The 72,089-nt window shown below is 40.0% G+C and overlaps 2 protein-coding genes across 2 annotated transcripts; both read right to left on the reverse strand.

The window, feature by feature from the left end:
* Nucleotides 1-11,008: 11,008 nt before the first annotated feature.
* TICAM2 (TIR domain containing adaptor molecule 2) lies at nt 11,009-11,823 on the reverse strand. The gene has a single exon (XM_065873543.1). The coding sequence runs from the start codon at nt 11,818-11,820 to the stop codon at nt 11,113-11,115; it is 708 nt and encodes a 235-aa protein (XP_065729615.1). The 5' UTR covers nt 11,821-11,823; the 3' UTR covers nt 11,009-11,112.
* A 30,048-nt stretch (nt 11,824-41,871) lies between these two features.
* On the reverse strand, nt 41,872-58,246 carry TMED7 (transmembrane p24 trafficking protein 7). Its single transcript, XM_065873544.1, has 3 exons — nt 57,692-58,246; nt 52,397-52,642; nt 41,872-42,550 (listed from the first exon to the last, which is right to left on the reverse strand). The coding sequence occupies exons 1-3, from the start codon at nt 57,884-57,886 to the stop codon at nt 42,314-42,316; spliced, it is 678 nt and encodes a 225-aa protein (XP_065729616.1). The 5' UTR covers nt 57,887-58,246; the 3' UTR covers nt 41,872-42,313.
* Nucleotides 58,247-72,089: the final 13,843 nt, after the last annotated feature.

Consider the following 72,089-nt stretch of genomic DNA (forward strand, 5'->3'; position numbering starts at 1 on the left):
TAAGTATGCATGAACAGATTGACAGATGAACGGGAAATACTACGAAGTCCAGGAATAGACCCAAAATTCGTACATGAACCCTTATTATATCATAAAGGTGGAATTTAAAACTATTGGGGAAAGACAGATTATCACAAAAAGGTGTTAGAGCAACTAGAAAAAAATTACCCCAACATCTCACACTTTACACCAAAATAAATTCCATAGTGGTCAAAGACTTTTAAATGTGAACAACAAAACCATAGAGGTATGAGAAGAAACCACAGGACAATTTTTAATAATCTTCACATGGGGAAATCCTCCCTAAGCATGAAAAAAAAAAGAAAAGAAAAAATAAAAAGCCCAGATAAAAGAAAAAATTTTTTAATTCTATTATTTTCAAATAAAAAAGTTTCCATGGGAAAAAATAAGCAAAGTCAAAACCTACACTCAGAATAATATTTGCAGCTTAAATCATAGACAAAGGCTACTTTATCCCACACATAAAGAACTCCTATGAAATCCATAGGAAAAGACCAATAACCCAATAGAAATTTGGGCAAAGGGTGTACACAGATAGTTCACAGAAAAGGGAACACCAAAGGCTCTTAAACATATGAAAAGATGTTCAGCCTCACTTTTTTAAAAACGCCAACTTAAACTTGGACAATACTATTTTTTTGAGATGCTATTTTTTACCTATTAGATTGGCAAAGATCGACACATTTGGTGACACATTCTCAGAAGGATCTGGGGAAACAGGCCCTCTCACATAATGTTGGGGGCAGTATAAATTGATGCAACCTTTGTGGAGAGCACTTTGGCAGTAAAAAATCTACAAAAAACGTTCATTAACCCAGCAAGTCAACTACTAGGCTTTAATCTTACTGATATATTCATTCATACATGTACAAAATTTCATATATACAAGGTTGTTATAAGAACATTGTAATGGAAAAGACTGAAAACAACCCAAAAGTCCATCAACAGGGGCTGGTTAAAGGAAATGATACAACGAAGCAATGAAATATTAGACAGTCAATATGAATAACGAAATGAGGAAGCTCCTCATGTATTGAAATGGGATGACTGCTGATACTGATTGGTAGGTATGACAGATGTAAAATCATGTACATATGCACATGTGTTATTGATTGTATATGCATTGAGTATCTTTGGAAGAGAACAAAGAGGTGACGATATTAACTGGCTTTGAGAATGGAAACTGGAGTGCTTCATTGTACCCTTTGAGTTTTTAAGTATTTGAACATATTATGTATTTTAAAAATTAAATAGAACTACATTAAATTTTTAAAGTTGAGTAGGTTATAATCACAGAAAACAGCTTGGGTCCTAATGAGTTAGTACAAAGAAAAATAAAAGAAATATCTTAGCCAAAGGATAGTAACCAGGACCTATTGTTCCTCTAAGTCCCCAATTGTTGGGTAGTCTGAATTATCTACTCCCCAAGCCAACCATGTAGCAGAGCATTAACCAATGCCAGAAGCTCCCCAGTGGTTCCAATCAGGCCTAGAGCTGCCCTCACCTTCCTCTCTTTGCTTGAGAAGAATGAAGAAGCTACTACAGCACACACTTAGACTGACCAATGAATGAATGGCTGGGAGCCTTCCCATTCTTCAGCCAATATAAAACACAGTGAAGCAAAGAAAGTATTAGAGTCACTGGGTCAGTGACTACTGATCCTTTTGTTACCTCCCCTTTAGAGCCCAGCCTCTGAGTCTGACAGCCACCCAGGCAGGGCTAGAAGGAGGCATGTAGATGAGGCCCACAAAGATGGAGTTCACCTTTACAGACATTTTTTGTTTTTTAAGTTAAAAGCAATAAATCTGTTCTTGTTTAAGTGGCAGATGGATTGTTCCCTGGCTTTAGGCAAACTTATCAAAGGAAAGTGAACCAATATGGTCTGGAAGGAAAAAAATAGAGCAACTATCAAGATCTGGCTCTAATTGCTTAGCTAATAGCTTAGCAGTCAGCCTTGAATAATGGGCTAAGTCAGGATGAAAGAGTTATTCCCCCTTTCTTAAGCACTTTACCTGTATTAACCCATTTATTTTTATTTTATTTTTTTTTTTGCGGTATGCGGGTCTCTCACTGTTGTGGCCTCTCCCATTACGGAGCACAGGCTCCGGATGCGCAGGCTCAGCGGCCATGGCTCACGGGCCCAGCCGCTCCGCGGCATGTGGGATCTTCCCAGACCAGGGCACAAACTCATGTCCCCTGCATCAGCAGGCGGACTCTCAACCACTGCGCCACCAGGGAAGCCCCAACCCATTTACTTTTTACAACAAATCTAAGATGTAGTCTTTACTATGATCTCCATTTTACAAATGAGGCAACTGAAGCATGGAGAGTTTAACTAATTTGCCCAGGTACCCAAGGAGTAAATAGTAGAACCAGGATTGAGCCCAGGTAATGTGGCTCCATAGGCTGCACTCTCATCAAAACACACGACATTCTATGTCATAGTAACTTTACCTATAGTATGATCCAAGCATTACAAAAATAATTTTTGTTGGAACTAGGCCCTTCTGAAACTCATAGACCAGAGTGTATGTATTTGTTTCCTTTAGTCAATGTTTCATACATTGCTGAAACTTTTTGCTTTAAAGACCCAATAAACCACATAGTTACATGTATCCAGGAGCTCTGCAACACTAGTTTTCCTGAAATAAAAGTGATCCCCACTTATCAGTCCCTCTAATTTTTTCTTCTTCCCTTTAAATCAAAGCAGTGTTTCATTTACCATATTTAACACCTAGCGCGAGCAAAGAAAGCAAATAAAACAAAGCAAAACAAAACAAAAGTCCAAAGCAAAACTTAGGTCAAAACCTCCATCCTAAAGACTGAAGACTGGAAACATTAGCTAGACAGCAGCACAGTGAGTTAGGACATGTATCTCCTGACTCCCAGTCATGAGCTATTCATACCAGGCAAAGAAGACTAAAAATAGGGCCACCTCACCATGTCACTTCTTGTTTTTACTTAGAAATTGCCATGGTTTTCTCTTTGTACTACAGACCTCTCCTAAGATTCTCCACTTTGAGAAAACAGACCCATTGAGAAGCCGCATTATGGAGCCTAAGAGCAACCAAGACTTGGAGCCAGACCAGTTGATATTCCAATGACTTCATTAACTACCAGCCCCTGATCTTGGCTTATGACTTATGTCTCCAGCTTCAGCTTTCTGTCACTCATATTGGACATAATAAGACCAGCCATATAGAAACTGGGGAATATTGGAGATAATGGAAGTAAAGTGCCTGCCACAGTAGGTGATAAAAAATGAAGCCTATTAGTACCAGCATATGATTGATTGATTTCTCTGTTGAGTCTTCCTCTTTTTTCCACTCCTCAAATCATTGCACGTGTAAGGAAATTCTCTAGCACTTAACATGACCATCAGTATGTGTGAACTTAAAAAATGATTAACTATTTCAAACATACAGAAAAGCATGGAAATAATATACCACCACCTATGTGTGTCTCCATTAAAAAAATGCCACCTTGCATTTCATAACTTTATATAAATGGTATGTTTGTCCATATTATTCTACAACTTGCTGTACCCTCTCCAGCATTATGCTTCTGAGATTTACCCATGTTGATATATGTAGCTGTTAGTTATTTTAAATGCTCTATAGTATTCAACTGTATGAACCTTCCATCATGTATTTCTGATAGAGACACAGATGTAGAGAACAAATGTACGGACACCAAGGGGGGAAAGTGGCGGGGGTGGAGATGGTGGGATGGATTGGGAGATTGGGATTGACATGTATACACTAATATGTATAAAATGGATAACTAATGAGAACCTGCTGTATAAAAAATAAATTAAATTAAATTTAAAAAAATTACCATATGATCCATCATGTATTTCTGAGTTCTCCTACTGATGGACATTTAGATTGTTTCCAGTTTTTTACTATTACAAAGAATATTGCAGTAGACATCCTCCTTACATGTGCTTCTTTGGGTACCTGTGAGAGGGTTTCTCTAGGGTACAAATCCAGAGGAGGGACTGCTAGATTCACAAGATACTGTCACCTTCAACATCACTAGCTATTGCCAAATTGTTTTCCAAATCACTACAGCACTTCGTTGTTGCACCTTGTGGGGTTTTGTTTGTTCATTCTTTACTGAGCAATATTTTATAGACCATAAAATTTACCCATTTAAGGTGTACAGTTCAACAGTTTTTAGCATGTCTGTGAAATTGTGCAACCATCAGCCCAACATAATTTTAGATTCATGTGATAGTGTTTTTATTTATAAAATATACTTAAGCAATCTGTAAAGCGGGTTACATGTCCTATCCAATGTAACCGCGGAAATCCCCTGGGAGAAGCTAGTTTGTAGAGATTGCCTTGTTTGAACCGTGTTGTTTGAGGCAGTAGCTGGAAGGCACATTCCCAATTAGATTACGAAACTGATTAAAGTTTCTTGTTATTTGCTAACAAAGGCATTCCTATTTATTCACCTCAGAGTAAAATGACTCAGAACTGACTCTATTTGGAGAGAAGGGAGGCATGCTATACCAAATAAAGAAGCTCTTTTCCCCCAGAACTTTTCTGGCTCCTGCCAGAAAGGGAGGGAGGTGTGAACCAGGGTAGAGGATGGAGTAAACAGTTGTGGAAGCCAGGGTACTGGCAAAGGGGAGGAGGAGCCACCACCGTCTTTTATTTTCCTCCACAGGTTAACTTGCTGTGCTTTTCATCAAATCATTTTTGTACTCTGAGTTATTAATTAACGGCACTTTCAAGTATTATTTACTCCATCTCATACTTAATGTGTTAATTGTCAACGCAGGTTGCCAAGTATGACTTGGAATACAAATTTAGGTAAGAATATTGTTCCCACCCAGCCACTAAGTGTTCAAAACCTAACACATTTCTTTCTACTTGGAATCTCCTGAGAAACATCGGTTTCATGGACAAAAACACTGGTCTCCTGTATTCATTCATTCCTTTCAGTCATTGCTTTAAGGACGTCAATTTTCAGATACTATGGTTTCATTTCATCAGGTGCCTGGCAGCTTTCTGAACTCTCCTCCTTACCCTTCAGCCCTTCCCACAAGTACAGAGTACACAGTCATGTTCCGTGATAGCCCATCAGGTGACACAGACTGGGCAATGTTAGAGTGTGACGTGGAGGAGAGGCACAGACACGGGGCTGACACCCAGGGCAGACGTGTTAGATCTCACCTCACCAGCTACGCAGGCCTGTGATTTAGGAATGAGCTGCATGGGATGGGAGGACCCAAGGAAGTTGTTTCTGTAACTACTTCCTTTGCTCCTTACATGAGGAGGCCTGAGGCTCTGACAGGTTTTCGGTCCACTCCAAGGCCCGACTAAGGCTTTAGGACCCGCAAAAGTGAACAACATGGGACTGAAGTGGAAAACAGCCCTGACTTGCACCGGAAGGGATTAAGGCCAGCAAGCAACCTGGAACGCAGGGTCGAAATCCAGTTAGTCAGGACAGGAAGAAGCAAAGCAGATGAGTGCTTGTCTCACTACCCCTCCACCCACCCCAAGGGGAAACAGTCTAACCAGGCTTCATCCAGCCTGTATCCCCAGCCAAAACAAAATTATCTGCCAGTTCCTGAGCCCCAGGAGAGGGCTGAGTTAAACGGGTTACCCTGCTCAAATGCAAATATATGCAAAATGTACCTACCTCTTCTGAGCATCAAGAGCAAACAAACACAGCTGAAGTCATCCGCACCTGGGCGGGCCATTCCCCTGAACAGGCTTCAGAGCTGGTCTACTTTCCTGCTTTTCTAGTCTATGGCCCAACTTCCCTAACTCGTTACAGTCATGGGGCCCCGCTGCCGCGTTCTCCCTGCCCCCAGCTTCCTCCACGCCAACAGCTATAGCTCACACATCTCCTGCGGATCAGGGTGCTCCTCTCAACGTTCAGTGCCTGGAGGGAACTGTCCTGCACACGGAAACGAGGCCTAGCATCTCGCTTCCTCTTTGTTTAAAAGTCTATTCCCTACGAGCTACAATGGTTCCAAGAACAAGGCTGCAAGTAATTATATTTTCCCTCTGCCCCATCCCATGTTGCAGAGTCAATGTGTGTAGGCCACAACAATAGTTCTAGTAGGATAGAACTGGTATGGTAGTTATGTGTGAGGCACTATTTGAGCACCTCGCAGGTATTATTTCATCTAATCCTCAAAATAACCCTACCAGGGAGGCATTATTATCTTCATTTTTGGATGAGAACACTGAGACCCAGGAAGATTATGTGTCTTGTATAACATCACAATTTATAGACGACGCAGGTGGGATTCAAACCCCAATGTTCACTGCAGGACTATTTACAATAGCCAAGACATGGAAGCAACCTAAGTGCGCATTGACAGGTGAATGGATAAAGAGGATGTGGTACATACATACAATGAAATACTACTCAGCCATTAAAAAAAGAATGAAATAATGCCATTTGCAGCAACATGGATGGGCCTAGATATTATCATACTAAGTGAAGTAAGCCTGACAGAGAAAGATACAACATCATATAATATCGCTTATATGTGGCATCTAAAAAAAAAAAAAAGATACACGTGAACTTATTTCAAAACAGAAAAAAAATCATAGACATAGAAAACAAACTTATGGTTTGTTTTCAAACAGGAAAGGGGAATGGGGGGAGGGACAAATTAGGAGGTTGGGATTAACATATACACACTACTATATATAAAATAACCAACAAGGACCTACGGTATAGCACAGGGAACTCTACTCAATATTCTGTAGTAACCAATATAGGAAAAGAATCTGAAAAATAATGGATATATGTATATATATAACAATCACTTTGCTGTACACCTGAAACTAACACATTGTAAATCAACTATACTTCAATATAAAATTTAAAACATTTTAAAAAGATATCTGTAAAGATGAAAATGTAAATACTCAAATACCATAAAACTGAAATAAAGATACACGGTGAACATCAAAGAAAAAAACACCAGGGCATCTGACTCAACAGTGTGAGGGAGGGGGAGGTGATGGGAGAAGTCCGCATGGATGCAGGTGGAGAGAATTTAAAAATAATAATAAAACCAATTAGAAGTCAGATGGCTTTTTATTATCACCATAAGCAATTTTCAACAATGCAGTGAAGAAATATTTTTCCTCACTTGGGTGAACCACTCCCACTGTCTTATTAGGCTGGATGCTTCAATATCTGTGCCTAACACTGGTGCAGCCATAGTACAACTCTAAGGAAAGCCCAGCTGGTAAACTGAGGATGGCAGAACAAAAAGATGGAAAGACCATATGTGGTTTTAAAAAATTACTGTGGTAAAATATACATAAAATTTACATTTTAACCATACAATTCAGGGGCATTAAATACATTCACAATGTCATACAAACAGCACCACTACCCTCTTCCAGAACTTTTTCATCATCCCAAACAGAAACTTTGTACCCATGAAACATGACTCCCTATTCTTCCCTCTCCCCTGCCCCTGGTCACCTCTCTTTTTTTTCCTCTACGAATTTGCCTACTCTAGGTACCTCATATAAATGGAACCATACAGTATGTATCATTTTGTGTCGTTTTTCACTTAGCATTGTGTTTTCAAGGTTCATCCACGTTATAGCATGTATGAGAATTTTATTTCTTTTTAAGGTGGCACAATATTCCACTGTATATAAGAACTGGGTTTTTAATGACACCTTTTTTTTTTTTTAATGTATTTTATTTTAGTTTTGGCTGTGTTGGGTCTTCGTTTCTGTGCGAGGGCTTTCTCTAGTTGTGGCAAGTGGGGGACGCTCTTCATCGCGGTGCGCGGGCCTCTATCGCAGCCTCTCTTGTTGCGGAGCACGGGCTCCAGACGCGCAGGCTCAGTAGTTGTGGTCCACGGGCCCAGTTGCTCCGCGGCATGTGGGATCCTCCCAGACCAGGGCTCGAACCCATGTCCCCTGCCTTAGCAGGCAGATTCTCAACCACTGCGCCACCAGGGAAGGCCCTAATGACACCTTTGAGGCACCATACCTTAGGGGACCTAATGTTAGGTGAGATAGTAAGTTTACCTTATAGTGTAAAAGTCACATGGCATCGGCTTTTCTGTTTCTTACAGCTGAAAGAATCCTGACACACAAGGCACAACTCAGGTTCTTTTTTTTTTTTTGCGGTACGCGGGCCTCTCACTGTTATGGCCTCTCCCGTTGCGGAGCACAGGCTCCGGACGTGCAGGCTCAGCGGCCATGGCTCATGGACCCAGCCGCTCCGCGGCATGTGGGATCCTCCCGGACCGGGTCACGAACCCGTGTCCCCTGCATCGGCAGAGGGACTCTCAACCACTGCACCACCAGGGAAGCCCATAACTCAGGTTCTTCTGTGAAGCTCTAGGGTGGGCAATGAGACCCACAGACAACCAAAATGGATGCTCTCCAGCATGTGGCAAAATTTTACAGAATTTCCCTCTAAGTCTGAATCTATACACGTGTACACGTGTATACACACACTCACACGACTAGCGTCACACCTTTACCTCTTCTCATCCTCAGTTTAGCTATTTTGATAATCCCTTATTACAACAGTTAATTTCAGCAGTTATTCAGTACTTAACATTTTTATTCATCATAAAAATATATATATGTAACTTCAAATCGAGTGAGACATTGTGCCTGGTGCTCTGTGGAGTACAGATTGATGCCTCTTTTCAAAACACTTTTCCACAGTCTTCACTGGACTTGGAAATAATCAAGCTTAGTCAAAGGTAAAAAACAAAAACACTTATTTAAAAAATACCATCCAGCATTAAATGTGCCAACTTTGACAGGCAGGCAGGGTGGGTGGTTAATGGTTTATTTGTATATGAAATTGGAGATACAGGAAGCAGTGTGGCAAAAAAAAAGAATGCTTATCATTAGAACTGAAAGAAAAAGTGAGTAGTATGCTAATATGATAGAAGGGAACTTTGAGTCACCACACAAAGAGAAGAATCTCATCTTTGATAAGTACTAGTAGTGGGGGAGGTTTGACTTATTTGCAGGATTATGAAATGTGTTGATTCATAACTATGAAGAGGCAGACTGTAGAAAGCTGTGAGCAGACCCTAGTGTTAGTAGGGGATATGGAGAAGTGGGAATAAAGAGAAAGAAAAATAGGGCAGAATGGTTTTGCTCAAGGGTCCCTAGAAAAAAATTTAAAAATTAAAAAAAAAATCTGAGAGGCTTCCCTGGTGGCGCAGAGGTTGAGAGTCCGCCTGCCGATGCAGGGGACATGGGTTCGTGTCCCGGTCAGGGAAGATCCCACATGCCGCAGAGCGGCTGGGCCCGTGAGCCATGGCTGCTGAGCCTGCGTGTCTGGAGCCTGTGCTCCGCAACGGGAGAGGCCACAACAGTGAGAGGCCCGCGTACCACAAAAAAAAAAAAAAAAAAAATCTGAGTAAGCACGTATTGTAATATTTTTCTGTGACTATAAAAATGTAATGGGAAGCATTAGAAATCAATTACACTGTAAACATATACAATATCCTTTCATCGTGAGCATATATATGAAGCCTCCTGCAACTATTATAAAATCACGTTATAAAATTCTACCTTTTTTTTGCTTGTTCCCTTTTCTGGTTCCTAGTTATTCACATTCTGGGAGAGGACAAAGGCCTTTACAGATTCATCAATCCAATCCTTTCTTTTCACAGATAAAGCAGGGTAAATAGCTTGCAGGCGGTCCCATTCATCCTCAGTGAAAGAGACTGGACTAGAACAACCAGGTCTCCTGATTCCCATCTGGTGCTTTTCTCATTACAACATGACCTGATTCACACTCCGCCTTGTCCCTGGTCTGTACCTGGTGGTTCTCCCTCGATCTCAGCTGGGGCAGAAGGGCTGTGAAAGACAGGACCCGGTCCTCTTGGGGCCTCTGGTTTGCTATGAGTGTGGGGCACTCGAAGAGAACGCCAGAAAACGCATCGCCCACTTCTATCCCAAGTCTGAAAGTGATCTACAACACACACACACACACACACACACACACACACACACACAGAGTCAGGCTCTGTGATCACCTAGTTGAGAAATATTTCCTTGATAGGGCATTGTGTGAGAGAGGAATTTTTAACAGCTGCCACAGGAGAGGTTATTGATTTTAAAGGAGAACATCTGGCCAAGGATACATACACCTTTCAGAAGCTCCTGGTCACACACAACAGGCAACAATGGAGAGCTTCCAGCTCCAGGGGTCATGTCAATACTAGGCACGAAGTCCCTGACCACAATACCATCTAATGGGCCACTAATCAGTGGTGGGAACTGCCTCCAAATTCAAACAGAAAGGAAACACATTTGATTGGATTCCCCCGGATTCCCGCCCCCCCCCCCGTACGCGGGCCTCTCACTGTTGTGCCCTCTCCCATTGCGGAGCACAGGCTCCAGATGCGCAGGCTCAGCGGCCATGGCTCACGGGCCCAGCCGCTCCACGGCAGGTGGGATCCTCCCGGACCGCAGCACGAACCTGCATCCCCTGCACTGACAGGCGGACTCTCAACCACTGAGCCACCAGGGCAGCCCCTGATTGGATTCTTTTAAAGAGCCCTACCATTCTCACATCTATTTTGGGTTTCATATTTATCAGCACTCAACATTCTAAATGTTCTAGTCTGGCTATCCCTATTTCTGGGTGACAACACCGGGAACACTTTGTTGCAACATTCATGAGAGGTGCCTCGAAAGTGAGGGCGCTCGGATCTCTCGAGGCCATTTTTTTCTGCGGTTCCTTTGAGAACAAAATCAGTGTTATTGTATTTTTTAAATGTCTATCATATAAGGTTTTGATCAAGTTCAATACGAGGAATATGAATTTAAAATATCCTTTGTTGTAATCATGAACTAGGAAAACTGAGAGGAAACAGAGTTCTTTTTTTTTTTTTGGAAACAGGTGAAACTGACAATTTCAAGTTTATGGAAACATTGAAAAGTACCACAATTCTATAGACTGTCCTGCAGAAATTTATCTTTCTTGGGCTCCATAAGTTTCTGTAAGAGTAAGGTTCTCTTTCATCTAAACTCTTCCTAGAAATTTGCTTGCTCAAGTGGAGATAAATCATTTGTTTTACAAAACAAGAGCCTGCTGTGTGTTCTGTGTTCCGTCTCAAGCAATAAATTGCCTTTGTACCGTATTTCTGGTCTCTTTCCATATAGCCTGCTGTATCCTATATACAGAATCCTGAAAAATCCTTTCCACTTGTGTAGGAAAGCCACGACTTTCTTCCTCCAGGGCGTTGATGGTTCGCAGAGCAAAGGGAGTCCTTTCTCGGGGCAGGGGGTTGTTCAGAGGCCGCATGGGGATGACGGAGTTGTACTTGTGCTGCCTGTTAACAGAGTTCATGAGGGACGTATAGAACTGGAACTTACACCAGGTATCTCTTAAAAAGTTTTTGGTCAATAATAAGATTGTCCAGGCAGACCCATTGACAGCATCATCCAAATTCTGTAAATGCTGCTTGCCACCTGGCATCTCAGCAAAGATTATTCCAGGTTTGATGCCGAAGTCATTTTCCAGCAGATTCTGGACTCGGAGGGCTTCGTCTGTGTCTTCTTCAGCATGCAGTATCACAAATTTGAGGAACACCTCTTCTTCTGCTTCCTCTTCTGGCATCTCCTCCACTCCCTTGGCTCCCTCCTGCTCCCCTGTTGGCATCTCTGCTGTATTGCTATGAGCAGCAGTGTCACTCAGGGACATTTCTTCAGATTTCTTGGAATCTGACTTGTGCTGTCTTTGACTCGTATCCACACTGTGGCTTTTACCCCAAGAGAGAGAAAGAGGGCAGGGATCCGTTTTAGACTTTCCAATACCCATTATAAAGATCCAAATCAGAATAGGAAAGCTTTATTTCTCAGCATTTCATTTCATTCTAAAAGGAGAAATAACAAAGCAGAAGAATACCGTAAACTTAATCAAAACATTAAAAATGGAAAATTTCATTCACCCCGAAAACCTCAAAAAGATTATAATATAAAGTTCTCTAAGAAAGAATTGCCAAACAGATCATTGGGAAAATCACTGGTCTTTTTTGAGCTTCACAAGGGCTACCACAGGTAGTCAAGGGTAAGTTAAACAGAGGGTCCAGTTTAATATAACAGGAGACATTTGGAAATTTTAAATAGTATTATAACCACACTATAAACTTCCAAATTAAAATAAATTACTTTGGTATTTTAGAGAAAAGGTACCATATCAACTCTACCCATATGGAGTTTAAATCCAACCTCTCCATAACCAAATTACTGTGTAAGCTAGAAACAGGAAAAACCTAAAGAAACCAAATATTCCAACATTAAACACAAAATTTGTTTTTGTATCAAACACAAATACAAAACAGAATACAAATATCCTAAAGGTGGCTAGCAGGCAGCTCTACTGACTCAGAACAAAGAGAAGATCTGAAATGTCAAATGACTTGTTGCCCAGAATTCATGGGTTCAGAGCTTTTTTGTTTGTCTAGGATCAGGCCATGTTGTAGTGGGGCTGGTGCAGAAACTATAATAAGGATTGTGAAAAGTAAGGAATATATTTTCCAGCTAATCTTGGGAATACTTAAGAAAACATTTATTCAAGTAGGGAGAAATTAACATCTTGGTTTGGAAGTGAAATCTGGAAACAAAGCCTTATGATTTTCACCAGTGAAATTAACAAATAATCATTGTAGTCTATACTTGTTCTTTTATTTTAAAGATCCTAAATTCAGAGTGTAAGAATTAGATCAGCTGTGAAAGAAAGGTACTCCATGTAAATCTAATTTAAATAAATCTTCAGATAATGTCGGCAGTGTTGTTAATATAACCCCCAAACAGGCAGTTTCAAGGGGGGTTCTTTTTTATCAAAAGACAGAAAATTTAGAATAGATAATTATAAATTCCATGTTTTCAAACTATGGGCCCATAGGCTATATTCTAAAGCATTTTTATTTATTGTTCATTGGCAAAGACCAGAGCTCAAGAAGAAATCAGAATTTTATTCATTATGACCTAAGTAACATAGCTACATATACCAAAATATTTCAGGTTTAGAAGAAACCATTCAGCAAAAATGGTGAAAAACTGTTATGGGAAGAAAAAACAAGGGAAAACACAGAATTGTTTTCTAATGTATATACGGAGTGAAAGGGTTTGCTACTGCCTCTGAATAGTGAGGGAACTGCTGGCTATTGCCTGTCATTTATTCTGTCTGTACTTCAGGTTCTGATCCACAGTATACTGCGCCAGCCACCAAGTGGTAGTCTAAGGCATGACAACCCTCCAATGCTATTGATATCCCAATTAATAAACCTAAATGAACTCAGACTCTCTTCACTGGTTAGGATTAACTGCTGACTTTTTTATTGTATCATGAAAAAAGTTTTACCATGCAGAATTGTGAAAGAAGGTTCCCCTGAATTAAAAAAAAAAAAACTATCCAGAGAAATCTATTAAAGCATCAATTAAAATGATCTTCACTTATTCGTTGAGATAGGTTTGTTAAACCAACTTAACTTCATTATCTTAATCACTAGTTGCTGCAGATGAGTGCATGTGAAGTGATATAAAAGGTTTTCACTAAAAAGTGTTGAAAACTTCTAAGGTAAAATGGTGTGTTGAGTCAGAACACAGAATCTTTTGAGATAAATAAAAATAAACCACCAAAGAATTACATTATGAATAAAAATTACAATTTTACGTCTCATTTTTCTTAAACACTGGTCAGCAAAAAACAGCAAAATACTGCAGAAATCTACAATGTGCTGTTCCAACTTCCAAGCACTCCTGCCCATCCCCCCGCCACCGGAAGCAGACCAGCGAGAAGAAAATTAGTGACAATGTCTGAAAACTTCACCATAACCTTCTAATTTGGAGAGGAGAGTAAGGAGTTAGCCAAGGGGAAAAGATGCGGGAAGTTCTGCACTGGAGATCTGCCTTTCCCACCACCACGTGAGTCAGAGATGGGGAAGTGGTCCAGATTCTTCACAGGGGTTCTCAAGGCTGGAAGGAAGCGGGGAGAACCTGACTGTGCTCACCCTGAGCTAATTAACTCCATCAACAAAGAGAACAGAAGGAAGGCAGGGAACGCAGAAAGAAATAGGGGAGGGGAGAAGGCTGTCACAGAGAATCCTGCAAAGCCTCTTCGATGTCCTCCTCCTCCAACAGGGACAGTTAGCATTAGGGTTAAAACACAGAGATTTCAGCTCCTTCCCCTCATCTAAGCGGGAGGAGAGTGAAGGTGGCTGCAAGGGAGAGGCACACAGGACCACTGTTCACAGGAATAAAAACGTGTGTGTGTGTGCATTTTTTTATTTACTTTTTTAGAAGGGTACACTTTGAAAATATTTATATTGAAAAGTCCCACTCCCATCCTTGTCTTTCCCATCCATCCTGGTGCCCCCATGGCCTCTTACTGGTGACCGCTTTTATTAGTTTTTCCTATATCCTTCCAATATTTCCTCATGAATACATATATTTTTTCTTTCTTTTAAAAAAAGTATTAATGTATATATACACATACACTGCCAAACAGCAGTAGGTAGGTAAGTAGATAGACAGATAGATAGTAGATGGCTTTTTCCCTTAGTAATATAACTTCAGAGCCTTCCATATCAGCACACAGAGAACCTGCTCTTGTTTACATAATCTCATAGCATGTGAATGTACCATAACTGTCCCGTTCTTCAGTATGTGATTTGTTTCCAGTCTACTACTATCAAGAGCAACGCGGCAATGAATAACTTTGTACAAAGGTCATTTATGTGCAAGGTCATCGGCAGAATAACTGCCCTAAACAGGATTTCTGTATCTAAGGACAAATGCATTTGTCATAGTGATAGATTTGGCCAAATCGCTCTCTGTAAGACTGAACCTTTTCTGGTTTTGGTTTTGCTTTTCACTTGACAGAATGACACCTTCACCTCCAGCCCTTGCCCCAGAAAAGATCTAAGACCAAAACTACCAATTACTATTGACCACAGCCCAACTGAGCTAATCACATCCCTTCAGGGCAACAGAAATGTGGAAAGATACAACCCATCAGAATGGAGCCCTTAAACTGAAGTTCTGAAGGGAAGATCAACAGGTCCAGGATAAGAAGTAAAGAGTCCAGAATGTATTCACTCTATATCCAGGCAAAAAAGGTGCCAAAGGAATCCCCCCACATCCAATAGGAGTAAGATGAAAAGAACGGCACGGCATATATGCACACTGGGCAAGCGCGCACATATGTTACAGGAAATAAGAAAGAAGATAAAGAAGAATCAGAGCATGCAAGAGACAAATAAAAAATTCCATTCTCATTAAGACTACGTGCTCTGGAATCAGACTGCCTGAATGTAAATCCCAGCCCTACTATTAAAAAAACTGCAAGACTTTGTACAAATTACTGTACGTGTATCCCTGCGTTTGATTTCATCATGTGTAAAATGGTGATAATTATAATACCTACCTTTAAGGTTTTTACAAAGATCAAATGGCTTAGAAGAGTGCTCCATAAATGTCAGCAGTTAATACTGTTATTAAATACATAACAAAGAAGCCAAAGAAAACTTTACGGTTTCATTTTAGTAGCAATAAGAGAAGGCAGAACTAAGCTGTGTGCCTACAGGGGGGTGAGTGGATGTGGCAGAGGATACCTGCAGAAGTTCCCTTTGACTGTTTCATTGTTCTCAGTAAAAGAGGAAGCAAAACCCCTTCCTTAGGACTGCCCCAAACCCCAATCTCATTTTGCAGTATAAATGATACAGGATGGAGGCTACTGGGGTGAGATTACCATGTCCACAAGGTTATTCTTCTTCCTCAGCCCCACCCAATGCTGATTAGTGTCTCTGTGTACTCTTGCTCCCAGCAGAAGACTTCTGTGGCTGGAGGAGAGTGAGGGCAGCACCCGTTGGGTCCTATCCCAGGACAGCCCCTCTCCATGCAGAAATTTCCCAGGAGGTTCCTCAGGGTGGTTACAGCCATCAGCCCTCTCTCCCCTGTCCCAAACTAAAAACTGAAACTTCAGTGTGAATTTCTCTTTCATACAAAGTTTACTTTCCTCACCAAGACCTTTGTGAGAGTCAATTGTATGTGTCAGCTGGGCTAGGCTACCGGTGTCTAGTTGTTTGGCCAAACACCAGTCCAGATGTCGCTCTGAAGGTATTTTTTAGGTGAGACTGACACTTAAAGCGGTAGACTTTAACTGTAAAAATAATGAATCACTCTGCTGTATACCTGAAACTAATATAATATTGTATTATTCAACTATATTTCTATTTTTTTAAAATAAATAAAGCAGTAGACTTTGAGTAAAGATTACCCTCCGTAGTGTGGGTGGAACTTACTCAATAAGTGAAGGCCAGAGCAATACTGAGGTTCCTCAAAGAAGAAGGAATTCTGCCTTGGGATGGCAACATAGAAACTCCACCTGAGTTTCCAGCCTTCAGACTCAAGACTGCAGTCACCTCCTGTCTGTTTCTAGCCCTGCAGATTTGGGACCTGCCAGCCCCGCCAGTCACATGAGCCAATTCCTTAAAATGAATCTTCCACCCTCCCTCCCTCTCTCTCTATAAAACCTACTGGTCCTGTATCTCTGAAAAACCCAAATACAGCCCTCCTTAAAAGTTTGTTGCCCTAGAATTAAGAGTTACTGTTTCCATTTTAAAGAAATTTTGACCACTTGGGAAGAGAGGGTCCCAAAAAGCAGTAAGTAAAACAATGATCAGTACTAATCTGATAATAAAATACATATGCATAAACCATTTTCAACCTGTCCATGCATTTACCACAGAAAAAGCTTATGTGTTTAAATCACTGCCTCTGAAATTTCACACATTTAACGAACATTTAGGCATCTAGTACTTGGATCCTTTAGCCCTGGAGAACTTTTCAGTTGTCTGTCCTATCTGAATAGCACCATCTTGTGGAAAATACATACAAAATTAATAGTTTCTTCCCTTAATTCAATTAATAAATAGGTTTTGTCATTATTAATAAGGGTTGATGAAAACTTACTCTGCACCAAGACCTGCTGGGTTTTAGGGATGTGGACCCAGGATAAGCAGATGATTAGGACTCATTGCACTGCTGCTTCATTCAAATAACGGGTGCTACCAGAGCACTCAGGATGGACATGCAGTGGGGAGCACTGCATCAGTAAGGCCGAGAGGCGGACAGTTTCCAGGCAGTGGGAGCGGCACTTGCAAAAAAAAAAACCACTGAAGCACCAGAGGGGATAGTGTATTAGGATCATTTTGCACCAGGTGTTTAGATGGCTCAAGTCCAAATATGCAGGGGTGTGAGGGGAGAGGATAGTGATGAGAGATAAGGATGGAGAGATAAAAAGAATTAGAGTGAGTAAGGAACCTAGTTTACTTGGTTCAGGACTTTGAACCTGATCGTGTTGGCAGACAGAGAGCCCCTGGTGGGTTATTAAGCAGGGGAGTGACATGATCTGACTTGTTTTAGACAAGAGTAAGGAGACTAGGCTTAAGGACTGTAAGGCCCTGGATGGGAGAACAATCAGTTGAGAGGCTGTCACAGTAACCTAGATGAGAAAGCAGAGCCCCGAACTAAGGAAGTTATGGTGGAGATGAAGATACGTAGGAGGTGCCAGGGGTTGGGAGGGTGACAGAGAAAGAAGGATCAAGTACGCTTCCCAAGTCTATGCCTTGTTACATTCGCTGAGTCGTTTGCTGAGACAAGCAGGGTGTGGGGGTTGGATGTAGCTGACCAGTTAATCCAGTTTGGGACACAGGGAGCTTAGGGTGCCTGTGACCTGGAAGAGGAGCTGTCCAATAGGTACTTACACATGTAGGTCCGAGGCTGAGGAGAGCATCTTGATGGGAGAGAAAACCTTGACACTAGCTCAAATCTGTGAGTAACTGAAAACAAGTAGAAAGAAAAGAGAAGGAAGAGAGCTGAAGACAGAATCAATGCCTGAGGGGCACCTGGAGGAGGGGGACCCATAAAGGAGAGGGAGGAGTGGCACCGGAGCAGCAGGAAAATCAGGCACAGAATCCGGAAGCCAAGGCAGGAGAGTACCTCGAGCAGTGGTCGGCGTCCAAGGCATGGAGCCCCTTGAGGTTCACCGGAGCAGTTACAGGGGATGGTGGGAGTCACCAGTACGCTCAAGAGTCTAGAGGATGAGGGGGCGGGGGAGGGGAAAGCTTAGCTAAGAAGGAAAGAACCCAACAGCTACAAACGAACATAGGGTGGGGAGAGGATTCCATGAAGAGAGGAGAAACTCAGAATGCTTGGAAACGGAGGGAACTGGCTAGTAGAGAGAAAGGATGAAAAGTATGGATGGGAGCTTCTTAGAGCTGAGCTGTTCTCCTCTTGGTCACTGGGCAGCTCTCTCTCCTACTCCCCCTTTCCCTGGGAGAGGAGAGAGGCCACCTAACTCCTGAGGGTACTAGGTCCCGGGGTAATGTCTGTGATGAATACTGCAGATGATGTGGTGACCTACAGAACTTTGGGTTTTAGCTTCTTGGGAGAAGGTGAGTGCACTTTGCTTTTTTTAAAATCAGGGATGGCTGCATTATATTGTAAGAGAGCACATTTCTTGCTGGAGGTTTAAGTATGGAAAGAAGGGAAGGTATGGATATTAAGTAGCCAAAGGGGCGTTCTGTAACAGATCCTGCAGATTTGCTCACGCAAAACTTATTCCAACTTCCTTTTAGTGAACCTCCCTGTACTTCCTGTGCCACAAGTACTAAAAGCTCTATTTCCTAGACTTCCTTGAAGCTAAGGTTCTGGATGTAATTTAAGTTCTGCCAATCAGATGTACTTACTAGTGTGACTTAAATATGAAGGGAGGCAGAGCCTGAGGCAGTGACTTTGCTGGTTAAGGCTCTAGCAGAGTTGGTGTGATTCAGAGCTGGCAGCTTGCTGACCTGGCGGGAGGTTTCATGGTTGTGGCAAAAGCTCCAGCTCCGGACTTCCCTGGTGGCACAGTGGTTATGAATCCGCCTGCCAATGCAGGGGGCACGGGTTCAAGCCCTGGTCCCGGGAAGATGCCACATGCCGCGGAGCAACTGAGCCTGTGCGCCACAACCACTGAGCCTGCGCTCTAGGGCCCACGCACCACAACTACTGAGTCCCCATGCCACAACTACTGAAGCCCGTGTGCCTAGAGCCCGTGCTCCACAACAGAAGCCACCGCAATGAGAAGCCCGCGCACGATGACGAAGAGTAGCCCCCACTTGCCGCAACTAGAGAAAGCTCGTGCGCAGCAACGAAGACCCAACGCAGCAAAATAAATAAATAAATAAATAAATTTTAAAAAAGCTCCAGCGCCACTACACCAGTACGGTAGGTGGTGGTCTGAGGTATTCCTAGAAACTCAACGTGGACTCTAGCTCTTCAACTTACCCAGTGATATTGTACATTTTGTAATATCCTCTAATGCATACTTTTCTGCTTAAACTAGCTATAGTAGATTCTGTTCTCTGCAACAAAACTATGATTGATACAACATCCAAATCCAGGCCAGGGAACTACAGCAGGTCAGCAGCAAAACATGGTGTGCCACCTGTTTTTACAAGTAAAGTTTTACTGGAAGACAGCCATGCCTATTCATTTCTGTATTGCCTATGGCAAATGTCATGCTACAGAGGCAGAGTTGAAGAATTCCAACAGAAGCCGTGTGGCCTGTATCGCCCGTGGTATTTATTGTCAGGACCCAACAGAATAGACCTGAGCCGGCCAGACAAGGAACATGCAGACTTTTCTTTCAGACTTCTTCACACTGGAAATATTTTATTAAAATAAAATCCCAACTACGGTGATCAATATCTTTAGGAATAGGATGGGTAGAATTTGAATCCACCTGTTCTTTATTGAAATAACATTATTGAGAGTCCGCTGTCATTTATTTATGAAGAATCTTTTGGGACTTGCACAGAATCCATAAGGATAGCAAAGGCCCAGTATAAAGGAAAGGATTAATTATCAAATATTACCCATTGATACTTACAGTCTAACTAAGCTAGTGCCTGTGTTTTTCATTTTAGGTACCAAAGCTTGCATTAGAAATGTTAAAAAAAAAAAAAAAAGAAATGTTAGGGATCTGTAGGAGTCTAAAACCCTGTATCTTCCCTTCATGGCTCTAGTCACGCTACAATTAATTACATGTTTGAGTATCTGCTTAGTTTCTCATCTTTCCCATTAGACTGTAAACTCTATCAGAATAACACCAAATCTGTCTTGCTTGTCACTGTATCTCCAGAGTCTTGCACATAGTCAGCATTCAACAATACCTTCTGAATGAATGAATGAAATTAGACAATTCCAAATATGAGACCTAACAGTTTTTCAAGTTGAGAGACAGCTGAACAGATAGCTCTTTATCATCCTTAGCATATAAATTATTGACTCAATCAAAATAGGGACCAGCTTATCCAAATGTATGGATTTTTTAATGAGCAATTATGTTACATTTTTAAAAACTCTGTGAATATAAATATGGTACATTCATTTCAAGATACAGCTCAAGGGTCATATTTGGCAGAATGCTTTTCCTTTGATCTCCAGGTTAAGTACTCCTCCTCCGGCTGCCCATAATATCTTGCTCATATTTCTTATAATATGTGTCGTACAGCACTTTTAACTTGTCTTCCTTGCTGGCCTGGGAGGTAGCTTCCACCTCATTTTCCCAGACTTCTCCACCATGGAAAATGGCGCCATCATCTGCCCAGTTACAACAGCCAGAAACCTCAGGCATCACTGACACTTTCCCCTTCCACTCATACACTTTCACTCCCAAGCTGTCAGCAAGCCAACCTGTAAGACACATCTCAAAATGTTCCACTTCCCTCCCCACTGCATTTTCACTCTAGATCAACATCTCTCCCCTAGTCTACTACACTGCTCCTTCCTAATCGGTCTCCTACAGCCACTCTTGGTCATTCTAATCCATTCTCCACTCAGCAGCCACAACGATCTTTTTAAGTACATACAACTGATCAAATTACTACCATTTACACCCTGCAATGGGTTCCTACTGCTCTTAGAATCAAAATTTCTTAATATGGCAAGGATGCCCTGCATGATCCAGCTCCTTCAGCTCCAAGCTTATCTCATGCTTTTCTTCCCTCTGCTCCCCCAGTTCCCTACATGCGTGTCTTTTTTTGTTTCTCAAACTTGCTCAGCTTTCTCCTGTCACAGGATCTATGGAAACATTTTATTGCAATTCTGAAGTATGAGTTACATGACTATATTTTATTATTAGAGAACTTGTACATAGTATCATAGGCTAGCCAACATTCTATTGGAGGTACACAATCAAAATGTTCAAAAAGTAGGGAATGGCAACATAAACTATGTCATATTATTCATATGGTTGAACCCTATTAAATCATCAAAATGTTTATGAATGTTACGAATTATTTTAACGACATGAGAAAATGCTTCCATAACAATAAGTGGAAAAAATAGACTATAAAATAAAATATACTGCAAAACTTTGTAAAAACAAACTATAGAGAAAATAGATTGGAATGAAGTATACCAAAAAGTTAACATTGGTTAGCTGTGTATGGTAGATGTGTGAATGTACATGTATCTATATCTATACACCCTTTTTCTACGATGATAATGTAATCTGGAAAAAAGAAGATTTTTTAGTAAATACATTATTCTCTAGATTTTGTGTTTTTAAATAGAGGTCACATTCACTTAATGCCTCAAATAGTATATACCTTACGTGTCATATCTGCACATTTTGGATGGGTTGAGCTCACCTCCAGGTTTAACTGTTTGATCTCCTGTTTTTGATTTTTTTTAATCTACATGAAAATTTTCCAATAGTCTGGATTTGCTAACTCTAAACCCAACAGAGGTCCTCCGATATCTTACTTAATTACACATGCTGGAAGGCAGAATATTCATCTCCACAGTACCTAAAACAGGTCCTTGAGCAAGTAAATGTTTAATTAATTTTTTAAAAATTGCTTCTATCAGGTAGAAAAACAAAAATACACAAACTGGTCTTCCCCTGGGCACCGTCTTTTTCTCCTGTGGATCCTGTCTCTTTTCTCAGCTGCTAGGAAGGTCCAGGTCCATGAGTGCTGTCTAATCAACATACAGAAGCTTGGGGCAGGAGATTTGATCATGATTTTACTCATGGCTTTCCTTTAACCCTCCTACTCTTTGTTCCATATTCCAAATCCCTTTATTTTAAAATTTTATTTAAACTTCTATTGTATATGTTTATTCAAGTATCTGAAATCCCAAATCTGAAATGAGAAAAAAAAAATTGTTTCTGTTCTTTTAAAAGAGAGGAAGGTATTGGGTTGGCCAAAAAGTTCCTTCAGGTTTTTCTGTAAACTTTTTGGCCAGCCTAATAGTACCTATTCTACTGGTAACATCACAGAACTAGTTCCTTGGGATTAAAATGACAAATAAACATTATGTAAATTAAACGGTCTTTTATTCCCCAACAGCTTTCCGTGAAGATGAAAATATTGTTTTTCATTTCCATTCCCACATATTTTAAAAAGAGAACTGAATCTTGCTATGAATCTTGTTATTCTGACACTGGCTCAGTCACTACACAACTTAAAGACGTGTATAATATTCTCTGAACAAGTGCCTTCATTTTTCTTCTTCCCATTAAAACTACCTGCTTCTGGTACCACTCAACAACACTCTGAATCAGAGACTACTGCTTCCCACTGAAGCAAAGGAATTGAAAAAAAATACTGCATATTCCTTCCAGTAAACAGAGTATTTTCCTTTCATTTTCTATATTTAAGAATGAGAACTAGCCTTAAAGGGCAAACCTTCTCCAAACCAGGAACAACATTTTATAAAAACACAGACGGTAAGGGCAAACTTGTACATTTTATCAAAGTGAGACTCAAGAGAAAGCTGCTTGTGCACTTTCAATATCAGAGAGTCCTAGCAACCAATAAGGATTTAACGGTGCCATAAGCTTCGTGGAATATTAGAGAACAGCGCTCAGTATCTAACAGCCACCAACCCAGAGGATCAGTGACAAGAAGATGTTACCAGGCCTAAGGCAGTAACCCCTGAGACAGTATGTGAACAGGGGAGTGAGGAAAGTGAAGGTGTACAGCCTGCGATGGCCTAGCAGAGGCCTGCTGCAGGCAAGGAGAACAGGAGCAAGATCAGAGCCACTCCAGCTGAGAGGTCGGGGCCGGGGGCAGGGCGGGGGGAGGCAGGTGGGAAGCAGAAGATAAGACCAGGGAATCAGTCAGGGGTGAGATGACACAGGGCTTTGAGCCATGGTAAGAATTTGGTTTTTATGATTCTGATAAGAAGCCACCAGGTTTTGAAGCGAAGTGAAAGTTCTGATTAGATATTTTTTAAAAAAACACTGCTGTTTGGAGAAACACTATAGAGAAGCAAGGGTAGAAGCTGGAAGACCAAATCAGAGTCTTCACAGTCATCCAGTAAAAGAGAATTGTGGTTTGTGTTAGAGAGGGCCCATAATATGTGGTCGAACTTGAGCTATCTTTTCAAGGTAGAGTCAACAGAGTTTGCTGGATGCTTGGATGTGCGGTCAGAGCTGAAAAGAGGGGTCGATGATGATCCCTAGAGATTCAGCCTCACTGAATGGCAGTAACATTTCCTGTGATAAGGAAGGTAAGTGAGGGGCAAACAGAAGAGGACTGGGTGGGTGTGTATCAGTAATTCTGTTTGGACATACTGCATTTAAATGCTGATCAGACTTCCTAGTGGAGATGTTGAGCAAATAGCTAAACACATGCGTCTAGAGCTCAGGACAGAAGTAAAACTAGAAAGAAAAATTTGGAAGTCATCAGCTTATAGATGTTATTTATAGTCATGAAATATGGCTTGGGATTGAAATTGCCTTGGGAGAAAGTTATGGCTCAAAAGAGAATATGGCCAAGAACCAAGCACTGTGGCAGTCTAACAGTGGTTGAGAAAAGAAGGAAAAGCCTGGAGACACAGAAACAGTGACCAGTGAGGTGAAAGGAAATGTAGAAGAAGGTGGTGGTGACCTGGAAGCCAAATGCAGAAAAAATATCAAAGAGGAGGGAGCGAACAACTGTGTCACAGGAAGTGGAAATGTACACAGACACTGGATTTCACAAATGACATGGGGGTGATGGAGACAAAAAGCCTGAGATGAGAGTGTGGAGGAGAAAACAGGAGGAGGAGAAATAAAGGCTTAGAGGCAAGTCTTTCAAAGAGCTTTCTCTCATTCTCTTTCTTTTCTTTCTTTCGTCTTTTTAAGTAAAAGGGAGCAAAGAAATGGGTGGGACCTAGGAGGAGACGTTTGGTCTAGTGGGGATTATTTAAAGGCGAGTTATCAGCAGGTATTTGTTAAACGAATAAATTTAAAAATACCACAGGGAGCCAATGATTCAACTGATGAGGTGCAAGACGTCCAAACATACAGCTGGAACTCTGAGTAACATTTACTTTGTTTCAGGAGAATGTAAGGCATTATTCTATATGTGACCATCTACTTTCTGATTTCAGTGAGATATAAAATGGCGTTGCTTATCTCTATTTATAACCAACGCACTATTTAAGATTATTTTTAAAGACTTTTAAAACCAAAGTTTACTGCCATGAAAAACTGGAGAGGTCCTAACTAACAAAATTCTGAAAACGAGCTCACAGCTGCCAGCCCAAATTATTTTTAGCCAAATTAGCTTTGCGACAAGATCCCAAATCAGCAAACCAAAACCAAAACTTTCTGCACTGGCTCAAGTGTGCCTGGAGGAGGCTCCCACAGAACCTTTAAGCCCTCAGAGGCTGGGCTCTTTGCTTAGGGTTCTGAGGTTTCTTTAAAAGATAGGTTTCCTAGTCAAAATGAAACTTAAAAGACAGGCAGAGAGTTGGCGGGTGTGCTCCCTTCAGAGCAAGGCAACTCTGCTGGAAGGACGGCCGGCTCGCCCACCCCCACGCCTGCCCGGCCCCCAGCCCACCCTCCCGGACGCCCGCTACTTGCCGGGGAGGCGGGCGGCGCGGCAGCTCCTCCGCAGCTCCGTCCTCCTCGCCCGCCGAGCGCTGCGCGACTTCCCGTGGGCGTCGGGAAGGAGAGGCGGCCCGCCCACTACGCGCCGCAGACCCCGCCCCACGCCCGCGGCCCCGCGCCGCGCGGAAATCAAGGGGCCGCCGAGTCCCCTCCCCACGGGGACGCGCCGCCACTTAACCCTTCAAGGCCGGCCTCGCCGGAGGGAGTACGGGTTTTACGAGGCTGGAAGTCTCTGGGCGGCGGGAAGGAGAGGCCGGGAGGGCGGAGGAGGGGAGCTCGCGCAGGGTAATTGTCCCTGCGGTACTTTTTGTTTGTTTTCTCTCTTTTTTAATGTCCCTTGAAGCCCGCCTTGGAGGCCAGGAAGGAAAGGGACTCAGCTGTCTGTTCCTTACAGACGTGAGTGCGGGCTTGGGAGCTGCATTCGCTGCTTCCGCGCCTACCTAGTGCGCCCAGCATTGAGCCTGCAGCAGAGCCCGGGGCTCCCAACAGAAGCCCCTAGACTCTAAAGGGAGGAAACAGGCAGTCTCACCCAAACAAACCCTCTAAGACCCTTCCCGAGGTACAGCGACTCTCCGGGCCCTCCAAGTTGGTCCCTTGGCCCTTTCTTTCTCTTTGGGGTTCTCTCACTGACTACTGCTGCAGTCTGCCACATCCCTGGTTGGGGGTGGTGGCGTATCAGTACCTCCCCACTCTCAACACCAACCAAAAGCCACCTTGAGAAAGATTCCTTTCTCAGATTCTTTTTCACAGCCGAAATTGGAACTCCGCTTAATATTTAGGGAGAACAGAAAAGCAACCGAGTAATTCTAAGAAGGATAAAATGCCTGATAAAGCCAAATATGTTATCCTATCATATCTATCTCAGGCTCCCAATCCCAGTCATTCCCAAAGAACCCAGTTCAGAAACCACATACCCCCCCCCAACCCCACCCCACCCCCGCCTTCTTTTCAGGCAATCCCTACTCACTGCCAAAGGAGGAGAACCCCATTACTAAACATCAGAGAAGACAATGAATAGTACATTGGAATTGAAGGTCCATACCTGGATCTCAGAGGCTTACTACTGGTAGAGCTAAGTTATTTTCTCTTCCTCTCCCCACTACCTAACATGAGGATGGGCCATTGAAGGTGGCACTGGCAGACAGTAATTACTTGGTGAAATGCCCAATTAACCATCATGTCAATACAATTCATTATCCACTGACAGCTGGTTTCTCTTCCTCCCTCTATTGACTTTTCAGGTAAACAGTGGCCTCCCTGTTACTAAATCTGGTACTTTTTGTTGCCTTCATTTCCCCTTCATTTCCTAATCTCCCTTTGGCAATTGACAAGGTTGATCATTGTCTCCTCCAGATACTCTAGTTCCTTGATATTAACAACCCATGGGGCCTTCACGCTTATCCTACTTGTTAAAATTCTTCTATTTCAGTCTCTTCTGCCTGTTCCTCTTCCTCTGGCAACCCTTCATACCACTGCTTTCCAAACTTCTTCATTGAAATATCACTAATGACAAATGCGATAAACATTTACTTCCCCATTCATCACCCACATCACATGCAAAAGTGAACCTAAAGTCACTAATGTCACGGGCAAATTTACTTGAATTGTCTCATTTTATGTTTTAAATTGCTCCAAATTTTGCACTGTTCTTCATAAATATTCACATGTTGTACTAAAAAAAATTGCAAATTGGTTACAAGTTAAATTTTTCTCCCCAAATTATCAAGTATACATGTCAAGAAAATGCACCAATCACTTATGCCACAAATATTTAGTCTTCTAAAGGCACTAGGGATATAGTGTGAACAAGACAGAGATGGCCCCAGTCCTCATGGAGATTTTGCAGTCTAGAACAGGAGACAGAGGACAGACATTATGCACAATTTCAGATCCATTCATTGAAAAGAATGAATGGAAGAAAGCAGAGTAAAGTGGGGAGGAGTGCTAATTAACTCAGGAAAAAGATGGCTTCTCTGACATGTAAAACGTCTTTCCTGTGGCTTCATACCCTTGAAACCCTTGGCATTCAATGCTCATGTTTTCAGGGTCTTGATCCACTGTCCTCTTTCACTTACTCTACCATTTCCCTGGATTATTTTACATATGTCCATCAGACTCACAGCTCAATCACTAAGGATATAAATGATTTGAACATGATTAATGAACTTGACCTCATTGACAGATACAGATTATGGCACCCAATACAATTTCAGAACACATATTCTTTTCATATACATATGGAACATTAACAAAATCAGACCATGTTTTTGGCCATTGAGCAAGTCTCCACAAAGCAAATCAAAACAAATCCAAAGACTGAAATAATATGAATGTGTTCACTAACCACTAATCTGAAAAACAAAAACAGAAACGAGAAAAGCCCCTATATGTCTGGAAATTAAATGACACATTTCAAAATAAGCCGTGGGTCAAAAAATAAATCACAATAGAAATCATAAAATATTTTGATTTGAATGTTACTAAAAATACTAAATATCAAAACTCGTGGGATATAGCTAAAATACAATGAGAGGGAAATGTCTGGTCTTAAATGGGCATATCAGAAAACATAGCCAGAAAGTCAACTGTCTAAACAACCACATCAAGAAATGAGGGAAGGAAAAAAACCCCAGGAAATGAAATCCAAATAAAAAGATAGAAATAATAAAAATAAGACCAGAAATTCAAGATTAGAAAAAAAAATAAGAGGATCAACAAGAGCAAAAGATGGTTCTTTGAAAAAAACTAATAAAATTAATAAACAGCTGGTAAAACTAGTCATCAAAAAAAGAGAGAGAAGACACAAATAACAATACTAGAAATAAAAAGGAAACATCACCACAGATCATGACATTTAAAATATGAAAGATATTAACAACTTCATTCCAATAAGCTATTTAGATGAAATGAACTGGGAGAGACAGTTATCCGTGTGTCTCTTATGTTCCTCTGTGTCTTACTGAGTACGTGCGAGATCCTGACTACTCACCTGAGCCATTTCTTAGGGTAGCATTTACAGTGAGCAACCCTGAGATATGAGGTACTGTCTCCTTCCAGGAGAGAGAACAAGCTGGCTTACTGCTTGCTATAAAAGTGGTGGATTCCTTAAGCTCAGTGTTCCTCAGATGTGACACAGACCCACTGCACGTGTAGCACGGACCTGGGCCTCGTGTCACCCACAGGGGGCTTGTGAGCAAGAGGAACCATTGCAAATATGCTGATAGTAGTGCCGCTTGCTGTGTCATGAGTAACGAAATCCTTTGTCTCTGATCCAGGAGTTTTGTGTCTTCTGCCAGAATCCATGAAACAGTAATAGGCTAACTTAATAGATTGTAAGTGGGGTAAAATCAAATCCCAGACCTGACAAAATGGATAGGACGGACTGCTAGTGACAGTGAAGATATCATCAAATTCTCTCCCCCCCACAAACAAATATAAACTGGACAAAATTGTCAAAAACAATCATTTGAGGGCTCTGGAAGTTGACCAAAGGGAAACAACAAATTGAGAATCATTTATTCACTTTAAAAAAACTCTGCTGAATTTTGGGTAGGAGTAGTGGGAATCTGCAGCATTCTAACCAGAAGCTGCTCTTATCTCCCAACCCCCACATACTCCTCAGCTTTGTTGGGGCAACAGTGCTACCAGCATGAGGCCAGCAATGAAAGCCAGGAGCCCCACAGCTGGAGGCAGCCAACTTGACTTGGTAGAGTAGAGGGCAAAAAGTCCATACCTAGTGATGCTGTCAAGAAAAACTGCACACTGGGGAGGAAATAAATGGAGAACGCCCATAGCTGTTAGCCTGAAGTCGTGATCTCACGTGAGGTGTGTAGCAGACCAGTGGATTTAAGTTCTCTTTTGGCCAAAAATTTAACAGGGAGATCCTGGAAATGAGAGAGCCACTGAGGGTCAAGATAGGCTCTTCACTTATCTCTGTGTGACTGGGAGGCTACATATACACAGGGAGACACAAGCTTGCCCCTACAAGCCTGCCCCTGCAGATATCTGCATTTGAACCCTGGTTCTAGCACTAATTGTGTGACCTTTGTCAAGTCAATTTAACTGTTCTGTGCGTCAGTTTCTTAATCTGTAACATGGGAAAAAGCAGTTTTTTAAATATAATAGTTATAATAAATATAATTTATTTACTTGAAAGAAGTAAATAAATTACATTGAATGCAGAACATAGTACAGCAGGCAATAGTATTACAAAAGTATTTACTATTATTACTTCTCAAAATGTGGTTTAAAAACACTTGCCTCAGAATTCTGGAGGAAAGTCCAAGATTCAATCCAGGTGTACTGAATCAAAGTCTCAGGTTCAGGGGAAGGAACCTGAGAAAGATCAGTTTTTTACAGGTTGACTAGGTGATTCTTATACCACCAATGCTTGAGAACTATTATTTTTAGGTAAGATTTCTAGTTTTCTGTTTGGGGTCTATGTGCACATGCTTGAAGGTATAAATTATCATATTTACTTCAGTATCCTCATTGCCTAGCACACAGCAGACATTTAGTCAAACATCTATTAAATAACAGAAAGATTTAAAGCTAATCAATGTCCAGCTCTGCAATTCCCACAATGTGGAATAAATAACAAATTAGGCTTACAATTCAAACCTTTATATTAATATAAAAGAGCTAAAATTACTCTAATATCATACAGAGCAGGGATTCTTTAATAAAACTTTTTGAGTCATGGACTCCTTTGAGAATGTGATGAAAACTACAAACTCTCTTCAGAAGACTGAAGATATATGTTAAACCTTGCAAATAATTTTAAAGGGTTCACCTCAGGTTAAAAACATCTCATATGAAAACTGGCTTGTTGTCTGTCTCCTAGAACAAAACACTAAGTTCTTGTTTATCACTGAATCTCTATTTCTAGAAAAAAGGATAGCACATACTTGGCACTAAATAAATATTTGCTGAATGAATAAATGAGTCACTGATAAAAGGATGCTATCTGGAGGTTATCTGGAACTCCCTGAGTCACCCAAGGGTGATGTACAGTAGAGAATGAAAGCACAGATGTTGTATATCTTATTCATGACCAAGATGTAACCTTGAATTTCTAGAGGTGGGTAATGAAAAAACAGGTCACTTGGACCAATGTTTCCACTGAAGATGAAATACGAAGAAACACAATAAGCACCCTGAAGACATAAGACAGAATTTACCTCATCAAATTCAGGAAGAGGTTGAGTTCAGGAAGCTAATTTTGCCCTTCGGGTGGCTGCCAATCTAGAGAAATAAGTTGAGAAGCAGAGTTGTACTGTCATTAACAAGAGTTGGAAAGACAACAGTTGGGTTTGGTATTCACCAAAAGTGGTGAAACACCCCTTGCTCTAGACTGAAGCCCAAGGGCACTACCCTGGAGTGAGGGTTGAGGGTACAAACTGCAGTGCAGTGGGCCCTCTGGAAGGCCATAAAATCTAAAGCCTAAGCTCCAGACTGCTAATGACCACAGGTACACAGCAGAAAGAAACAAAAACCTCTTAGGGAAGAGAAAATCATCCTAGATCTTACATTATTTCTGTTTTTTTTTCACGTTTCTAATGCAAACAATCAAAGATAATGAGGTAGAAGAATAACCAAGACAACATTAATTAGAAGCAACATGAACTACAGACAGCAGAAACAGAACCAAAGCAGGCTATAGATATTGGGATTCTCAGACACAAAGTGTAATCCATGGAAATAAAATCCTCACTGAAAAATGCAGCAAGGGACCGGACACCATAAAAAGTAACAGAGCAGATAAGAAAAAGAATCTAACAGAAAAACAGAATTAAAAAATATAAAAATAGAAATTATGAACTCAATGAATGAGTTTCACGGCAAATTAAAAACACCTGAAAAGTGAAGTTTTGATTTAAAAGCTACATAAGAAGAAACTATCTAGGATGATCAGAGAAAATAAATATAGAACATATAGAAGAAAAATGAAGAGATATAAGAAATACACCAAGAAGGTCTAACATGTTTACTCAGAGCCCCAGAAGACCGGAGAGAGAATATTGGGCAGAGGCAATATCTAAAGAAATTATAGTTGAGAATATCCCAGTACTGACATGTCAGCTCATCCAAGATGCCTAATAAAACCCAAGTGGGAAAATACAATGAAATTTTCACTTAACACAGCATAATTAAACAGCAGGAAATCAAATACAAAGACAAAATCTTGAAGGCAGCCAGAGGAAAAAAGACAGATTAGTTTCAATGGAACAAAAGACTGATAGCTGATTTCTTCATAGTAACAAAATGGAAGCCAGAAGACAATGAGAAGATATCCCCAAGTGAATTCTATGTCCAGCAAAGATCTCCTTCAAGAATGAAGCCAAAATGAAGACATTAAAAAAAACCCAAAAAAACATGCAATTGCAACCAGCTGACTGGCACTAAAGGAAATTCTAAATGTATTCTTCAGGTGGAAGGAAAATTATTCCAGATGGAAGCTCAAAGACGCAGCAAAGAACAAAGAGCAGGACTTCCCTGGTGGTGCAGTGGTTAAGAATCCGCCTGCCAGTGCAGGGGACATGGGTTCAAGCCCTGGTCCGGGAAAATCCCACATGCCACGGAGCAACTAAGCCTGTGCGCCACAACTACTGAGCCGGTGCTCTAGAGCCCACGAGCCACAACTACTGAGCCCATGTGCCACAACTACTGAAGCATGCGCACCTAGAGCCTGTGCTCTGCAACAAGAGAAGCCACTGCAATGAGAAGCCTGTGCACCGCAACGACGAGTAGTCCCCTCTCACTGCAACTAGAGAAAAGCCCACATGCAGCAACAAAGACCCAACATAGCCAAAAATAAATAAATAAATAAATTTACTTAAAAAAAAAAAGAACAAAGAGCAAAGAAGCTGGCAAATCCATGGGTAAATCTAAATGAATATTGGCTGTATAAGACAATAGTAATGACTTCTAGATACAGAATATATGACAATATACAAATTGAGAGGGTGGTAAATGAACTAATAAAGCAATTGTCAAAAAATTCCAAAGAATTTAAATCATATACAGAATATATTATCTGATCACAATGCAATTATGTTAGAAGTCAATAATAAAAGAGAACTTAAATACTTATTTTTGGAAAGTAAGAATTATAGTTCTAAATAATATCTATGGCTCAAATTAGAATAATGAAATCAGAAAATTCTTTGAAATTGATGAATAACTAAAACAGATATCAAGACTTGTAGAATGGAGTTCATGGTAGGTGGAATTCTAAGATGGTTCCTGAAATCCCTCCCTATCTCCATATCCATATCTTTGTGTGGGCAGAGCCTATAACTTGCTTCTTACCAAAAGAATATGGCAAAGGTGAAAAGATTTTGAAGATGCAGTTAAGGTCCTTATTCAGTTGACTCTAAATTCATCAAAAGGGAGATTATTTAAGGGTAGGGCCTCTGATCTCATCAGGTGAATCCTGTCAGGCCTTCCCTGAAAGAAGAGACTCAAAGCAACATATTTCCTCCTGCTGGCCTTGAAGAAACAGTCATGATGTGAAATGCTTATGGAAAGGAGAAGCCTCCAGTGGCTGAGGGCCTCAGTTCTACAGCTGCAAGGAGCTGAATTTTGTCAACAACCTGATGAGTTTGGAAGAGGACCCCCAAACTCCAGATAAGAAGGCAGTTCAGGTGACTACTTGACTGTAGCCTTGTGAGACCCTGAGCATAGGACTTAGCTAAGCTGTGCCAAGACGCTTGACCTATAAATACTGTGCAATTATAAAAGTATGCCGTTTTAAACTGGTATGATTATGGTAATTTGTTATGTAGCACAGAAAATGAACATGGAGCTAAAGTACAATAAGAGGTAAATCTATAGTTTTAAATATGCATTAGACTGGAAAGTTAAAAATCTGAACTAAATATCCACTACAAGAATATAGAAAAATAATGACCAACTCAACCTAGAGAAAATCATAAAAAGCTGAAATCAATGAAACAGACAAGAAAAACAACTGAAATAGTGGCCCTTGTATATATACAATGGAATATTACTCTGCCATAAAAAAGAATGAAATCTCGCCATTTGCAACAACTGGGTAGACCTAGAGGGCATTATGCTAAGTGAAGTCAGAGAAAGACAAATACTATATGATTTCACTTATATGTGGAATCTAAAAAACAAAAAAATGAACAACCATAACAAAACAGAAATAGTCATGGATACAGAGAACAAATAGGTTGTTGCCAGAGGGGAGAGGGGTGAGTGAAATAGGTCAGGGGAATTAAGAGGTACAAACTCCCATACAAGATAAATGAGTCACAGGGATGAAATGGATAGCATGGGGAAGATAGTCGATAATAACATAACATCTTTGTATGGTGACAGAGGGTAGCTAGACTTACCATAGTGACCATTTTGTAATGTACAGAAATATTGCATCACTATGTTCCAGGAACTGGCATAGTGCTGTAGGTCAATTATATTTCAAAAACAACCAAACAATCTCATAGAAAAAGAGATCAGATTTGTGGTTACCAGAGGTGGGAATGTGGGGATGTGGGGATGAGGGGTGAGGGGGAAATGGATGAAGGTAGTCAAAGGGTACAAACTTCCAGTTATAAGATAAATAAGCACTAAGGATGTAAATTACATGATTAATATAATTAACATTGCTGTATATTATATATGAAAGTTGTTAAGACAGTTGTAAGAACTCCTAAGAGTTCTCATCACAAGGAAAAATTTTTTATTTTTCTTTCACTAAAATTATCGTGGTAATCACTGCATGATGAATGTAAGTTAAATCATTCTGCTGTACACCTTAAACTTATACAGTGTTGTATGTCAATTATATGTCAGTAAAACTGGAAGGAAAAAAATACTGGCTCTTTGAAGAAAACAATAAAAGTGATAAGTCTCTGGTAAGACTGGTCAAGTAAAAAAGAAAGAAGATACAAATATTTTACATAATACACAGTGGTATAAATTTGTATACTACAAATAGCAGTAATAGGAATGAAAAGAACATCAGTACAGATTTGGCATATGATAAAAAGTGGGCAGGGATAACCCTGTGCTAATAAATTTGAAAATGCAGATGAAATGGACAGATTCTTGGGACTATTCCATTTACCAATATTATATAAGAAGTACTCTTATTAATAAAAAAACTGAATCAGTATCCCACAGAGACCAAACCAGACTCCAACCAAACACACTTCACCCCAGATTTGTAACAAAACATTTAAGGAAGAGTAATGTAAATTTTATAGATGCTGTTCCAGAAACTAAGAAAAGAAAGCCACTCTCCAGCTCACTGTATCAGGATATATAATCTTGATATTAAGCAAAAATATTAAAACAAACCAAATGCAGTTATTAAAAACAAACAAATCACATCATGACTAGACTGGTTTTACCTCAGAAAAATGTTGGTTTAATAATAGGAAAGCAATTCTTTGACCACATAAAAAGAATAAAGAGAATAAAGATGGCAAAACAATCATTTTTCTCAATAAATACAGAAAAAATTTTTTTATAAAATTCAACATCATTTATGATCATAAAAAAAAACTCTTAGCAAACTAAGAATAGAAGGGAAATTTCTAAATTTAGTAAAATTACTGTAAACTGTCTACAGGATACTTTGAAAGCATTCCTAGAGAACAGGAACAAAACAAGGATGCCTATTATGACCACTTCTATTCAGCACTGTACTGGAGGTCCCCGCCAATGTAATCAGACAAGAAAAAGAAAGAAAAGGTGTGAGGAATAGAAAGAAGAATCTGTCCCGACTTGCAGATGGTACAACTATATACACAGAAAATCCAAAAGAATATACAAATTACTGGAATTGACAAGAGAATTTAGCAAAATTGCTGAATAGAAGAATCAATTTAAAAGTTGTATTTCCACGTACTAGCAACAAATAAAAAATTTAAAGATTATAATAGCATCAAAAATATAAAGAAAACAATATTAATTTAACATGGGACTTCCCTGGTGGCGCAGTGGTTAAGAATCTGCCTGCCAGTGCAGGGGACACAGGTTCAAGCCCTGGTCCGGGAAGATCTCACATGCCGTGGAGAAACTAAGCCCGTGTGCCACAACTACTGAGCCTGCGCTCTAGAGCCTCCAAGCCACAACTATTGAGCTCACGAGCCACAACTACTGTAGCCCATGCACCTAGAGCCTGTGCTCTGCAACAGAAGCCACTGCAATGAGAGGCCCGTGCACCACAACGAAGAGCAGCCCCCACTCGCCACAACTAAAGAAAGCCCGTGCACAGCAATGAAGACCCAACACAGCCAAAAATAAATAAATAAATAAATTTTTAAAAAGATTAATTTAACAAAAATATACAGAATACTTCTATGAAGAAAATTACAAAACTTTATCAAAAGATTTAAGGAAGACCACAGCAATGGAAAGATGGGTTCATTCAATGGAAAATGCACTATTATAAAGAGGAAATTTTTCACACACTAAACACAATTCCAATCAAAATCCTAACAGATTTATTTTGCTTTGTTGAAACTTGTGCTAACTCTAAACTTTGTATAAAAATACAAAGGACAGATGACAGCCAAAATCTTGAAGAACAAGGTATAAACACTCGTTTTACCAATATTAAGAATTTTAAAAGCTTTAGTAATTAAGAAAATATGTTACTGGTGTATGAACAAACTGATCAATGGAATAAAACAGACAGCCCAGAAACAGACTCAGGTAAATATGGGCATTTAATAGGTGAAAGACTTGGCATGGCAAATCAACAGAGAAAGATGAGTTTTTAAGGAGGGGCGGGGGGGAACCTGGACACCTACCTTATCCCATATACAAAACTCAATTCAAGTAGAAGACAAAATCATACATATTTAGAACATAGTACAGGAGAAGATATTCATGACCTCAGGATAGAGAAGTATTTCTTTAACAATATATAAAACACCAACAATATGGGAAAAGACTGATATTTCACTAGGAGCAGAAAGATAAACACAAACTGTGAGAAGGTATTTGAAATAGTTATAACCAAAGGATTAATCTCCTCAATATATAAAGGAATCCTTTTAACCAAAGCATCCAATTATTTTTTAAATGGGCAAAAAATGTGAACAAGGACTTCACAAAAGAGGAAATCCAAGTGGTAGATAAACCTGTGAGGAAAAAAAAATTAACCTCATAGAAAAGCAAAGTAAGCAGCAATGAGGTATAATAGCATTTTCTTTAAAAATATACACATATATCTACAAAAATAACTGAAACACATCAAAATGCATAATGGAATTACGGGTGGATTTTATTCTGTGAACCATTATTTCTCAAATTCTTAAGTGTTGCTTTTACGACATTACAAACTCAGGAGATTTTCTGAAGTTTTAAAGTCTGACAACACGAATTTGGAACTTTCCATTGTTACTGGTGAAAGCACTGATTGATACAATTGCTTTAGAAAAGTCAGGTGTCACCTAGTAAAGATGAAGATATACGTACTCTATCAGCAAACAATTCCACTCCTAGATTTACTCTCAAGGGATGATACATATGTGCAACAAGGCATAATATACAAAAATGTTCATAGTGGCTTTGTTTATAACAGCAAGAAACCTGGAACAATCCAAATGCCACCATAGTAGAAAAGACACATAACTTTGGTATATTTATATGATGGACTACTATGCAGTAATGAAAACTATAGCCATACGCATCAACATGGATGACAGCAAAACAAAGTCACAAAAGAATATGTGTAATAACTAATTCATTAAATAGAATATTCCATTAAACTTTATTTATTCAGGTTTACTTTTGCCTGATTTTCTTAGACGTTTTTCAGGAACATAAACATCAGTACTATTCAAAGTATGGTCCAACAACCATACTGAACTGTCAGTGGCTGATGAAGAGAGAAGCACATAAAGTGAGAGTAAGCATGCATAGAAAGTAAGCATTTGGAAAGGTTGATAGCAATTTGATATTACCAAAACATTCAAGCACAAGATTTTGTATTTACAAAATTATGAGTTTGTGATTACTTGGAAATTTTTTTTTTTTTTTTTTTTTTTTTGTGGTACGCGGGCCTCTCACTGTTGTGGCCTTTCCGATTGCGGAGCACAGGCTCCGGACGCGCAGGCTCAGCGGCCACAGCCCACGGGCCCAGCCGCTCCGCGGCACGTGGGATCCTCCCGGACCGGGGTACGAACCCGCATCCCCTGCATCGGCAGGCGGACTCTCAACCACTGCGCCACCAGGGAAGCCCGGAAATTTTTTTTAAAGTAGTTTGAGAAGAACTAGTATACATAACTGGTAAAAAGAAAAAGAAAAATTATTTTCATTACAAGCAGAACATTGGTTATCTCTAGGGAAGAAATTGAGAGATGTGATCAGGAAAGGATACATAGAGCCTTTTATGGTGCTGACAATATTGCATTTCTTAACCTGAGCATTGGTAATTATGAGTATGTGCTTTATAATTTTATATCTCTTTAAATTGTACATGTTTAATACCCTCTTCTGTATTATCACAAATTTCACAAGTTTTAAAAGTTTACAAATTTGTTATAAACAATACCAATTCTTTAAAAATATATACATTTATCTATGGAAAAACTGAAATACATCAAAGCAGATGGTGGATTATTGGCAGATTTTACTCTTCGAACGATTATTTCTCAAATTCTTGCGTTGTCTTCTCTTTGTAAGGTAGTAGCAGTCACTAGTAATTACCAGCACTAAAAACAGACTATGCCAGGCCTAATATATGTTGATTTCAGCAAGGAATATAATCATCCTAATGATGCTATCTTATGGATAAAATGGAGAAACACAGACTGAAAAATAGCACATTTGGTGGTTTAGGGATAACATCCCTATATTTTCCTCCAGAATTTGGAAACAACTGAGATGAAGTTATTCAGATCAAACATCACCTTTACTAGTAACAAAGTTAAAGAACATGTTTTTTGATCTGTACCGAGGAGTCCACACCCCTGAATTAGGGATTAATTCACTCAATTGCTGGCCTAGCTAGACAACTATGCACCACTCCCCACACCTGGAGAGGACAAAGTGAAATTCCTTAGGGAACAAGTCTTTTGATCTATATATTTTCTCCCTCCTCTAGCATCCTATAAAGGTTTTAGAACCGTCAAGTCCATTCTGCTTCATGACTTAACATTAGTTTCTTACACAGCTATTCTGTCTCCCCCAACAATTATGTACCTGGAGGTCAGATTATCTTACTCATTTTTGAAACTTCTAGCAGTCTATTATGTACATGATAGACTTTCATATTTGTTACATACTATTTAAGAGCCCATATGAGTTGAGGCTACAGTAAGAACTTTAAGAACTAAAGAAAGATCAAGTGATTAAATTGGACCAATGACAAAAATATAGCTATTATTTATTAAGGGCTTGTATATGATAGGCACTGACCCTAAGTGTTTTAAGAACATCTCATTATATTCTCATTATAGTAGATATTACCTTAGTAATACATGAAGAAACAGAAATGCCGAGTTAACAAAATCATTTGTGTGAGGTCACCGACCATGATCTGAACTTGACTATGACTCCAAAGCCAAAGCACTAACCACTATTTTTTTAATTTAAAAAATTTATTTATTTATTTTTGGCTGTGTTAGGTCTTCACTGCAGTGCGCGGGCTTCTCATTGCGGTGTCTTGTTGCGGAGCACAGGCCCTAGGCGCCTGAGCTCAGTAGTTGTGGCTCATGGGCTTAGTTGCTCTGCAGCATGTGGGAGGCGGATTCTTAACCACTGCGCCACCAGGGAAGCCCCTGAACTGCTACTGAGGTATACTGAAATCAAGACTGCTAAACCTTTGGAGATCTATCCTTAAGTGGTGTTTGTAGGTAATTACTGCATAGTGGTTGAGAAAGGGGTGTCTGGAGCCAGACTGCCATGGTTCATATTCCAGATTTTGTTAATTACTGTGATATAGGCAGGTTTCTTAACCTTTCTAGGCCTCCCTTTCCTCATCTGTAAAATGGGAATAATATCCTTACTTCATAGGATTATTGCAAAGATGAAACGTGTCAATACAAGCAGAAGACTTATCACAGCAGCTGGCACAAGGAAAGCATTCAATAAGTGTTAACCCATTGGATTGGCCAAAAATTTCATTTGGTGAATGAATACGTTGCTCAATTTAGTTCCTGGTGAAAATGAAAAATGTCTTTTTACTTAAAACTGAACGAACATTTTGGCCAGCCCAATATATTATTATTTCTCTGCTACTTTTGTACTTGTGCCTAGGAATCAGAACGTCCCCTGTAACATTATAATGGGGAACAAAGTTCAGAAAACTTGGCATTATACAACCAAAGGTTAATTTACCTAAAAACTAAGAGCTTTTTAGGGAATTGAAGGCTTAACTTCCTTTCACCAAAAGTTGCAGTAAGAAAAGGAAAAGTAAGGTTAAAAGTGAGGTGTTTACAGGTTGTATTTCTCTTCTTTAACTTTCTTTCTTGGTCAGTCCCTGAGATGTTCCAATGAAATATCAAGTAAATTATCACTCTCTTGCTACAAAACTATACTCCAAGCTGCAAGCTGATAAGGAGCTTCAAAAAGATTTAAATCTTGACAGAAATAAGTGAAGTCAGTTTGTTGAAATATTTTTTTATTCTACAAGAATTGATTGGTGCAATCCTGCAGAACCAACATTTTTAATTTAGAGAAATTTTTCTTTTCAAAAGTAAATGAAAACCCCCTTTTAATAATTTATATATCAATTTGTTTAATTCTTGAAAACAATAGTCATAGGGTCTGCTTTGTCCTATTTAACCATAAATGTTACACATTTACAAACTGAAGCAAAAATGGATAGTACAGAGATTTAAATGAAATCTTTCAAAGAATAAAATTGCTTTTCAGTCCACTGTGTTTTCAAAGTTGATTATCATCAAGCCAGGATGAAAGCTGTGAACCCCAAACCATTTGTTTCTTTAATAAAAAATGAATATTTAGATTATTAGCAAAGTAATATCTTAAAATGTATCTTCACACAGTTGGAATTTTAGTATAAACTTATATATCAAGTCCCTTTCCATTATTTATTCTACTTTAAAAATATATACAGCTAATGATGTTTAAATATGTATTCTGAGCCATATGTCCAAACGTAAATATTTGGGGAATTCAAACTGTTGCAACAAGTTTTGAAAGGATTAAAGAAAAAAGATGAGCTACAAATTATATAGGGGAAGGAAGAAAAAAGTTCTTACTTAATATTCATGTCTAAGTAGATATGTATTTTCTAATTTTAATATACATACCTAGTTGAGTATAGGCAAGCCATCAAACTTTAACCAGTTACAAAGAGACTAGACTAAGTCAGTACTATTTTCTACAACAGGTAACAGTGGTGATTTAAAAAATTTTAATATATCTCAATAGTTTCACCGCAAGTTATCTGTGGTAATAATCTTTAAATATCATGAAGTTTTGATAGGCACAGATTAAATAACTGCATTATCTATGCCAAACTCGGCACACTTATGATACCCAGCTCTGCTGAATTATGGTGTAACTATCTGAATACAACAGAGCAGACAGGCAACCAGAAAAGGACATTTAACATACTCCCATGTTTATCACTTTAACATTAGTGTTTAAAATTTGCAAATCTAGAGGGACACTTAAAAAGCTACAGGACAACTCCAATACAAGAACCCCAATAGATAAATCTGCAGAATCTTAAACTTCAGTTCTTAATCCACTGGTATATATTGTTGAAGGAGTAGCTATTTGGTCTTCAAAAATTTTAGAATTAAAACTCTGAAAATATGTTCATCCCTTGCTACACTGTAGCACTTGAAATTAGCAAGCAGGACAACCTGAATTCATTTTGCTCTTACATGCAGCAGTGTATACGCGTCTTAAGACAGCTTAGAATTAAGAGTTAACTTCTAGTCAGTAGTGGTAAGTGACTAGAATTGCTATCCAATCAGTATTCTGTGGTACCACATATCAAAGTTCTAACAATATGACAGTCACGTTCAGCACTCATCACTTTTAGGTGGGGGATAGAAGCATGGCAAAAAGCAGTTGCAATTTTTTTTTTTTTAACAGCATAAAAGCTTTAAACCCAATTTTGCATCATCTTGTATTCCATTCTAGAATACTTGGAATCTTATTTCAATCAGCTCAATGTATGCAAGTTATAAAACACAAATACAGTCTAAACCCTATAGTCTACAGAAAATGCACTAATATTCGTTAAATGCAGTACAATCAATGAAGATTATCAAATAAGAAACACATACACGGCATTCTAAATTTTTAAAATCTTAGGGCTGTTAACCAGAGATTGTACAAATTACATGTGCAAGACAAAGAAACCAAAAAAGAAAGAAAGAAAGAAAAAAACCAAAGTAACTAATTTCTCAGTGCATCACACCCCTTAGGATAAAATGTATGGCACTTTTATAATACTATATTACAACTCTCAATTTAAGCTGGGAGTGACTCAGACATTAAAGCCACATAAGAGCAAGAACTAGCCAATCCAAATGTTTAAAATGAAACAGATCACCTTTTTTCTTTGTAAAAGCACTGAAAATGTAATATGTGCAGATAACTCACTAAAAGTCTTCTCATTTCATTTGCCCCCCCATTGTAGTGTCTTAAATTATTCTGTAATTATTCTACCTGTTACAATAGTCTGACTTTTAAGGCCTGTGTAAACTCTATTATGTTACTGAAACATACTATTTTCTGTGTGGTAAAAATGTCTTTATGAAAAAAAATAAGATATCTGGTTATAGATCATAGAATAAACCCAAACAATAAAAACGATATTTTCCAAGCTACTGAGAAATAAATTAAACCATGATGTATCAATTTAAAATTATATCAATATTAACTAACTAACATTTCTATGGTAGATTTTTTTCCTCATAAAATTAAACAGTGCAGAATAGGGCTTGGGCTATAGCTAATCACATCTGGTTTTCTTAAAAACAAAACTTCATTTCCTATAAACAACTGAAAGGTAATTTTCTTCCTCCACAACACATGTAGACATTAAATTGAAGGTTTTAAAAATCTCCACTACTTACAAGAAAAGTATTTTTAAATGGCTAAAAGGAACCAAAATACCAAATCAAAATACTTTAGTGTGCGAAGAGCAGATAGAAACAACCAAGAAAAGAGTAGATCATTGTGCTGAATATTTATGAATAGCCCAAAATAAGTCCCAAAGTTTTTCTACCTTTACAAATAAAAAAAGGTGTCCTTTCCACAGCTTGGGGAATGCATCGTACATCCCTCCACAACAAGTGTATGAGTAAGATTCTAAAAATGTTGCCAATATTAAGTTCTTCGGTACCTAAAATTAATTAGAGGACAGCAATATTACAGCGGCAATGGTGGATCAATTCTCAAAACGTAGTTACGATCCAACACGAGTTGTCGTGGTTCTTTTATCTGAGAAAAAGCTTTTCAGAAGAAATACCTGCCCTATGCTAACCACCAGAAGAATGAGGGCTTCTCCTACTGACCAATAGGCCACTCTTGTATTTAGATCCTCAGCTCGGCTTCGGCCTTGGGCCTCTCTCAAACGGAAATGAGTCTGATAGTCAATGACAGATTTCAGAGCTTCGTGAATTGAAACACAGGCAGATTCCATCTAAAGAGAAAGATTTTCAGTTAGTATGTTTTAATACTTTCTGTACAATCCATCTAGCATATTCATCTTTTCTTTTAATTTGATCGCAATTCCTCATCTGACTAACATTCTACTAAACTGGCACTCATTCATTCACTCATTCGTGTCAATGGTCCTGGCAAAGCAACGCTTCTACGCATTCTCACTAGGATGACTGGTAAGGCTAGAGATCCCATGAAGGAGCTATTGCCCCAAACTGGAACGTCCCAACTGTGGCATGTGTTAAGGTGGCAGATGGAACATGAAGCTAACAGTAGGAGAAATACTAAGCAGTTAAGGTTGGTAGCTACCGAGTTTCAAGGCCAGGTTTCTTAAAGAGGAAGAATTAGGAGGAAGGGAATGGCAGGTCAGTAAATTTGACCAATTATAATTATATGAATCAAAGTCCAAATATATACAAAAACAAACGAAATATGGCATAAAAGTAGATTGTTAGTCAAAGTTATTTCAACTATCTTAAAAGCAGTTGAAACTGAAAAGTGATAGGTCAGAGTAGGAATTTTTTTTTCATTTACCACTTTGCTAAATAAGTCTTCCTCATGCCACTCAACAAAACTAATATATATGTTCTCAACAGGACGTAAGTTTCATTTTCACTGTGTAATGAGTTTGTAGGCCTTCATCTGATGACACCATAGCTTTTTCTAAATTACACTATCTGCTTTGAGATAGGTTAAGAGTAATTTTTTTTGTTGTATACCAGTTTAATGTTTTTCTACTGCTGAAAACTTAATCCTGGTGATGAAATATATGCTTTATTATACTTATTTTATATCACAAACCATGTATTCGTTTTTTATTTCAATTTTTGTTTGTTGTAATTTTAATAATAGACATTAGAAAATAATTTAAACACTTAATAAAGTTCTACCAAAGTAAGTATGAAAGGAATAGTTATAAAAATATTTCATTAAAAGTTCGTTTAAAAAGTATGAGAGATGAAGACTGGCGTCCCTCACTGCCACCCACACTGGGCCTGCAGCAGCTCTTCTGTCCTGTGCTACAGACTCTCCAGAAGAAACAGTGTTTTCTTTGCTGCTTTAACAGTGGAATTAGATGTTAAGTATGTTGACATCGGTGCCCAGCATCCTGGTGAGGTAAGGAACAAAAGATCTTGGAATGAGGAGACCTACAAGATGGCAGAGGAGTAAGACACAGAGATCACCTTCCTCCCCACAAATACATCAAAAATACATCTACATGTGGAACAACTCCTACAGAACACCTACTGAATGCCTGCAGAAGACCTCAGACTTCCCAAAAGACAAGAAACTCCCCATGTACCTGGGTAGGGCAAAAGAAAGAAAGAAAAAACAGAGACAAAAGAATAGGGATGGGACCTGCACCTCTGGGAGGGAGCTGTGAAGGAGGAAAAGTTTCCACACACTAGGAAGCCCCTTCACTGGTGGGGACAGTGCGGGGGGAAGCTTCAGAGCCATGGAGGAGAGCGCAGCAACAGGGGTGCAAAGGGCAAAGCGCAGAGATTCCCGCACAGAAGATCGGTGCCGACCAGCACTCACTAGCCCGAGAGGCTTGTCTGCTCACCCACCAGGGCGGGTGGTGGCTGGGAGCTAAGGTTCAGGCTTTGGAGGTCGGATCCCAGGGAGAGGACTGGGGTTGGCTGCGTGAACACAGCCTGAAGGGGGCTAGTGCGCCACAGCTAGCCGGGAGGGAGTCCGGGGAAAGGTCTGGACCTGCCAGAGAGGCAAGAGACCATTGTTTTGAGGTATGCGAGGAGAGGGGATTCAGAGTGCTGCCTAAACGAGCTTCAGAGACGGGTGTGAACCATGGCTATCAGCTTGGACCCCAGAGATAGGCATGAGACGCTAAGGGTGCTGCTGCAGCCACCAAGAAGCCTGTGTGCAAGCAAAGGTCACTATCCACACCTCCCCTCTTGGGAGGCAGTGCAGCCTGCCACTGCCAGGGTCCTGTGATCCAGGGACAACTTGCCCGGGAGAACACACAGCCTGCCTCAGGCAGCTGCAATGTTACACTGGCCTCTGCCGCTGCAGGCTTGCCCTGCAAACGAATTATGACTACCATACCCCTTCCTCTCCCCAGCCTGAGTGAGCAAGACAGCCCTAATCAGCTGCTACTTTAACCCCGTCCTGTCTGGGTGGGAACAGACACCAGAGGGCAACCTACACACAGAGGCGGGGCCAAAACTAAAGCTGAGCCCCAGGAGCTGCGAGAACAAAGAAGAGAAAGGGAAATTTCTCCGTGCAGCCTCAGGAGCAGCGGATTAAATCGCCACAATCAACTTGATGTATGCTGCATCTGTGGAATACCTGAATAGACAATGAATGTTCTCAAATTGAGGCGGTGGACTTTGGGAGCAACTGTAGACTTGGGGTTTGCTTTCTGTGTCTGATTTGTTTTGGTTTTATCTTTATCTTAGTTTTAGTGCTTGTTATCACTGCTGGATCTGTTTATTGATTTGGCTGCTCTCTTCCTTTTATTTATTTTCATTAATTTTTTAAATTTAATTTTACTTTTATTCCTTTTTTTCTCTTTTTGTGAGGGTGTGTGTGTATGCTTCTTTGTGTGAATTTGTCTATTTAGGTTTGCTTTTACCATTTGGTTTGAGGTTCTACCTGCTAGGTTTTTCTCTCTTCCTTTTCTTCTGAGCTGTGTGGCTGCCAGGGTCTTGGTGCTCTGGCCGGCTGTCAGGCCTGAGCCTCCGAGTTGGGAGAGCCGAGTCCAGGACACTGGACCACCAGAGACCTCCTAGACACACGTAATGCCAATCGGTGAGAGCTCTCCCAGAGATGTCCATCTCAACACTAGGACCCAGCTCCACCCAACGGTCAGCAGGCTCCAATGCTGGACACCCCATGCCAAACAACTATCAAGACAGGAACACAATGCCACCCATTAGCAGAGAAGCTGCCTAAAGTCATACTAAGTTCACAGACACATACCAAAACATACCACTGGACACAGCCCTGCCACCAAAAGATCCAGCCCCACCCACCAGAGCACACACACCACTCCCCTCCACCAGGAAGTCTACACAAGGCACTGAACCAGTCTCACCCGTTGCGGGCAGACACCAAAAATAATGGGAACTGCGGACCTGCAGCCTGTGAAAAGGAGACACCAAACACAGTAAGTTAAACAAAATGAGAAGACAGAGAAATACATAGCACATGAAGGAGCAAGGTAAAAACCCACCAGACCAAACAAATGAGGAGGAAATAGGCAGTCCACCTGAAAAAGAATTCAGAGTAATGATAGTAAAGATGATCCAAAATCTTGGCAACAGAATGGAGAAAATACAAGAAACGTTTAATGAGGACCTAGAAGAACTAAAGAGCAAGCAAACAATGATGAAGAACACATTAAATGAAATTAAAAATATTCTAGAAGGAATCAATAGCAAAATAACTGAGGCAGAAGGACGGATAAGTGACCTGGAAGATAAAACAGTGGAAGTAACTGCCACAGAGCAGAATAAAGAAAAAAGAATGAAAAGAACTGAGGACAGTCTCAGAGGCCTCTGGGACAACATTAAACACACCAACGTTCGAATTATAGGGGTCCCAGAAGAAGAAGAGAAGAAGAAAGAGTCTGAGAAAATATTTGAAGGGATTACAGTTGAAAACTTCCCTAACATTGGAAAGGAAATAGTCAAACAAGTCCAGGAAGCACAGAGAGTCCCAGACAGGATAAATCCAAGGAGAAACATGCCAAAACATATATTAATCCAACTAACGAAAATTAAATACAAAGAGAAATTATTAAAAGCAGCAAGGGAAAAGCAACAAATAACATACAAGGGAATCCTCATAAGATTAACAGCTGATCCTTCAGCACAAACTCTGCAAGCCAGAAGGGAGTGGCAGGACACATTTAAAGTGATGAAAGGGAAAAACCTAAAACCAAGATTACTCTACCCAGCAAGGATCTCATTCAGATTTGACAAGAGAAATTAAAACCTTTACAGACAAGCAAAAGTTAAGAAAATTCAGCACCACCAAACCAGCTTTACAACAAATGCTAAAGGAAGTTCTCTAGGCAGGAAACACAAGAGAAGGAAAAGACCTACAAAAACAAACCCAAAACAATCAAGAAAATGACAATAGGAACATACATCTCGATAATTACCTTATATGTAAATGGATTAAATGCCCCAACCAAAAGACACAGACTGGCTGAATGGACACAAAAACAAAACCCGTATACATGCTGTCTACAAGAGACCCACTTCAGACCTAGGGACACACACAGACTGAAACTGAGGGGATAGAAAAAGATATTCCATGCAAACAGAAATCAAAAGAAAGTTGAACTAGCAATTCTCATATCAGACAAAATAGACTTTAAAATAAAGACTATTACAAGAGACAAAGAAGGAGACTACGTAACAATCAAGGGATCAATCCAAGAAATAACAACTGTAATCATTTATGCACCCAACGTGGGAGCACCTCAATACATAAGGCAAATGCTAACAGCCATAAAAGGGGAAATTGACAGTAACTAAAAATTGACAGTAACTACAAATTACTGGCACTACTACAATAATAGTAGGGGACTTTACACCCCACTTTCACCAATGGACAGATCATCCAAAATGAAAATAAACAAGGAAACACAGCTTTAAATGAAACATTAGACCAGACAGACATAATTGACATTTATAGGACATTCCATCCAAAAACAACAGAATATACTTTCTTCTAAGTGCTCATGGAACATTCTCCAGGATAGATCATATCTTGGGTCACAAATCAGGCCTTGGTAAATTTAAGAAAATTGAAATCGTATCAAGTATCTTTTCCAACCACAACGCTATGAGACTAGATATCAATTACAGGAAAAAATCTGTAAAAAAATACAAATACATGGAGGCTAAACAATACACTACTTAATAACGAAGTGATCACTGAAGAAATTAAAGAGGAAATTTAAAAATACCTAGAAACAAATGACAATGGAGACACGACGACCCAAAACCTATGGGATGCAGCAGAAGCAGTTCTAAGGGGGAAGTTTATAGCAATACAATCCTACCTGAAGAAACAGGAAACATCTCGAATAAACAACATAACCTTGCACCTAAAGCAATTAGAGAAAGAAGAACAAAATAACCCCAAAGTTAGCAGAAGGAAAGAAATCATAAAAATCAGATCAGAAATAAATGAAAAAGAAACGAAGGAAACGACAGCAAAGATCAATAAAACTAAAAGCTGGTTCTTTGAGAAGATAAACAAAATTGATAAACTGTTAGCCAGACTCATCAAGAAAAAAAGGGAGAAGGCTCAAATCAACAGAATGAGAAATGAAAAAAGGAGAAGTAACAACTGACTCTGCAGAAACACAAAGGATCATGAGAGACTACTACAAGCAACTATATGCCAATAAAATGGACAACCTGAAAGAAATGGACAAATTCTTAGAAAAATACAACCTTCCAAGACTGAACCAGGAAGAAATAGAAAATATGAACAGACCAATCACAAGCACTGAAATTTAAACTGTGAATAAAAATCTTCCAACAAACAAAAGCCCAGGACCAGATGGCTTCACAGGTGAATTCTATCAAACATTTAGAGAAAAGCTAACACCTATCCTTCTAAAACTCTTCCAAAATACAGCAGAGGGAGGAACACTCCCAAACTCATTCTACAAGGCCACCATCACCCTGATACCAAAACCAGACAAAAATGTCACAAAGAAAGAAAACTATAGACCAATATCACTGACGAATATAGATGCAAAAATCCTCAACAAAATACTAGCAAACAGAATCCAACAGCACATTAAAAGGATCATACACCATGATCAAGTGGGGTTTATCCCAGAAACACAAGGATTCTTCAGTATACACAAATCAATCAATGTGATACACCATTATTAACAAACTGAAGAATAAAAACCATACGATAACCTCAAAAGATGCACAAAAAGTTTTCGACAAAATTCAACAGCCATTTATGATACAAACTCTCCAGAAAGTGAGGGAACCTACCTCAACATAATAAACGCCATATATGATAAACCCACAGTCAACATCGTTCTCAATGTTAAAAACTGAAACCATTTCCTCTAAGATCAGGAACAAGACAAGGTTGCCCAATCTCACCACCATTATTCAATATAGTTTTGGAAGTTTTAGCCACAGCAATCAGAGAAGAAAAAGAAATAAAAGGAATCGAAATCAGAAAAGAAGTGAAACTGTCACTGTTTGCAGATGACATGATACTATACACAGAGAATCCTAAAGATGATACCAGAAAACTACTAAAGCTAATCAATGAATTTGGTAAAGTAGCAACATACAAAATTAATGCAAAGAAACCTCTTGCATTCTTATACACTAATGATGAAAAATCTGAAAGAGAAATTAAGGAAACACTCCCATTTACCATTGCAACAAAAAGAATAAAATACCTAGGAATAAACCTACCTAAGGAGACAAAAGACCTGTATGCAGAAAACTATAAGACACTGATGAAAGAAATTAAAGGCGATACAAACAGGTGGAGAGATATACCATGTTCTTGGATTGGAAGAATCAATACTGTGAAAATGACTATATTACCTAAAGCAATCTACAGATTCAATGCAATCCCTATTAAACTACCAATGGCATTTTTCATAGAACTAGAACAAAAAATTTCACAATTTGCATGGAAACACAAAAGACCCTGGATAGCCAAAGCAATCTTGAGAAAGGAAAATGGAGCTGGAGGAATCAGGCTCCCTGACTTCAAACTATACTATAAAGCTACAGTAATCAAGACAGTATGGTACTGGCACAAAAACAGAAATATAGAGCAATGGAACAGGATAGAAATCCCAGAGATAAACCCATGCACATATGGTTACCTTATCTTTGATAAAGGAGGCAAGGATATACAATGGAGAAAAGACAGCCTGTTCAATAAGTGGTGCTGGGAAAACTGGACAGCTACATGTAAAAGAATGAAATTAGAACACTTTCTAACACCAAACACAAAAATAAACTCAAAATGGATTAAAGAGCTAAACGTAAGGCCAGACACTATAAAACTCTTAGAGGAAAACATAGGCAGAACACTCTACGACATAAATCACAGCAACATCCTTTTTGACCCACCATCTAGAGAAATGAAAATAAAACCAAAAATAAACAAATGGGACCTAATGAAACTTAAGCTTTTGTACAGCAAAGGAAACCATAAACAAGACCAAAAGACAACCCTCAGAATGGGAAAAAATATTTGCCAATGAAGCAACTGACAAAGGATTAATCTCCAAAATATACAAGCAGATCATGCAGCTCAATATCAAAAAACAAACAACCCAATCCAAAAATGGGCAGAAGAACTAAACAGACATTTCTCCAAAGAAGATATACAGATGGCCAACAAACACATGAAAGGATGCTCAACATCACTAATCATTAGAGAAATGCAAATCAAAACTACAATGAGGTATCACCTCACACTGATCAGAATGGGCATCATCAAAAAATCTACAGACAATAAATGTTGGAGAGGGTGTGGAGAAAAGGGAACCCTCTTACACTGCTGGTGGGAATGTAAACTGATACAGCCACTATGCAGAACAGTATGGAGGTTCCTTATAAAGCTAAAAATAGAACTACCATATGACCCAGCAATCCCACTACTGGGCATATACCCTGGGAAAACCATAACTCAAAAAGACACACATGTACTCCAATGTTCACTGCAGCACTATTTACAACAGCCAGGTCACGGAAACAACCTAAATGTCCACTGACAAGATGAATGGATAAAGAAGATGTGGTACATATATATAATGGAATACTACTCGGCCATAAAAAGGAACGAAATTGGACTATTTGTAGATGTGGATGGCCCTGGAGTCCGTCATGCAGAATGAAGTCAGTCAGAAAGATAAAAATAAATATCGTATATTAATCGATATATTCCACGCATATATGTGGAATCTAGAAAAATCGTACAGATGAACCTATTTCTAGGGCAGGAATAGAGATGCAGACGTAGAGAACAGACATGTGGACACGGCTGGGGGCGTTAGGAGGGATGAACTGGGAGATTAGGTTCGACATAAATACACTACCACGTGTAAAACAGATAGCTAGTGGGAACCTGTGGTACAGCACAGGGAGCTCAGCTTGGTGTTCTGTGATGACCTAGACGGGATGAGGGATATGGGAGGGAGGTCCAAGAGGAGGAATATATATATATATATATATATATATATATATATATATACACATACAGCCGATTCACTCCGTTGTACAGCATAAATTAACACAACAATTAAAGAAAAAGAATAGAATAAAATGTGATACAAATAAAGGAGGTTAAGCGGTCCTAAAAGCGTTTATCTATGTAGGTTTTTATCTACCTATCTATCTTGGCTACACCATGTCTCAGTTGTGGCACGTGTGATGCTCGTTTTGACATGTGGGATCTTTTTTAGTTGCGGCATGCGGACTTCTAAGTTGCGGCATGAGGGCTCCTCAGTTGCAGCATGCAAACTCTTAGTTGTAGCATGCATACGGGATCTAGTTCCCTGACCAGTGATTGAACCCAGGCCCTCTGCATTGGGAGCGTGGAGTCTTACCCACTGGACCACCAGGGAAGTCCCTGCTTAGGTTTTTAAAGCAAACTACCTTATTTTAAAAATTAAAACTTATGAAGGTTAAGTTATAAACAATGGCCCCAAAGAAAAATCTTTTTACAAAGTGCTGTTCACACATAGTGCTAAAATAAAGAGAACATTTCTAAAAATAAGAACATTTGAACACATCTTATTAATGCTTACAATAGGTTTATGAATTAAGGCTCTTACACATTCTTAAAAACTGCCTCTATCACTACATGATTTTGACCAAGAGACTACCTGGAACCTGGAAACAATGAAATCCAATTTAAGGTTTTAACAAAAAGGTAATAAATAATTCCTTTGAATACCAAACTACCTTTTAGACATACTCTAAGCTCAAAATGTATCTTAACTAGAAATAAAACAGCCCTTCTCATCACCTGAGCAGTATTTGTTCACTGACTAAATTTCTTTTGCTATCTTTCCCTCATTAAGCTATTCTTCAAAATAAAATCCAATTTAGTTACCTTAACTATTTTTGTTAGATGACTTACTATTTTTTTTTTTTTTTTTTTTTGCGGTACGCGGGCCTCTCACTGTTGTGGCCTCTCCCGTTGCGGAGCACAGGCTCCGGATGCGCAGGCTCAGCGACCACAGCTCACGGGCCCAGCCGCTCTGCGGCATGTGGGATCTTCCCGGACCGGGGCACGAACCCGTGTCCCCTGCATCGGCAGGCGGACTCTCAACCACTGCGCCACCAGGGAAGCCCAGATGACTTACTATTAATCTTTACTAGTTTACCTTCAGTTACAGCAAAAGTTACTGTAACAGCAGTTTGAGTAACACTAAACACTGGTATAAAAGTATGTATATATATATTAATTAAAGCATCATTTTTGCTTCCAGTTATACCAACCTGCTAAGTTATGGTAGCAACATTCCTCCATGAATTATAGAAAATGCTTCATAATGCTAGAGTACTGTTTAGACTTAAGCTTCCTTTGGCATTGATGTTTCTACTTAAGTGATCCCCCTATTTCAATGTCTATTTTCTTTTCATAAAATCCTTTAACACTCTTCTTCACTAAAAAAGTCTGAAGTTCTCTGTGAAATGCCTAATCTACTGTAAGAGTTAAAATACTTCTTAAAGGTTGTGTTAAAGTCACAAAATTCTGTATTCCATCAATGAGTTAATGAATATTAAATTACGCTTTTTTTCCCTTTAAACATATCAATGTTGTGTTACTGACTTTTTATTACCTGGGTAAGAGCACTGACTCGGTTCTCACTAGGAAACAAAGGTGGGTCTTCTCCAACTTGAAAATCAAAATACACGGTTTTATGTGTGAAAGTAGAAAATTCATTGCTGAAGCAAAATTTGTATGTCCCATTTTTGGAGGCTGTGAAGGTAAAACTATCATACTGTTTCTTCATCTCTTTGTATAACACATTACCATCAGGATCTTCTAATCGACAATCTACATCATAGTGACCACCAGTAATCACCTACAAAAGAGAAAAAAACAAACAAAAAATGAAGAGATCACTGCAACTAACAAGTTTGAGAAATCAACCAGGTTTCCTGTTGAAATGGCTATAAGGATTTTTTTACCATCACAGGCAATTTTACATTTCTTTTTTTTTTCTTTGCGGTACGCAGGCCTCTCATTGTCGTGGGCTCTCCTGTTGCGGAGCACAGGCTCAGTGGCCATGGCTCACAGGCCTAGGCTCTCCGCGGCCTGTGGGATCTTCCCAGACCGGGGCACGAACCCGTGTCCCCTGCATCGGCAGGCGGACTCTCAACCACTGCACCACCAAGGAAGCCCCATTTCTTGATTTCTACCAGTGGATGGAACTTGGGAGGCAGATCTCAGTTCAACTAAAGCTTTACAGAAACTGAACAAATTTCCTCATGACAGGAGAGAGGGAACTAACCAACAATCCAGACAACTGTTCTAGTTACTAGAGGCCTCTTACATCACTTAATTCTCCCAACAACCCTACAAGACAGTATTTTTCCCTCAATTTGACAAACTGAGTTAAAATAAGTAAGTTACCCAAGATTTTTCACCTAGTAAGAGGTTGAATGCCAAATTCATACTCTTGACCCTTAAGCTTACTACCATGTAGTATTTTCCTTCCTCAAATTTTTTCATCTAGTTTCCTATTAGCATCATCTGAGCACTCTCAGATAGTACAGTGAAGCACTTAAGTAGGTCAGTCCTTAGCCTAACACCCCATGCATACTTCTTTTAGAGAACTTAAGCTCATTTTACTGCCAAATTACAAACAGTGTTTCTTAAGTTCTTTTATAGGTCAGTTATATGGAATTTGATACATACTTTGTTTTGAATTACATTTTGAGCAGAATAGACTTGTGGCCTGTTCCAAGAATATACCATTATTTACAAACTTGTTTCCAAGAGAAACATAAATGATTAAACTACATTGTTTTAACCCCTGTGATTAAAGCAAAACCAAAACAGAACAACACGAAGGCAAATAAATGTTTTGTTCCTCTGCACAGTCTGTGTTTAAGGCAAAGCATATGAAAGGAAAGCCAGGGGTAGGTGAAAAGCTTCTGAAGAGGATTTTGGAGCTATTTTCAAAGGCTTATGCTTAATCAGTTACAATTTGAGCCATCTGAGTTATACAAATGAAGAGAAGAGGGAGACATTTTTCCTGAGGTTACTTGGCAAGCATAAGAGAGGAAGAAGGAAAAGGATTTAAAGAGGAGAAAAAACTCCTTATATGAGAAAACACTGACTGGGAAAAAGAGGGAGAGGAGACAGAAGAAACATAGGGTGCCTGTATCCACCTGAGGTAATGAGGAAGAGACATTGGGTTTGGGGGTTTCTAACCACCATGAGATGTATTTTCAAGCTTGAACCCTCTGGGTTAGCATAATATTGACATTCTACATTTGTGGAACACAGAGATCAAACTTTGGACTTCAGAGAAGATTGATTATTTATATGACCTTTTGTCACTAAAGAGATACGATAAATAACTGAACTATGTTAAAAGATCATTTTGATAATTAAATGAAATATAACTAGGCACTGAGGAAACCGTAGAATACGCAAATATTAACATACAGATACAACGTTTGACATAAAAACAGTGTCTTATCAATTGGGCATTTACCCCTCCCCACCAAAAGTCGACAACCTTTCTTCTAGTTGAAATAATGACTTCATTTTATATACCCAATTATTCAGACTTAACCATAGTACTTTGAATAATCAAAACATACATACAAACAAAAATATAGAACCAAAACTGATCCTCATGCCACTTTTCTTCTATCAAACTTTAAAACAAATAATCTTACTTCAGATAAAAATCGCCCTTAAAACCTATCTGGTCACGTAAGAAAGAAACTGGGGATCATCTCAAATTATGTGTCTACCTGTCCACTTAGTCACAGAAACCTCTCGATATTATTGCCTCTCTCAAATTCACCCCATCTCTTCCATTCCCAATCCACAATCCAGATGGGACTATTGGCTCAACTTCCTAAAAGGTCTTCCCATAATCCAATATCTCCTCCCTCTAATCCAGGGTTTCTTAACCTCAGTTATTAGATTATCTGGGGCTGGGTAAGTCTTTCTTTCAGGGGGCTGTGTTGCCCTGCGCACTGTAGCATACTTAGCAGCATCTCCAGTCTCTAACCACTAGATGGCAGTAACACCTCCCTCCCCACATGTCTCAAAACCTTTTGATAATTCCTGTGGCCTACAGAAAAATCCAAACCTGTTAACAACAGCATACCACACCCCCGTACTTCCTCAAGGAAGTCTCAGCACCTTTTACACCCTTTCTCACTCTATGTTCCAAAAATACCAGAATGCCAGAAATTCTCTGAACAAGTCTCTGCTCTACATCTGCACTAATAGTGACAAATTACACGGGGTTTGTTTGCTGAAGAAGAATCACAGGACCCCAAATGACTATGCTTATAAATCTACAGTTTATGAGAGAGAGAGAATACGATATAAAACATCACAGCCAAAAGCTGTCTCACAGCAAGAGGACAGAAGAGATCAGGTATGGGCTCCTTTGTTCTCCCTCTGTGAGGGATGTGGCCAGAAATATACCCTCTCAGATCAGGAACCACCCAAATGTGCAAGGAACACCTTGGAATCAGTGAGCCCAAAGTAGAGTCTTAACTGGTTTTTTTTATATTTTGCTTTTTCACATAAGCATATTTTTGCCGTATAACTATTCTCGGTAGCAGACTCTCTGGGGGTCTCACTGAGACCAGGTACAAATCATCAATCTCACTGTCATCAATGAACAATGCTGACAAACTGGCACAAACCTCCCCCTAAAGCCCTCAGACCCACAGTTACAAAGCAACACTGTGATTCAGTATTTTCAGTGCCGACTCAGGTTAATTTTCAGGCTTGCTGGAATTAAGTCTCACAAACATAACGTATCTGCTGAGGAAGTCCCTCCCACCTCTGCCACCCTGTGGAGTAACTTCTATTTATCCCTCTAGATTCAGCTCATACATCAGACCCTCAGCTAAATTCCCCCTGATGATCCTCCGTCATCAGCCAGCACTATATCTAGTGGGTACTTTCATTATTGCATTTAACATTACATGACTATGTGTCTATGTAAGGTCCCTGAGGTCAAGTTCAGCCTTATTTGTCTTTGGGAGGTAGTAAAATTAAGTGGTTAAGAGTTTAACCTGGGTGGGAGGGAGGAAGACGCAAGAGGGAAGAGATATGGGGATATATGTATACATATAGCTGATTCACTTTGTTATAAAGCATAAACTAACACACCATTGTAAAGCAATTATACTCCTATAAAGATGTTAAAAAAAAAAAAAAGAACTTAACCTGGAACTGCATACTGATTCTGCTACCTGTTACATTTTGTAACCCTGGGTCTCAACTTACCGAAGCCTCAGTTTCCTCATCAGTAAAAAAATAATAAAAACTCTCTAATAAACCCATCTCATATCGAGTTGTCCTGAGAATTAATACACCTGAAATGCTTGCTATACTGTCTGCCACATAATAAACGCTAATTTTTTAGCCCGCAAGAGTAGTATAGTAGTACTCTCACCAACAAGCACAGCATCTGCACGTAGAAGTCAAGAAATGTTTGTTAAATTAAAACAAATAAAATTTTCACTGACACTTTATATTATAATTCTTGCTATCATCTTTTCTGTCTCCTGGTCCTAACCCATGAAGTTAAGCAAGCCTAAAAGTCATCCTTGGCCTCCCTCCCTCCCTCACTGTAGCCAAATCATCACCAAGTTCTGTTGCTTTTACCTAAAAAGTATCCTTTTCTTTCACTCTTCTCCTTCCCCAGTGCTACCACCATAGTCTCAGCCTGGACCACTACAATAGCCTCCTAATCAGTCTTCTACATCTACTTGGCAACACTCCATAATACCTTCTCTACCTGCACAAGTTAACATCCGTACAGCTACCAAGAATACTTAGAACTTGTCACTGCACTGCTTACAACCCTATGATAGCTTCTCATACTCTTAGGAAAAACTAAAATCCTTTACCTGGCCAGCTGGGCACTACATGGTCTGGCCCCTGCTGACCTCCCTTCTTCTGGCTCCTTATTCCCTGCTATAGTGGACCTCTCTGTGTTCTTCAAATTCCCAGTCACTGTTAACACAGTGACTTGCAAAGGCCATTCCCTCTTCCCCCTCCCCAAAGCATTTACAACTCATCTTTTACAGTTCAGCATCAAATCACTTCTTAAAGGAAGCCTTCCCAGATTCCAATGACCAGACCGTATATCACCTATTCTCTGCTCTTAAAGCACAATTCTGATGAATGAACAGGTACTAATTAAGAAAAGAACCGTAGGATGGGTAGGGAATCAAGAATGATGGCAGCGACCCTATCTATTTTGTTCACTTCTCTATCACCAGCACCTAGTACTCAACAGCTGTTCAAACACGTTAAGTCTACCAACAAAAAAAGAAACAGTAAAGACTGTTCTAACCAATTTAAGAAACTACGTTCTGTTAAACAGGCACTTTTTATATAATCCCTCAAATGAAAAGGGGCTTCTCATTTATCACAGCAATTCCTTCTACAAATCCTTTGGCAGATGGTCATGCGGTCTGGAATAGAGCTCTTCCAACGACAGGAACCACATTAACCAATAATCCTAATATCAATGGAAAAACTGAAAAGCAACTGAGTTAGATACCGGCAGCACTTGAAATCTGATTAAAGTGGAGGTGCGGATTAGACAGCGGCGGACTGACGTTGGGCACTATGGAACAGGAATACATTTTTCTTTTAAAAGGAAACTCTTAAAGAAGAAAGTTCAAAATGACGGACATTAGAGAAAAGACGGAAAAATCACAGCCACAGGAAGCATTTCTGGAATTTATATACCTTAACATCTGGTCTTAAATGTCTAATGCGCAAGGTTTCGGAGAGGAAAGCCAAATGGCCTGCATCAGCTACCTAGATGTGATTCCTGAATCAGCCAAAGAATGAGAAAACAGCCTTGACCCTGGAACCGCGAGCTGGGGCCCGCGACCGCCTGAGCTCGTAGTACCTGGAACTCGAGAGTGCACTTGGTGCCCTGCGTGATGTCCTCGTAGAAACACTGCTTGGCATTGTCGGGCAGCTCGAACGTGATCTCAGAGGCGCCGCAGGGCCCCGGCACCAGCAACAGCAGCAGCGCGAGCAGCCTACAGCCCCAATGGCCCGCGGCGGCAGCCCAGCGGTGCGCGGACCCCAGCCGGGGCATCCCGAAGCAGCGGCGGCGGCGGCCTCAACCGAGCTGCGGGGAGACGCGGGCTGACGTCTCCACGGACTCACGGCGCGCGGCAGGCCTCACCCCAAACGGCACCGCGAAGACGCACCGCAGAGTTGCTCCGAGCCCCGAGAGATTCGAGATGCGCAGCGAGTCGCTGGTTACAGGGTAGGGGTGCTGAGGGACCAGGGCCTAGACGCCAGAGCGAGCTGCGGAGCGCAAATAAAGACAGCAGAAAACAAGCGGAAAAGACTTGAGATAGCCGGAAGCTGGGACAAGAGACTGGGGAAAGAGGCGGGGCCTGAGGCACCTGCTCCAGCGACCCGGATGTGCTCTCCCCCGGCCGCGGGGAGAGACGTTGGAGTGAGTACGTGGAAGCTAGCAAGGCGTCAGCTAGGCCTCCGACAGCGCCTGGGCCGAGAGGCGTGGCCAGCATGGTGAACGTGGAGGGGCGGGGCGAGGAGAAGGGGTGTGGCCTGTGGTAGGAGCTGCCGGCCCGTGAGTGTTTCTGCCAGAGCTAAACGCTAGGGAGGCTCAGAGGGAGTGATGAAGAGCCGATATTGCTCTAGAGGGCTACTCACCGGTGGTAGAGCGCTTTGCAATTTGCAGAGAATTTTCTTGTAAATAATAAGTTTGGGGGGAAGCAGCTTTGCTAGGAGCGCGAATTCTGTGACCACCAGACTGCAGTTGTTCTAATCCCTACTCTGCTGGTTACTGGCTGTGTGACTTTAGACCAGCTACTTAACCTCTCTACTTCCATCTTTGAATCTGAAAAATGAGAAAAGTAATAGTACCTAACCCAGAGGGTTACTACAAGGCTTCACTATTTGAAAAAAACCCTAGAAGAGTGGTTGTCATACAGGAAGCATCATACAGTAAGCATGTATGTAGGAGCCAGGCAGGGAAGTCAGAGGGTGGTGGGAAGGCCGGGTGGGGAGGTGGAGGTGTTTGATGAGGGGGGTGATGAAGGACCTTTAATGGCCTCAGGTGCCCAAAGCCTCTGCAGGGGGAAAGGAGCCCCCAGGAGATGAGATTTGGGGGAGATTGCACCTTCCTGAGACCAAGTGAAACAGAGCAGGACCCTATGGGGCCTTCCCAGGACAGAAAACCCCATGCCCTAGCCGCCCCAACAGTGCCATGTCCTCAGCCTGCCTTTTGTATGTAGAAAAACTTTAGTCAAAGAATAAATTTAATCAAGAAGTGAAAAACTGCAGAAGCAAAAGAAAACCGTCAAACAAGACAAAACAGCAATAGTCATTAAACAATGTCAAGGACATTTAGTTCCTTCTCAAGGGCTATAGATAATATTCTGAGCCATATCCTTTGAGCAGCTGTCTTGTAGATAATGAAATCCCCACCAGGTGGAAGGAATTAACTACACGATGACCAGACTGTAGCCATGACATAAGCTACCACAATTCCGAGAACTGGCCTCAAAGAACTGGGAACAAACTGACCCTGGAACTGAAGACTAACTGTACTTAAAACAATCGAGGTGACACTGGTCAGACCACTGCATGACCAATTGCAGGACAACTGTCAGAGGTGACTGTGCTGTTTCTGCTTGTAGCCCCCTCCCTCCACCTATACACACCTGAAACTCCCCTTTAAAAGGTCTTGCCCACTGATTGATTGTCAGTGGAGAGTTGACCTTCGGCGGTTGCCGGCCTCTGAAATAAAGCAGGCTTTCCTTTCCAACCAATCTTGCCTCTCGATTATTGGCTTTGGAGCAGCAAGCAGCTGAACCCACTTTTGGTAACGCTAGGCCAGAAAAAGAAGTGGTTTTTTTGTGTGTGTCTGTGAGTGGAAAGAAGACTGAATTTCAAAGTAGAAAGCTTGGGTTCTATTTTCTAACTCTTGACTCTTGGCAAGAAACATTGCTCTTTTAAACCTCCATTTCTTCATGCATCAAGTGGCAATACAAACAAAGAATGAATGAATGAATAAGATTAAGACCATAATGCAATACAGTACACACCACCAGAGAGGCAGATAGACAAATTTTTAAAAATACAACAATACCAGATGTTGGGAGCAAATAGGACAACAAGATCCCTCATACATTGCTGGTGGAAATGTAAATTGGCCCAACGGCTTCAGAAAACAATGTGGCATTATCTAATAAAGTGGAAGATACATATATGGCCTAGAAATTCCACTTTGCATATACTTATAGTATGTACTTTACAGCAGTGGTTCTCAAAGTGTGCCCCAAAGACCTTTGGGAGACTTTGAAACCCCTTCAGAGGATCTGAGATTATCTACTGGACGTTGGATTTCCATCATACATCTCAACCAAAACAACATACAACATATCGAATGTAAAAGCAGATGAGCACCCAGCTTCTTGTATGAATCTAGATATTAAAGAGACTCACACAAATGTAAAGCAATGTGATCCTTACCACTAAATTTTCATTTGGACAATATTTCTCTTTTTCATGTTAAAATGTATTACCTATGTTAACATATGTAGTAGGTGAAACTGTGTACCCCAGAAAAACATATGTCCAAATCCTAACTTCCAGACCCTGTGAATTCGACCTTGGAAATAGGGTTTCTGAAATATAATTAAGTTAAACATCTCAAGATGCAATCATCTTGTATTTAGAGTGGACCCTAAATCCAGTGACTGGTGTCCTTATAAGAGAAAGGAGAGGGAGAACTGAGACACACAAACACAGACACACAGGGAGAATGCCACGTGAAGACAAAAAGATTGGAGTGATGCATCTATGAGCCAAGGAATGCCAAGGATTGCCCACAGCCACCAGCAGATAGGAGAAAGGCATGGAACAGATTCTCCCTCAGAGCCCTCTAGAAGGAACTGCCCTGGAAATACTTTAATTTCAGACTTCCGGCCTCCTCAACTGTGAGAGAATACTTTTCTGTTGTTTTAAAACACCACATTAGTGGCAGTTTGTTATGGCAGTCTCAGGAAATGAATACAACACATAATGGGTTTATTATTGTTATTTTATTTGTTTATTTTTAATTGAAGTATACTTGATGTACAACTTATGTCAGTTTCAGGTGTGCAACATAATGCTCTGACAATCAAGTACATTGCAAAATGATCTCCACACATCCAGTAACCATTTGTCACCATGCAAAATTGTTACAGTATTATTGACTATACTCCCTATGCTGTATATTACATCCCAATGACTCATTTATTTTATAACTGGAAGTTTGTGTCTCTTAATCCCCTTCACCTATTTCATCCAATACCCACCTACCTCCCCTCTGGCAACCACCAGTTTGTATTTTGTATCTATGTCTGTTTCTGTTTTGTTTGTTCCTTTGTTTTGTTTTTAGATTCCACATATAAGTGAGATCATATAGTACTTGTGTTTCTCTGACTTATTTCATTTAGATGACTACCCTCTAGGTCCATCCATATTGTTGCAAATGGCACAATTTCATTCTTTTTTATGGCTAATATTCCATTGTGTATATATTGTTATTTTAAATAAATTATTCAATAAATATTTTGTCTCAAATCTCTATAATTTAAATTTTTCATTAAATAATTTTTATTTATTTTATTTTATCTGATTTTTAAGATTCTGGAATCAAAAATTTGAGAACCACTTATGCACAGGTATACCACGATACATAGGCAAGGATACTTAAAGCCAAAGTCTAATAATAGTCCCAAACTGGAAACAGCACAAATATCCATAAATTTGAGTGCAGTCTGAAATGCAACATTACATAGCAATGAAAATGAACAGATTATAGCTACACAGGACAACATGGGGGAATCTTATAAACACAATGAAAAAGAAATCATATAGAACATAAAGGCTGACATCAGGCAAAACTAAGTGATACTGTTTCCCCTAATACACAGTGACACTATGCAAAGAAGCAAGGGAATGATTATCTCAGAAGTCAGGATAGTGGGGAAGGATAGGGTGATAGGTGAGAAGCAACATTGGGTGGAGAATGGGGCAGCTTCTTTGGTGTTGGCAATGATCATTTTCATAGCCTAGGGGGTGGTTACATATATTTTCACTTTATAATTACTTGTTAAACTTATTTATTTTTATATGGTTTTATTTTTATATGCTTTTCTGCATGTGTGTTATATTTCACAGTGAAAGAAGGAAAACTTAATATGCTGGATGCATCACTTAGCCATTATTGTGGTAAAAAACACCTCAGAAAGTGTGGCTTAAACAATATGTATTTATTACTGCTCGAGAGACTATAGGTCAGCTGATGGGTCTGCTCTCAGGTGGGCTCAAGCATCGTCTCTGGTCAGCTGGGGGTTGGGTAGGCAGCTGTGCTTATCTTGGTTGGGTTTGCTCTTATTTGGGTGGGACAGCTGGTTATAGGCTGGTCTAGAATGGCCTTGGCTAAGACAACTGGGCTCCCCTCTGTGTAGTAGTCTCTCATACTCCAGCAGGCTAGCCCTGGACGGTGCACGTGGCAGTTACAGAGTTCCGAGAGAATGTGCAAGGCTTCTAGAGGCCTAGGCTCAGAAATGGGCCCTGTCACTTTTGCTTCATTCTATTAACCAAAGCCAATCTCAAGGCCAACCCAGATTAAAGGGACAGGGAGGAACTGCAAAGACATTGTGTCAGTCAGGGCTCCATTAAAAGAAGCAGGACCACTAGAAGAAAAAAATGACAATAACAAATATATAAATGAGTGTGTGTGTGTGTGTGTGTGTGTGTGTGTGTATGTATATTTATTTATATATGTATATATAGTTATTGAATATAAATATATTTAATATTTCTATAAATGTAAATATATGTGTGTAGACATATAAGATAAGGAGTTGACTCTAGGCTTCTTTGTCTGGTTCTGGAGCCTGAAGTCTGTAGATAAAGCAGTCAAAAAGGAAAGATGGATATGAAGTGGAAAAAGAAACTGGGCCTGTGAGGATGGGCCACAACCCACATCACTTTCTCACTCCCTCCAAGAGTCTGATTTCAGTGATGCGGGATCTGCAGGAAAAGCTGGTGTTCATCTTTACGCACCTGGCTCAGAATCAGAGAAGATTCAGGTGTAAAAAGCGATATCGTGGCTGCTTCATCCCTTCTGTCTTTCAGAATGTCTCTTGTGGTTCATTAACCTCCAACTATGTAGGGAATGGAATTCTAGGAAAGACTAGTTCTACTTCAGCTAATTTAATACACTACAAATCCACCATATACATTTTGCAAAAGTGTTGGGGGAGGTAGGTGTGAGAGAAGAATTTTGTTGATTTTTGCAATCAATCTACTCCACTGGATAAAGACAGAAAATGAAGAAATCTATATTCTTGTCCTTGGAAGGTTCATAAACTAGAAAGTAGAAATTTAATTGTGTTCCAGATTTTTAGTTTATCTTTTCACTTCTCAGGATTAATCTAAGAATCAGAAAGAATATATATGTGAAAAAGCTTCATAAAATACACAAAGTAATATCATCTTTATGTCAGGTATACCTCCTTACTAGGGACTACAAAATATTATTTAAAAAATTAACCATTATTTGTTTAGCTTACGGTGATAACACAGCAATGCAAATTTTGACTCAAACATAGTCTTTGAGCCTACATAACGTAGGAAGTATAATGTAGTGTAAGCTTGGGGAAATGACCTACCCTTTCTGATACCTAATTTCTTCATCCATAAAAAGGAGGTAATTATACCTATTTTGTAGGTGGCTGAGAGGACTGAATGAGATGAGATAATATCCATAACAGTGCATGAAATGCAGTAGAGATTCTCTATATAATTCTCCTTCAAAATGTTACTATTTAAAAAACCCTTTATTTTTCTTATTACTCCTATAGATGGGGGGGGGCTCCTCTTATTTCTGTATGTTAAAGTATTAGATCAGATTAAGTAATTAGATTAGAAATAACATAAATCTAAAATCAAAGTTTCAAATGACAAGGTTTAGGCAGAGGGAAGGGACATTGCCGTAACCTCCTTGGCGTCAGCGTCAGATACAGATCAGGGAAGCTCTAGGATTAAGCATTTGGCCTCGCAGAGATGAAGATGGCGGTTTAGGCAGCCCCTGACATAAGGGAGCAGGGACCAGAAATGTCAGCATCTTCATGATTCTCCCTACAGCCTGCATTCCTCTTTATCTGAATCTGAAATATTCCTGAAAACATGTTGGATAGAAATTTAGGCACTAGAGTTAGCCTCTAATCTAGTATTTTTAGAGTGGTCTATATTCTAGTATTTTATTTTATTATTATTTTAAATTTTTTATTTTATTTATTTTTGGCTGTGTTGGGTCTTCGTTGCTGTGTGCGGGCTTTCTCTAGTTGTGGGAGTGGGGGCTACTCTTTGTTGCGGCGCGCAGGCTTCTCATTGCGGTGGCTTCTCTTGTTGCGGAGCACGGGCTCTAGGCGCACAGGCTTCAGTAGTTGTGGCTCACGGGCTCAGTAGTTGTGGTGCGCAGGCTCAGTTATTGCGGCGCATGGGCTTAGTTGCTCCACGGCATGTGGGATCTTCCCGGACCAGGGCTCAAACCCGTGTCCCCTGCATTGGCAAGTGGATTTTTAACCACTGCACCACTAGGGAAGCCCCTATTCTAGTATTTTAAATGGGAAAAATAACCATGCATTCCATATTCATACAAAAAATCCAACTAATTTTCCTAAATATCACTAACTACACTCTTTAACTTACATAACATTCCATTTATTGTATCTACATGAGATAAGCATTTAAAATACTGATCATCCTATCACTTATATGTGGAATCTGAAATATGACACAAATGCACTTATCTACAAAACAGAAACAGTCTCACAGACATAGAGAACACACTTGTGGTTGCCAAGGGGGAAAGGGGTGGGGAAGGGATGGACTGGGAGTTTGGGGTTAGTAGATGCAAACTATTATATATAGAATGTATAAACAACGAGGTCCTACTGTATAGCACAGGGACTTTTATTCAATATTCTGTGATAAACCATAATGGAAAAGAATTTTTTAAAGAAAGTATACTTGTGTATAACTGAATTACTTTGCTGTACAGCAGAAATTAACATGACATTGTAAATCAACTGTACTTCAATAGAAAAAAATTTTTTAAATAAAATACTAATCATTCCAGTATTCAACACTTGATGGGCTTATCAACGGTATGTTTGTATGCAGCTCTCAAAGATAGTATACAATATCAGATTTAAGTTGTGTCTTCCTTCTACATTGCAATGAACATGCACTGGAATGTGAACAAACAAGGACGAACTATGTTAAAAATACATACTAAATCTTGGAAACTAAAATTTTTATAAAATGAGGCAATTTAAAAAATAGTTCCTTTCCAATTGCCCAAGTGAGCTTCAGTGATGGGAGGGAAGGGGGACTGTGGTCTTGGTAGAGGTTTGGTGATGGGTAAAAGTTGAGAGAGAGTGAGCTAGTGAAGGAGTGAAGTAATGCAGTACATGCCACAGGTGTGTCCAGGTCTAAATTCAAGATATAGTTAGACAGTCTTCTCAGCTTGGCAACTGAGACTCAATGCCAAGGATTCTCAATTGAAAATCCTCACCTGAATCAAAAGGACAAATACTAAAATAGACAATAAAACAGCTCCTCAAAATGGATAACATTCCCTTATCTTGCAGTTATGTGGCTCCCAATAATAAGATTGTGCATGGGAATGCATTTCTGAATGTAATACTTCTGCTCATGCTATAATCACAGTTATTTATAACACTAATCATTTCCTGTGCGTGAGCTAAAATATCTTTTAAACATCTGGCACAGGGTATGCAGAGTTGCTCTTCTTCCCCTTTCTCTTTTTCTGACTAACAGTGAGCCCTAAGTTGAACAAGTTTCCTTTAAGTTCTTCAACATTGTCCCTATGTAACTATAGCCATATAAATATAAGGTTAGAGTTATATAAAGGCATATACTTAGCAATAAATACATTTGATTAGCAGCATCTGTGATTTTTTTGCTTGCAGTTGATCACTTCCCCAAAATGTTGATAGTTAGCAACTAATTGGCAGGGTTGGTTTCCTGGAAGACATTTTTACTTAATGTCTCAGTGCATTTGGGTACACTGCTACAGACTGGGTAGCTTATAAACAACACAACTTTGTTTGTTATAGTTGTGGAGGCTGGGAAGTCCAAGATCAAGGTGCCAGCATGGCTGCCCTCTAGTGAAGCTCTCCCTGGCTCATAGCCAGCGTCTTCTCACTGTGTCCCCACAAGATGGAAGGACCTAGGGAGATCTGTGGAGTCTCTTTTGTAAGAGCACTAATCCCATTCATGAGGGCTCCAACCTCATGACCTAATCACTCCCCCACCTCCTAGTATCATCACTTCTGGAGGTTAGGATTTCAGCATATGAATTTTGGGGGGGGGGTACACAAACATTCAAATCATAGCCCTTAATAATGTGAAGATGATATCTACAATGTACAACCCATGTAAACAGGGACAGCAAGGATTCATCCTATCTGGAAAAGGTCATTTATTACAGTGGGTTTTGATTTAGAGTGAATTTGGAGTAAAATTGTTTGCAATCTTCAGATGGTGAGAATTCAGAAAGTGAGGGATGCCTGTATTTTTGCCCAAGCTCATAGATTGCTCCCTAGTAAAGACTTAGCTGGTATCTCTGATATTTAAGAGAAAGTCAAATGGGCACATTAATTCATTATTCTTCACAGTTCCTTAATCTATTTGAAGAGACAGACACAGAGATAAGCAGGAAGGGTACTTATTCAGACTCTTGTGAATACCCAAATCTGTGAGTACTATTAAGGCATATAATTTTTCCACAGGAGGCAATAAATTTGAAATTTAAAAATTGATGTCACCTCTTCAGAATCTTGCTGAGATTAACTGCCTACTTGATAGTGAATAAAGAACAAAACCACAAGGAAATCAATCCTGTTGGTCAATCATGTAAATCATATCTGTGTCTCAAGGAAAGAACAGATTCAGAAGCCACTGAGTCTCTCACCAATGGCTGAATGGAAAACACGGAATCTTTGGAAGCCAGGAATCCACTCCACTATATTGTCAGCTCACCAGAAAGCTGTAGTCAGACCATGTTTTTCCCTCTCCAAAGTAATTTCTCAACATTGTAGAGTTAGGATTTCAGGTTATGAGCATGTTATGGGGCAATATTTTAAATATGCATTTGAAAAATGTTTTTGTACTTAAAAAAATTGAAGTTGGAGACAGTAACAAATACACCACCTTCCTTGGGAACATCAGTTCTGCATTCTCCAAAATGCAGGAAGCAATGGAGGAAGAATCTCCACTTGTAAATGGGCAAGCGGCCCTCTAACACACTCTGAGGTTTTCAGATTCACCTCTCACCCTCAACGCCCCACCAACACCATACTGACCGCTAGGGGGTGCTGCTCCCTTTCTAATACTTCTGCTCAGGTACAAACATTCAATTGTTTCTCTTTCATCTGGAATTTACAGCTGACATATTTAAGCAAAAACTTTGCTCAAGGGACCAGGATAACAAAAGAAAGATGAGGATGAAAAGTGATTAGTGAATGTATTACAAAACTTCTGGAAAGTCATGTTAACAGGTTTGGACTTTTTCCCAGGGCAATGCAGAACCATTGAAAAATTTTAAGCATGAAAGAAGCTAATTAAAGTTGTATTTTCAAAAGAGCATTCTGGCTACCATAAAAACACTGGATTAGAGAGGTGAAAATATTGAAACAAGGAGACCAATTGAAAGACTATTATAGTACCCAAGATAAAAGATGGTGGTGACCAGAAATAAAATAGTGTGTCTGGTGATGGCTGACTGGCACCTGTTGGGATGGGTGTAGGATGGAAGAGGATATGAGTCAGTACAGTAGGAGATGAAGAGATACTGGACAGGAACAACTGAGTAGAATTCAGAAGATGCTGTGGGATAAAGTGAAAGAGCAATTTGACTGACTGACCTGATGGATTTTCTCTGAGATTGAAGAAAGCGTTCCCTAACTGAAGCCAAGCTACTCAGCTATTCAGAGACATCCTGGTGATGCAAAAGAAACTGGAGCAGCCTGGCAGTAGAAAGCAGAGAGCAATCATTTCTGGGAAGACAAAAATGTGGCATTCTATAAATGAGCATCTCTGTTTTCTAGGCACTGTGCTAGGTGTTTGAAATACACAGAAGTCAAGCATCCTTATTTTTATTATAATTTCCTCCTTAAAAAAATCACATTATAAGACAGAGAATTGTCTTCCCTTTGCTCCATTATTTGGCACATAATAGGTGGTAAATAAATATTGGCTGAAGGGATGGGTGGATAGAGAATACAAATGATAATTGTTTGGATACAGAGCACTGTATCCAGAACCGAGCTCTTTCCTTTTCTATTGTGGCAATCTTATTTTAGCCATTTGAAAATATTAGGATTATATATGTGTCATTTTCCAACAACTATATTGACTAGGTTACCCTTAATCAGATAATAATCATCATTTTCATTTGTAGGGATATCGCAGTTGGAAACAAAATTGCATTGACAAATGCAGAGGAACAGTTCCAGATAGGTGGTCAGGGCAGGAAGCAATTGGAGAGAACCTTAGTTCATTTGCATTGAGCTTAACTGGCAAGGCTTACAACACATCGTGTCTTACATATCATATTATATAATTGGGTAGCAAGAACCAATAATAAAACAATGTCTTTTAGCTTAACATTGGCACCTGGAAAATTCAGCCGTGGTCTTGCTGAATGAGACAGTCGATGCGTGTAATTAAGAAGAGCCTAGTTAGGGCTTCCCTGGTGGCGCAGTGGTTGAGAGTCCGCCTGCCGATGCAGGGATGTGGGTTCGTGCCCCGGTCCGGGAGGATCCCGCGTGTTGCAGAGCGGCTACGCCCGTGGGCCATGGCCACTGAGCCCGCGCGTCCGGAGCCTGGGCTCCGCGGCGGGAGAGGCCGCAACAGTAAGAGGCCCGCGTAGCGCAAAAAAAAAAAGAAGACCCTAGTTAGAATTTCCTTTGGAAAGGTCATCCTCTAAGACCCTATAAACTACAAATTACTCAGGATTATACTGCTATATAAGACACATTAAACAGAAAAAAGAATACTAGTCTGTTTCTGAGCAATAGCCTCATTCTATTGTTGTCACATCCATTCCCCTAGAAACCTGGGAATCATCCTTGATTTCTCTGTTTTCCCCAGTATTGCTTTGATTTAATATTTTGATAGTGAGAAGGAGCTATAATAACTCCCATCTGGGGCTTCTTGCCATAATTTTCCTTTATGGATCAGAAGCCAACCTGGAAATGTTATCAATTGTTGTTATACCAACCTTATAGTCAGGAGCTGAGAAAATAACTACAGAATGTACCTTGGGCCCAGTTGGGCTTAAGGTGAAGCAGACTTGGATCAGAATCCCATTTATTACTTGCCCCTTATAAACCCCTGCTCTAACTGATGAATCACTGTGACGTTTAGAATTAGTGTTAGCTAGTTAGTATCCGATCATCCTTGAAATTAGAATTATTTCTCCAAGTGCATGATTTCCAAGGTAAATGGCCAAAATCCCTAAAAGGAAGGCAAGCTGTATGATCATGGAAAGGGCTTTTCTCAAGGACATTCAACTTCTTATTCAAAACATTCTAGGGCTGGGTAGACTCAGGTCTGAAAGTAGATGAGGACTGTGGTTCTCTGGAGTGGAAGTTCAGGTCAGATTTCTCCCAGACTTCACCCTACTTGGAGTCTGTGACTGTATAAATCAAGTAGGACCTTGGTAGGTTGCTTACCAATTTTATTCTTGTGGACCCCATGAATTAACCAGAACCAGAAATCTCGGCATAGTATACCCTATTCTAGGTCTAACTCACAAACCCACTCTGGGAACTTCCCTGGTGGTCCAGTGGCTAAGACTCCATGCTCCCAATGTAGGGGGCTCGGGGTTCGATTCCTGGACAGGGAACTAGACACAACCCCTCCCACATGCCGCAACTAAAAGATCCTGCATGCCGAAACTAAGACCCGTTGCAGCCAAATAAATAAATAAATATAAAACCCCAATAAGGCTTAGGAAAAAACCCACTCTGCTGCATGTTACAATGGGCAGAACCATATTTTTTATGATACGCTGTCTTTAGAGACCCTTCCGACCTCACTGAGCTCAGGGAGCCCATTTTTTTTAGCTTTTCCTACCAGTCTTCTCAGCTTAATAAAGACAGCCAGTAAAGCACATTTTAATGGCAGTGGTGTTTTCCTCACCGATCTAATGATCATGGCAAGATGGAGAGTCTTCAGGGCTGAAGTGATGGTGAGAGGGTGGGTGGAAAGGATGCTTATAATACTAAATCCAACATGGATGTCCTCTGAAGTCTTTGAATTCATGCCTCCACCTCATGCAAAGGAATTTGTCCTCTTCGATATAATTTAATGCAATCAGTCATTCGTTGTAGGCTTGTATTCGTTAATCCAGTCAACACACTTTTAGGATCACAGTTGGTTTCCTGAGCCAGCTCAAAGAATGGCAACACTTGCATCGAAATATAATCTATCTGAAAATATTCCCTCCTCAACCAAGCATCTTCAAAATCCATTTTCATTAATATTCTAAAAAATTTTATTACGTGAATTAGTAAATTCCTGCAATCCCTTATCCTGTAATCCTCATTCTCCCCGCTCTGGTACTATGTTTCACTCTGAGCTTGAATTCCGGTTATCAGCCAAGCCACAGTGAAACTCAGGGGGCTTGATTGTTAGCTTTCTTCTGCAAGGGAGGTGAGCTTCCCTAGCACAGGCAAAGAGAGACGAGCACAGGCAAAGAGAGACGAGTATCTCAGAAGATTTGCGGGGGGACACGGTTTAGACTCTCCACGTCCTAAGTGTGTCCTAATAATTGCTCTTCTAATTGTCAGGATCCTAGTTTTTCCTGATCCTTGTCTTAATTGTTTTACTTAATCCTGATCATTTTACTTGAAAGACATAGTGAGGTTGTGAATTCAACTAATATTGTAATAAAGCAGCCCTAGAATTTATCTTTAGGTTTGATTTTCAGTGACTTCAGTCTCCATCAATCACTGGAAAGATTTGGAGTTTCATACTGTGCTTTGAGGAAAACTTTTTAAGATTTGAGAGTGCCTTTGAGAAAAATTCTCTTGCCTAGTACCCCAGAGATTTGCCCCAGGTGAACACAAACTGGAGATTACCTGTCCCACCACTGGGTACTGTTGGCTTCCCAGCCTGGAATCTGAACTTTTGTCACTGCTTCAGTTCGATTTTTTTCAGTTCGAATATGCATGAAGTACACTATAATAATCATTTGGGTCGGTGGGGGGCTTGTGATTTTAAAAAGTTGAACAAAGTGCTAAGTTATTGGGCATTTTGACATTTATGTTGACTATATGTGAGCTCTTGGACTTGTCTCCAAAGGCCCTGACAAAATGATGACAGGCCATCTCTTCAGAGAATATAGCTCATCAGATTGTGTGATAACACGTGCTCAGAATTTCATCTAATTATTGCCCATCTTCAATCCACTTTATAATATGACACACATAAGTTAAAAAGAACTCTGATAATTAATGACTTATATTTTTGTTACCTCTAGCTTTACACTGATGATAGCTTATTAAATTTCTGTGACTTGTGACATATGGAATCTGATCCCCATCAAGAAAAGGCACAGAGGGGGCTTCCCTGGTGGCGCAGTGGTTGAGAGTCCGCCTGCCGATGCAGAGGACACGGGTTCGTGCCCCGGTCTGGGAGGATTCCACGTGCCGCGGAGTGGCTGGGCCCGTGGGCCGTGACCGCTGGGCCTGCGCGTCTGGAGCCTGTGCTCCATGATGGGAGAGGCCGCAGCAGTGAGAGGCCCGCGTACCGCAAAAAAAAAAAAAAAGAAAAAAAAGGCACAGAGGGGTTATGTAATGCATGCCACATAATCACCTCCAGAATATAAATATGATTAGACAACCCCACACTGACCTTTCTGAAGAGATAAAAGAAAACGTTCGTTGGCCATGCCCAGATGGCATCACTGGCTATCTGCCCAATATTTCAATTTCTTACCATACAGCTGACTAGGCAAGAAGAAAAAAAAAATCCACCAGTAATTTGACAAATATTATATATAACACTGAGTGTTCATATTTCATATTTTAGGTATTCACTTAATTCAGATGGCAAATAGGGTAATCTTTAATTTTGAGACTTGTGATTTTCTTTGTGATAAAGATGAACCCATTCCTGGTTCCTCACTCACGGGTTACATGTGATGAAGTAGTTAATCTTGAGGGTGG

Source organism: Phocoena phocoena, chromosome 3 (genome assembly GCF_963924675.1).
Source record: "Phocoena phocoena chromosome 3, mPhoPho1.1, whole genome shotgun sequence".
NCBI classification, from domain to species: domain Eukaryota; kingdom Metazoa; phylum Chordata; class Mammalia; order Artiodactyla; family Phocoenidae; genus Phocoena; species Phocoena phocoena.

Excerpts from the sequence above, each read along its gene's own strand:
- TICAM2 (XM_065873543.1), bottom strand. The coding sequence starts at position 11,820 with ATGGGTATTGGAAAGTCTAAAACGGATCCCTGCCCTCTTTCTCTCTCT.
- TMED7 (XM_065873544.1), bottom strand. The coding sequence starts at position 57,886 with ATGCCCCGGCTGGGGTCCGCGCACCGCTGGGCTGCCGCCGCGGGCCAT. Across the intron at positions 52,643-57,691 it reads AGTGCACTCTCGAGTTCCAG|GTGATTACTGGTGGTCACTA; the intron begins GTACTACGAGCT and ends TCTCTTTTGTAG. Across the intron at positions 42,551-52,396 it reads GAGTCAGTGCTCTTACCCAG|ATGGAATCTGCCTGTGTTTC; the intron begins GTAATAAAAAGT and ends CTTTCTCTTTAG.